Below are 72,089 nucleotides of genomic sequence, written 5' to 3' on the forward strand. Positions count from 1 at the left end.
AGAAATTCAAGTTTGAGAATTATTCTTAATTTGAGGCTAATTTACATAGAAAAATTGAGAGTGCTACTTAGTAAAGATATATTACTGTTAGATATTAAAAAAACAACATTTCAAACATTCACAGTAAAACCTTGGGAAGGGAATTTGAACTGAAAATAACAGAAGTACTTTTAAAAGGCGGAGAATTAAAAAAAAGTTTAAACAACATAAATAAGTCATCCTCAAGGGCAAAACTCTACAATATCAACGTATTGATTGCAATTGGATTGCTTTTTCCTAGAGTAACAAGATCAATGACTTTACATTAAAGATTATTACATAAAAATTATAACTGCATTACCAAATATGCAGCATTTCCTCATATTACTTAATCGCTACAAGAAGAAGACTCTCAAAGTGTTAGTCTCTACCTTGCCTTATACTGATGAGAAATGAGGTTCTGTTAATTGAAATTCACATTTTTAAGCCCACAATACCCATCCTTGTAAGTATATTTGTGTATATTAAAGCAGATAGCAAGAAACTCTGCTGTCAATTACATTTAGGCAAATGACCTAATTTTAGAAGCTTTGACTCCTTTTGAAAAGAAGCATTTTTGTTTTAGAATGTTGCTCGCTGTAAGTTTAGAAACAGAGAGAAATGTTTATTTTGAATTTTACAGCTGTAGTAGCTTTCACCCCTTTTAAGCCAGACTTTTTCTGCCAAAACATGTAATTACTTGATAACTAGCAGAACCTGACTTAAACTTGTATCCTCAGCACTGACTTCCCAAGTGGCTATCACAAATGGCCACTGGAGGGTAATTAAACTGACAAGACTGCAGCAAGTGGGAAGCTTGCTTATCTTGTACTTGTCATCATGTACATAACACAGTTGTCCTCTCTGCCAGGAGTCCCTAAAGCTCTGCAAAATTGGAACCTCCTGCTTCAGCTGATTGCTTGGCAAGTTGTTCTTGAGCTACAGCTGAACACTGGTTTTTTGGCTGGAGATTTATTTAAGATTTTTGAAACAGGAATCACCGAAATTAAATTTTTTAAACATACAATTTCGTTGCACTGTTGGCTAGATGAGTGTCTTATATGCAGTTCTATTCCAATAAAAAGATCGCTTTTACTCTAACAGTTTTGAATCTGAGCTGAATGAAAAAAATTCCAAATTTCCAATGACTCAACAACAGCCCAGTGAGGTGCACACACTAGTGGGATCTCTAATAGTATGAATGATCCAACAGAAGCTGCCGTGCTTTTAACAAGCAAATTATTTCAAGGAAAATCTGGTTGCTGGGCCAACTCTGAAATCAAAGACTGTGGAGGGAGGCTTTTAAATAGACGTTGAGTTTAATCAGAAAGATGTCACATCTCCTGGTCTTTGCTCCAACAACAGTCCTAAAAATTCCAGTAGAAGTTTTGTCTGAGAAAGGAGTTCAGGATTGGCCTTATAACTTGTTGTAGGATCAGCATTAAAACCTGCGGCGATTTTCTGCAGTATTTCAAACTCTGACAGCACTGTGACTTTCCTGGGCTGCAGGCTGTCAGCCTTCTGTACAAATCTGTTGTTTTGTTCTGTTTGTTTTTTAATAACTAAAAAGCTTCCTGATTCATAAACAACATCTTTTTTCATGTTCGTTCTAATACTATAAATTAATACTTACTAGGCCAACAGATAAGCAGGCAAGTTATCTGGGATCTATCCTGCTCTGCTTTCTTTGCATCACGGCACAGTAAATCATCTCCTCCCTTTTCCTCTCATCCACTTCAGATGTCAAAGATTTCTACCACCTTTAAATGTTTTTATGACTTGCTCTGGTCATCTGCAAGATATAAGTGATACCAAAGTAATCTGATGCTTTTAGCAATACTCTTTAAAACCGTTTGGAAAAAATAATGGGATTTTACATACAAATGGCTTTTAATGGCCACCAGATGTAATAACAAGATGGGAAATCAGGTGGGAAATATATACTGTAACAAACCCTTTATGTGTCTTAAAAACACTGAACGCTCTTCTGACTATAAAGGCTAACAGTGCTGCTAAATAAATTTATACTGACTCTGATAAGGCAACAACCAAATACATTCAGTAGAAAACCTCCAGTAAATATAACATCAATTTCTAAAGACAGACAAGGTTTAACACTGAAAGCTTGTTTTGACACCAATACCACTTTCATATCACTCTGTAGTAGTGCTTCAGGTGTACTAGGGAACCTCTTTTTTCCTATACTGCTTAGCCTCTGGACAATCAGATCTCACCAGGCAACTATAACCTGGTCATATGTAATTACTCCAGCTTGGAGAGCTGCAGATAAAAACAGCAGGGGAAAACTGAGCATATATTTATTAGGGATACATAATCTTCCACATCAACACAGCTCCATCAAACACATTAATGCAGCAGCTCAGATGTAAGTCTTTGCCAAGGGGAGAGAATCAGTGCCAGCTATAGAGGCAGTAAGAAATGACATGTAAAGTACCAACACACACTGTTTGGGAGGGTTTTGGCACAGGCACAGAGATGGGCAGTTACAAAATACAGGCAGCCCAAGCTCTAGAAAGAAAAACATTATAAAAACTGTGCTAATACACAGCTACTGAGTTAAAGCCATGATGTCACTGTGGTACTGATATACTAATATAATTCACTAGTGTATCATCACTACTTCGAACTACATAATCATGTATATTGAAAGGAGACAGGAATAATATAGTCATTTATCCTCTGCACTAACTTCACCAGATTTATCTTTTAACTTCACCATGTTAAATGATAGTTATTTGCATTCCATTATTTCCTAGCAGTTACAGGAGAGCGGGGTCAAATTCATGCATAAAGCTGAGCACTTCAATATGAAAAATTCAATTTATAAGGAGTCAACCGATAGTGCTAGGCTAGAAACAAGGAAACATGTAGAAGGCAGATGGCTAAGATGAGGTGCATTCTCCAACAAAGTAGAAGAAATAGCTGTGGTAAAAGAGATAAGCATGAGCTCTCAATCCTGTTTGACAGCTACCTCCCTTTCAGCTAGGCACCTCCGAACATCTGTCCACAGTGCCTTCCTACAGGTTACATGGAATGATGCAGTAAATCCACTTCCTTCAAGATCCAGCCTAGCTTTTAATCATAAGAGAGCCCTTCCTTCCTGGGTTTCATTCACTAGGTTTAGAATAAGAACAGCATACCCAGACACAAGACTGAAGGACATAGATGTAAATCTTTTTCCTTGGAGCAGTTGCAATTGCAGTCAAAAGTTTTGGAGCATTCTTGGATTCTGTGCTTTTTTTGTTGTTGTTGTTGTTGTTTGGTTGGATTTTTGGGGGGACACAGCAGGTGGAGGGATGGTTTCAGGCATTAAAAGGTGCAGTAAGATGGTTCCACGCTTCTTATTATCTATGCCACAAATAACCAATGATACTTGTTATCAATTAACCCACACAAAACAAACCACTGTACAAGGACCAATTGTGGTAAATAGAGAACATTCACACATGAACAGAAGTCATTCTGGACAATAACTTTGCAAACTATATCTGACTCACTAAATTCTATATTTTCATTCAATCAGTATTGCCCCATATTATTTGTAAAGTAATACGATACTCCATGCAAATAATGAAGACAGTAGAAAAAGTAATTTTAGAAAACCTTTCCACTAACTTGAAGAAGGGAGAGTGGGATAAATAGGTTGCCTGGGAAAACACAAAAGCAAATGGTTTGATCCCTGCTTTCATGAGAGTCACTATGGAACAAGAAAATCTTTCCAAAACAACTTAATAACTTCATTTACAACTATTCATCAGCACTGATCCAGCAGGCTTGTTGACATCAATCTGTAACTCACCATTCAGGAAATTATTTACTTTTTCTTCACTTTCCCTCTCTCCTCAGAGTTCTTACTTCTAAATTATATTGTAAAGTTTACCAGCATAACATCTACATTTAAATCCTTCTCCATCAGCAGCATGCTATCAGTCTCAGTAAAAAGTGGCTAAAACTGTTTGCAACAGCATTCCCAACACACGTTCCTCAGTTAAAGCCAGAATAACTGATGGCTGAAGTGCTATATCTTCTGTCCTCTTGCATAATAACAACTCACTTCTGATTTAGTTTAGGAATGTTAAATACTGAACAGACAGTTTTGATGCATTATTCTGTTTACTTGGACGATGGACATGATATAACAGAACACCCAAAACAAGGAAGCAACATCCAAACAAAGGAAGAATAAAATTATTCTGTAAGTTCACTTAATCTAACTCCAAGTTTTAAGATGATTTCAAGTTGACCCTCCTCCCAACATCATTAAAAGCTACTTTTTTAAGTCTCAATCAGCAGATATATGCTAAAACAATCCCACAGTATGGAATGAGCTCATACTTGGACTTCGTGCCTCTGCAACATACTTATCTGAAAATGAACAAGCAGGTTTAACTTTCTAGAAAGGCTTCACTATTTTCTGGGAAAAAGCAATAGACATTGAACCTGATATTCTCATTCTTGAATAGACCATTTCTATTTCACTTGGTCACCAGCTGTAATTTGGATGATGAGTGGTGCCATGATTGCAAATACTTCTCTGACATTAAAGCCTGCCTTTAGCTTTTGAGTTCCTTGTCTGTGTACTGCAATGCAAGCCTGTTTTTCATAACAAATATAAATAATCTTAAAAGGTACGTACAACTGTATTCAGAACTATTGCAGTAAATACTAAAACTAAATCTATTCACATTTCTATTAACATTCTTACCCTGTATCTGAAGTGTTACTCAGCCAAACCGCTCCTATTTCAAGAGAAATCTCCTTAAGCAAAATCCAACCCTCAGTTCTCCAGATAAGAAAGAATTATCCAAGTGCATTATTTATCTATTCCTGGTTGATCACAAGCAGAGTTGTTTGATTTGTCTTGTCAATTCACCTGTATTAATATGCATACAATGCATTTATTAAAATATAGATTAACTTATAGAATAATTATTGTCAGGGTTTTCTTTGTTACCAAGAAAAAACAATCCATAAGCAGCAAGAAGGAACAATATTTACAACACAGAACCAGTTTAATTACTCTCAAACCAATTTCCTCCTACTGAAATTAAGGAATTAAGATTTTCATTCCAGCTTGCTCAGTACCTACAAATAAATAAATAAATAAAGTGGAATATTTTCAGTTTAAGAAAAAGTACTTTGAAATAAGCACTGCTCAAATGAGCCAGACAAATTCACATTAAGAAAATAAAATCAAATTAATACTGCTCATGGTATTTTCTTAATTGTTTTTCTATGTGAATACTTTCCGGGTTCCACCCAACATCAGGATCTGGCTAAGATACTGAAATAAAGCCAGAAAGGACACTTTCATGCTCTTTCCAGCTCACAATAAGCTTCTGGCATGCAACTCATTCAGCTGTCTGTGGAACAAGAAGAAGAAAGTGGCAGTGAAAAGAGCATATGCCTGACAGCACTTAAGAGTCAGCCACCCAGTGAGGAAACAAATTATGTTATTCAAAGAAGCAGAAGTAAGTAGAAAAATACATCCTAACTCAGAGTAGTCATCCTAGAATGTGATCTTCCTGGCTTTGCTTCATGTTCTATAATATGAACAGGTACAAGACATAAGTCTTTGATTGTTCATGTCATGAATGTGTTTATAGTTGACATTTTGAAGATACGTTAGTAATGGCCTACAGATCTCTTTATGACGTTGACTTTCAAATGCTGATTGCTTTATCAGAAATCAAAAATATCCAGTGCTGCTTGGGATTAGATGCTTTTAAGAAACACAAGAAGATATGGGAATTTGGTTGAAAACAGATAGTAGTCTGACAGCTGCTATAACAGCTCATTAGTGGTTTCTGACTGCCCAAAGGAAAGTTCATGGATTTTTATTTGGAATGGACACATCTGGAAAAAAAACAAATCATTAAAAAAGCCCAATGAGAAATAACAAAATATTTTTAATACAGTTATTCAACACAGTTGGGCTCTGACATTAAATGCACTTGATATTCACATTCCTATAAAAATAGTAGAGGTGAAGGGAATTACCTCTGTTCTTTCCCTTCCTGAATACAAGTTCACAGCAGAAGTTAAGAAGCAAAATATTCACTTCTTAGTATTTTAATTACAGGTATATAAATTCATCAGTCCAATAACCAAAGTAAGTCTTTGTCAAATTCCAATTCCTTCCTTTGTCCACAACTCAAAATTCTAAACTCACATCCTTTTTCCCACTTCACGGAAACTGTATGTGCTATGTCTCAGTCATTTCTGATTCACTTCATTCAATAAGTTAATTCATCTAACTTTTACTATAGTAATTAAGCTCAATACTAGATTTTACATCTGAGAATATTTTTTCGTAAATCACAGAAAATCCAAGTCTGCTAATACTGAGCAATCTTTGACCTCAAAACCTTTCCCCTCCTCTCAGTTTGCAAGTATATCTTTCCTTGACTACAGTGAGGAAAACAACTGAGATCCAATATTCTTTCTTCAGCCTTTCCTGAAGTTGTTGGTTTTCTTTTTTCTCCCACCACTGGAAAATGAAGATTAATGAAGAGACATTAACATAGTAACTACCATGGAACAGATGTTCTTCTGAAGGGGAGGCAGGTAATACAGTACAAAGATAAATACTTTTTCTTGTCTCATACAGGTGGAAAGTCATGCATGCAGCTTTTTCAGAACAAAGAAAATAAAGTAATTTTTACTTCAAAGCACGATCTTCAAAAAATATCCAAATTCTTCCATGGATAAGTTTTAACATCACAACAAGCAATCTATTTTCATCAGAGCAATCAAATTTTTTTCAGTATTAAAACCTTCTATTCTTCTGTTTTCTCCTCCAAGGTTCATGGAATAATTTAGGATGGAAGGGACCTCCAGAGCACATTTGATTCAACTCTGTTGAAAGCAGTTTATTCAGGACCTAGATTAGCTGCACTTTGAATGTCCTAAAGAACGGAGATTCCACCTACTCTCCAGCCAATTTTTTCCTTTTATTTAACTACTCTGACAGTATTTTTTCCTAATAACAATTCCCCTTCTTTCAAATGGTTTTGCCTCTTATTAATTGCTACATACCTCCAATAAAAGTTTGCCTCTGTTTTCTCCAAAACCTGCCACTGGATAGCTGTAGAAAGCAACAAAGTCTCCCTTTAGCTTTCTCTTAAATGCTGAAAAAAATAAAAATAAAAAAATCAGCATCCTCAGCCTCTCCTTATACTTATACATGTGTTCATTCTCTGACCATCCTGGTAGCCTTCCCCAGGACTTACTCCAGAACTTTAATGCAAGGCCAGACCTCCCGGCTCATGTTCTCTTTGTCCATAAGAAGTGCCAGATCCTTTCTGGCATAGCTGTCACCTAACCCTAAATAAATCAACAAAATTAAATCAACCAACCACAGAGCGTTAACTACACTTAAAACATTAAGAAGGTATTTTGGATGAGAGTTCCTAGTGTTTTGCTTTACCGTTGTCTTAGAACTCTATTATTTTGGTTTTATTTTTACTAAAGAACTTGAATTTTGAAGCAGAGGTCTCAAATTGTAAAAAGATGAATGGACAAAAATTCAGAGCCTTACAAATGTCCTTAGAATATACAAACTATAATTTTAGCACTGTTATGTACGTTACTGGGGCTATGCTGCCATTACATGACCAAAAAATGAATCCAGTATCTTTACTTCTCAGTCTAATGTCAGATCTTAATAATCTCATTTTTATGGAAAAATGAATGGACTCAATGTGAGTAATAAATAAAAGCAATTTACAAATAGCTTTGGGTTGAAACCAAACTATTTAAACTGTTGTTTAAAAAGGTCGGCTAACCAATATTTATTACAGTCAAGGGACTCATTAGCTTACATAATACTAAGACACAGGAGGAATTTATAAAGAAACTTTTAAAAGAACAGCCTTCTGGGGAAAGGTTTCAATTGCCCTCATACAAACTGAAAGGAAAAAAAAAAAAAAGAGAAAGTTTCCATCAGTCATTATAAATTTAGGAAGCCCTTTCAATGTGCTTTTAAAATCATCTTAATTGTATGATATTTCTCTATCAGAAAAGACTACTTATTCTCCTAGCTTGTTATGGAACTGCATGTTCTGGAACAAATATGTTCTCCAAAACAGGTAACTAACAAAAAACTCCATGCTTATAGTTAAACTAATAGACCCAGATGCTGTTCATGTAAACCTCTGACCAGCTCCTAAGGCGCACCTAGCACTACTTATCAAGTTTAACCAAACGTCTCAGACCTTGCTCCCAGAGTCAGTGACAGTTCAGACTTCTTTCAAAGTGTTGAAAGGCTAAAGGAATTCAAAAAGCTTATGGCACTGAAGGCAGGATACCAAAAGTTCTTGACATTTATTTTTCAACATAAGATGCCTTATTACCATCATATTTTCTTATCTTCCAATATTTTGTTCTCCTATTGTTCTGAAAACAGAGCTGTAAGTGCTTGGCAGACTATTTCCCAGTTAACTCAAAACACAGAATCACAAAATGATTTGGGTTGGAAGGGACCTTACAGATTATCCATTTCCAACCCCCTGGTTGCCACCTGCCAGATCAGGCTCTCCAGGGCCCCATCCAACCTTACCTCAAACACCTCCATTAATGGGGCAGCCACAGCTTCCCCAGGCAGCCTGTGCCAGTGTCTCACCACCCTCTGAGTAAAGATTTTCTTCCTTGCATCTACTTTATATCTATTCTCTTTCAGTTTAAATCTGTTATCCTTTGTCTTGTTGCTACACTCCCTGATAAAACAGTCTCCCTCCAGCTTTCTAGTAAGCTCCCTTTAGGGGGGCCTAAACTGTACTTATTTCAGCAGGCATAAGCGATTCGTGCCAGAACTGAACATATATAGAGATTTTTAAACTGCTATCACCCTCAACAAATTGACATCACAACAGCACCTCTCATACCATAAAATTTTACATGTCATCTTCAGATGTCAGATATCAGCTTAAAAGCATGAACAGATATAATATCTAATACACCCTGGATGGACATCCTAGCATATCAAATACAAAAAATGAGATACTAAGTTAACACACTTTAAAAGTATTAACAGCTTATATCAATTTTCATAAATACATGCATTTAGATCCCTTTATGTAGAAATTTTTATATATCTGTATTTCTAAAAAGGCACAGAATATTTTATGTGTAAGCTCACGACTTCTACAACAAACAGCACACTTAGGTAACTAGCACATGTGGGCAACTGCATGGAACGAGGTAATTAATACCAATTTAGAAAGACGGTATGTAAGCAATGTTGTGGTACATACAACCATTTGTGGAGAATATCAGTGTGATTTTATACATATTTCACTTTCAACCAGTTAATGACCTATTCTTTTAATAGCAACCCTATCATTCTGAATTCTAGTGCTAGTCTGAAAGAACCACAAAGGTGTACTCTTAACTCAGGGTAGTTGTTTTGAAACTGGGCTAACTTACCATGAGGCAGTACAAGTAAGAACTTGCAAGCCAGTAGTTTCCATTGGGCAGCTTGCTCCCTCTGTGTTAACAGCACTTGTGAGTCTGCACCACTGACCTCTGTGAGTGAATCACTTTTTCCACTGGATGACATCTTGTGTACTACAGGTAGTGATGCAGCAGCTCCATGTAAAAACACCAGTATCAAGAGTACATTGAGAGGAAGCAACATACTACTTGATAGAAAGGATTTTTCTTTTACTTTTTTTTTAAGCCACAATGAGGAATAATTTGCAGTTTATGGGTGAGAACATTCCAAAAATGAGATGTTCCAAACATTTCTTCAGCAACAACAACAACAACAAAAAAAAAAAAAAACATAGCATGCCAGCTCTGGTTGCTAAATTTCAGCTGGGTATAATTAGAAAAGCCTCACATGTGGGAACTCAGGAATTAAGTTTGCTTAGCAAAAATGCAGCAATTCTGCAAACACTTCTTCTCTAAGAGGTTTTAAAGTCCCTCACTACCACAGTTGTTTATTTCCATCTTTATAAACTACAACAAACCATTTTTTTGTTCTAGGCTTGTCTTAACATCCTGTTACAAGAAAGGCTCACAGCCTCAGAATCATTATTTTGGTCTTTACAATCGCATCTTTTGTTAGGATCAACTTTTGCAGAGAGCTTAACTAAAAGCATTTTCCACCTTCATAAGTTCCTTGCTGAAAATCAAGGTGTGCCTCTCCTGAGTGCTGTTCTTTACTCAATAAAGTTCATCTGACGTCCACAGCAAACTACTGGCACTCGGCAGAAATTACAAGTGAACCGCTCATACCAGCACCAAATGAAAGCAGTATATTAGGACTACTTTGCATGCATTATGAATTTCTTATTTGCCAGACAAAGGCATAATTGATAGTACCAGTTAATGATATACGTATGTCCAAGTTTTTAATATGCCATTAGCAACAATGGCGGGTAAACTAAAAGCTAAATTTAACAATAGTAAGCAGCGCTGTCTTTTAAAATTAATTAAAAGACTTTAAATAGTTTTGGAGTTTTAATAATGAAACTGGAGTTCTCACTAGAACTGCCTGCCAAGAGAATCACAGAACCTTAACTACTGCTGTTTATGATTTCCATATTCCAATAATTTTTCTGTAATAAAGCCACAAAACCACCAGACATTTATTCCTATTGGCTTTTCTAGAGTTCACAGATCCATCAAGCATCATCTTCAGGAAATACGTTGTTCCTCTTTGACATCATTAGCCTACTTTATGTTCTCTTCAACCTTTTAAGGAAGAAGAATTTGGTTACAGATGAACGCTTCCGCAAGTCACATTTCTTTGTCATTACAGTGTCAGTGCACCATATGTAATCTAGGAACTTCTTCAGGATAAGCCAGAAAGCAGATGAATATATTCTGCAGAGGGTCCCTCCTGTGGACCTAGTCCACACAGTGCAAGTCTGCATAATCCTTCCCTCACATGTATTCCACATGGATAATTCTACATCATACACATGAAAACAAGACAAAGAAACTTATCTAAGTAATTTGTTCCAGTTTGCAACCATGACCACTAAAAAATACAGTCGTATATCTCATCTGAATTCCTTTGACGAGCTTTGAGACACTAACTGCTGCTGTGTCTGTCTCTATGTCAAAGACTTCTGCTCATCACCAACTTAAACTTAACTTGGAAACTTCCTTTCTTTCTTAGAAAATCAAATGACTGATGGAAAACTATGCCTTCCTGTAAAATGTTTTCCACTTCTAAGTTTATTATGATACTATTATCTCCTTCTGTGGAAATGTAAGTTTGCATTTGATGTTAATCTTCCCAGTTCTACAGGATCATTCTCTCCCTCCTCTTTCCTGCTGCTGTTCCATACTTAAAAAAAATTAGGAAATCCACCACCCACCAGCCATTGTAGACTCACTGTGTAACACTATAACATGATAGAAAGTACAACAGCAACGTAGCAAAGTCTTCAGCTGCAGCAAATGAGGAGAAGCCCAAATGCAGTAACCATAGATGCAGAAATAGAGAGGGGAGGGGGAGGGGAAAGCCTCAGGTACACAGAAATCACCAGAACAAAACACCCTTGCTTCCACTGCCAACCCTTAAATGAAATCTGGAAAGGGTGTATCCTGGCTCCACCTCTTCTGGTCACTCAGGTTTATCACATGCACCTGAGCTCCCCTGGGTTGGCCTAGCCTTCCCACCAGGTGCTCCATCACTGGTTCAAGCTGCAACTTAACATTTCTGCTACACACTGCAAGTCTCAACACTTGTCTCACTACAATGGCATAGTATCGACTGAATTTTCATTCTACATTGGCCTTTTCACTGTTTGAACCACTGCTCTTACAGAAAATAAATGACCAAATTCTTGTCCCACACTAAAACAAAGCAAAACAAAAAAACAAATAAACAAACAAAAAAAGCAAGGCCTTAAAGAAGGTATAAAATTTGCTGCTTATCCACTGAGGTTGGTAACTCTTAGTTATGAAACACAAAAGCCTATGAAAGTCATTTTCTGAAGCAGAGTGATTCTATATTTTGTCATTACTCTTAGTAAGTGAAGACAGATCCGCTTTACTTATAGAAAGGTAAAAATGTAACCCAGAGCTATGAATAAAGTTACTAAATCTCATAGTTTTGTTTATTAGATCCACCACAAATGCTCATCTTTAAGTTATAATAAATTTATTTTGAAAGACAAAAGGCACAACCATTCCTATTTCAAATCTCTCCAAGAGGTTCAAATATCTCAATACAATGGTCAGTACGAAAGGAAAATACAGCAATAGTGTTTTCTTTATTTTTTTAAACCCCAAACCCATAGCCACCACACCCACCAGCCTTGGATTCCCTTCCCTATAACTTTTAGCAGTAGGAATTGAATTTCTAACTTCTACTCAGTTCCATATTATGTTGCCTTGAGCAGGGCAGGTGCCCAAAATACAAATTATACTTAGAGATTATCCATATTTTCAGAGGTCACATGTTTTGGGGTTGTTCCTTTCTTCTTCCTTCAAGTAACCTACAAGATTCCTGGCTATAAATTGTTCCTTCCAGCAACCACATGCCATGATTTTGCTGGCTATTTTTATTCATTAATACCAGCTGCTTCACGGTGCCTGGAAGTAACAGAAAAAATATGTATATATGTTTTAACCATATGGTAAAATCTGATGAAGGATGGCCTTTTACGTAGGATAATTCATAAGCCCGTAGTAAAATTCAGTGTTATGCAAAACACAGGGCTAGAAGTATGTTCTCCACTTGAACTTTCAAGGACCTGCATCACTTTAAGTTTCTGAGACAAACTTGGACATGTGAGTTTGCTCCCATGAAGTCAGCAGAGCAATATCTACTTTCCATCATAGTGGACTTTCCGATCAAGTGGTAAACAAGACTTACATTGACCTCCTACACAGAGTTAGATTTTACCATTGTGCTTGAAGATAGCAAAGCATCATGCTGCAAACCAGAAGGTTCTCTTCCAGCTCCCACTAGTCATGATACACTTCAGTTCCAAAAGTGCCACCGTTGCAAAACAAGTAATGTTTTCTTTCAGATTATCCATTTGCAGAGATTCACATATAAACAGAAGTTCAAAAGGATAGCTGCAAAAATTATGTATTTAAATGACATGCCCTAGTAGTTTAACATAGCAAAACAAAATTAAGGACATTATGATGTAGCACTTAATAATGTACAGAAGACTACTTCAGCAAATATTTTTTTCAATGCACAAGAAAGGTTTCTTACCTCACAACCACAATAATCCTGAACACAGAATCATAGGACACATAAAAACAAAATAAACCAAAATAGACAGGGAAGTGGGGTTCACAGAAGAGTAACAACAGAAGGTAGAAAAGAGGCGTTTCTGGATGTTAGGATCAGAATCTAAACCAATTCCAGGAAACTATTTCTTTTTCCAGAGGTTACAGACTACTGTAATGTAAGTGTTATCTTTTCTGGATGATCTGCCAATCCAGTTAATAGGTTATTTTTAATCTCTTACATAGCAGAAGAGCAGGGCTTTTGTTCCTCCTCCCTCTGCTGTTTTTTGTTCATGCTGTTTGCTTGCTTTAGACTACACGTATTTGTGAATGTTCTTTAACAGCAGTCTCTAGTATTTCCCCTCTCCCCACTTCCTTCAGGTTCAAAGTACTTATTTCACTAATATAGCCAGTATATTCTCTATCATAAGAGAAATGGATACTCAAGACCTGCGAAGGACTGAACATTCATTTCTGCTGTAGCTAAATTAAAAAACACAGGGAATAGAAAAATATATTTGCATCATCTGAAACACAACACCTTCAAGACTTACCACTGGCTCACAAGAACAGTTTGCACTCTGAATCACCACATAGAGAAACCAGAGCATGTCCTCTTGCTCTCTACTGATGGTATTAAGATTTGGTAGGGTAATTTTTACAAGTAACACTGAGTGACCTGAAAGTGCTTAGAACAATATCCTGTATACTGCCTTAATCTCAAAAAAAATCCTACATTCTGAGTCTGAAAAAGACCCTATCTGCTCTTCATTGCTGATTTTCTTACTACTGCCTTTTGATATGGAAAGCTTGGCTGTGTGGCAGAAATGTCTTCCTAACCAGAAGCAGACAATGACACAAGATCTGAAAAATCATGTATTATTTTTTGCCAGAGGCTAAGCACCTGTCTCCTGCACAAAATCACCAGGCAGACTAACCTGGATTAACTTATTAACTAATACGGCAAACAGCTCATTTTTTCATATCACTACTAGCCTGCAATCCCAACAGGGATAATCATGTAGATTTGTCACTGAAGAAAAAAGATGAAAATCAGTGGAAACATATGTTGTGGTTAAGATACTTTCTATGTTTTCACATTTCTTTATGGGTATATACATGTATTTACAAACTAAAATACTTTAATCTCTCTTGAACATGAATATTAGAAAAGAAATACTCTTCCCAACTGTCACCTCATAACCAGATTTATTTTCTTTAGTATTGTTTTGAAAAGCTCCTTTGTACTTCACACAATCTGATATTTATTTACATTTAATCCTACAGTTACTTATGCTTAGTACTAGAAATCTATAGAACTAATTCTGCAGGCCAGAAAGGACCAGTAAAAAAACCTCATCTGATTAGAACTTAAGAAAAATCTCACCTAGTAACACAATATAATCCTATTGAGTCCACTTTTTGATCACCATCAGGGCGATCCTTGTCCTGCGGACACAGGCTAGCATTTCTGGTGCACACTCCCTGTGAATGAAAAAATCACCACAACAGGAAAAGCAAATACAAATCTAGTTTGATTTTTTTTTTCCTTCTAAAAATAGCTGAAAACTTACGTTTGTTCTTGATGCTAATTCAACTATTTAAGCCACAAATAAAACCATTTATGGACGATGAAATAATAATCTTCTATGTATAAATCCAAATAATCCAAAAATAACAAAATGATACAAGTCAGAAGCAACAGTTTCTTATGAGGAGGGATGAAAAACTCAGTCTAACAGTAGAAAGATGAACATAATCTAATGTCCGTTTGCCTTTGGTAAAAAACAACTCCTTAACATGAAACAGTAGTCTATAAAAATAGGTGCCTCAGGAAAATAGTAAATCAATATGCAAAAAAATTTTGCTACAGACTTACAACAGGAGAAAATTAATCATCTAATTCGTTATTTTCATTATGACAAAGAGAAACTGGTGTCATTACACTAAATGTTGGCTTCCATCAGAAGGAAGTGAACTGAAGGCCAACAAACCAAAGATCAGTGTCTAGGTATCTCTTAAAAAGAGAAAATATGCAGCAGAAGGGACCATGTTTCAGAAGTTTTACCCAGATAAATAAACTCCACAACTGTCTGCATAAAAGAAAACTTAAATAAGCCTGTAATTAAATCCTATTCAGTTCCTGCTTTCTTATTTGGGCAAAAGATCAGAGCAAATGCAAATAAGTGTGTCACATATGAACAGCAGGACTAGCTGGTATTTAATTTTGAGGAAGAATATTACAGTCCTGCTTGTTCAGCAGAACTCTGTAAAGTGAAGACTTCTATTTTTCCACACACTTTTAAGGGGAACATTCATTCTTACTAAGTAGGACAGAAGGAAAACAAAAAATCCCTCAACAACAACCAGTGAATTTTTCAGGTAATATCACAATCAAGTCATTCCAATATGTAAGACAGCAAGGACTGTTTCGTGTTATCAGGAAAAGATCAAGGATTGACTCCCGCAGTAAAATTGCAATGTCCTTTTTTTGTTGTTGTTGTTTTACTTTAAATTTACAAAATGACTTTGCCACAGATAGATTGACCTCAGAATTCAAGAGGTATCTACCAGCACTGACTGCTGTAGGAAAAAGGTCCAAGTGACTTCAAAGTCTACCAAAGCAAGAATGCACTAAACTAGCTGTTCCCATAGCAGCCTCTTCTCACAGAAGCCCACATAGCATTTTGCACTGTACCCATTAAGTTAATCCCAGAGCGTGGCAATAACAGCTGGAATCCTATTGACAGCAACATTACAAAACCATGATAGAATGATGTCTAGTTAGTACAACATCAACTGGCCCAATGAGATACTGTGAAGGAGCTCACAAACATGTGCACGTGTGATGGCTATCAATCTGCAGGACTTAGCTTTTTATTTTCACACTGGATTGGTACCAGACAAGAAAATTCTAAAACAATAAATTTTCCACCTTCTGATTGCACTTTCCTGTTCTCCTAAAACTTGGGAGTGTATTTAAAACAAATGTAGCAACTCTTGGGTAACTGGAATTCAGTTTTAAGATAAGAAATGGTGATAATTCTTATAATAAACTTGACCACGCAGTTTTCACATCATCAGCAATTCAGCAAAGGCCCCTGCTTAAGATCAATAGCAGTGAAAACAATTAATTCCTGTAGCCTTTTCCTGTGTTGAAGTTTTGGTGTTCCACCACCCCCCTACTCATTATAGAATTCAAATGTTTCTGTTTGAAAAACAGCAGGCTTCCTTTTTGCTCTTTGCTTCTAATGAAGCCTGTAAAAAAATATGACTTTTTTATTATTTCCCAGTTTGTGCATCAGTACTGTGGATGTTGTTGTAACAGCTCTGAGGACATTTTCCAAATGAAGTGCTACCAGCTGCAGCTCTGCACCACTGCAAACAAAGACTCTTTCCTAACTACCATGATTACTTTAAAATTTTACCTTGAAATCCTGAAGAATCGTGGCCTTTTTCAAACTAGGTTTAATCTCTTTGGTCCATATTGCTTGTCATGGAAACAGTAGAGAAAGCAAAACACAGAACTAGGGAGATACCAGGTCAAAAGATGAAGTAAGTAACAAGAAAATAGTAATTGTGAGCTCCTCACTTCTTTCAGTTCAGTTCAGAATTTCAGTGGTTTCCATGTCACTTTTCCAATGAGAAAAGCAAGCAGTGGAACATTAGTATTCAACGTGGTTTCTTCATATGCCAAGAAGGTGTAACATTTCGTGTTCACAAAACTATTGTAGATAAACATTCCAGCATATAATACACTGGCATTTGCCTCGGCTGCATGTCCATTGCACAAAAGAAGCAGTCCCGTTTCAGTTCCTCTTTCACTCCATTTTATTCACTGATTGTTCTAAGGCTTAATAGGTTTTTGGACTTGTGTTTGCTTTCACTGGGTTCTCCCCTGTGTCTGTAGTAGTATACAAACACCGAGTGCCAGCATCTATCAGTTTTCTCCTAGATGATGAGTGTAAACAGCACTGGGACTAGCAAAAATACAGAAACCTCCCAGATACTGCCTATTCCATCTGTAATTCTTTTTTCAAGTTCTTTTCCTTAATCTTTCTTTGAATGCTTCTATATTTTGCAGCTTTATATAGACAAAATTAATGAGTTCACTAGCTGTTATTCTAGAGCAATGACTTGAAACTTGTGAGCTGCATTTGTCAGAAAAGCTTACAAACTGTTGTTAAGGGAACCTCAGAAGACAAGTGGACAACGAGATCATTGGCTAATTCTTACTAGAATTAAATAATAGAAAAAAATCACACTACACTCATAAACTGTAGTAGTCTGCAAACTGAAAAAGACTATGGGCCCATATTGAACTAGAAACTCCATTGCCACAACTCGCTCCAGCTCCATCTCTCACAGTATTCACAGTTGACGGATGAAGGTATAAACTGTACGAATTCCATTGTAAACTGTGCTAATTTCCTTCTCACACCTAGATAATTTTCATTCTGAAACAGAAAGAATGTACTTTTATGAAAAAAGGAAGAAAAGATACAGGAGTGGAACATACTAAGAACACAAACTGTATTAAAATTGCATGTGGAGATTTGAGCAGACATTGAAAATTCCACAGAAACCAGAAACTAGATGATGAACTTGTGCTGCAGAGAATCCTCTACCATGCTGGAATTCTTCACAGCAGTGCAGGTCTTCCAGTGGAAATGCAAAAGCACAGGTCTTCAGGTTTCACGGGCAGACCTTCTTTGACTTTTATCAATGATTTTGTAATCCAGTGGCTAAATAAATATATAATTATATTCATATATATCATGCTTTTGTTCATGACCAGCCCTGATTTTTTGTTTGAAACTTTCAATAAACAGGGTTCTACCCTTTCTTATCAAAAAAGAGACTATGTGTTCCAGCAATCACTCACAGACTTCAAAAGGGAAGAAAATTAAGAGTACAGATTCTTAATGCAATCAGATTAATGCTTTCTTGAAAGACGGTGAGATCTTAATTCAAGTTTGTTTTTCAAAAGGATTAAAGTTAAGCTGATATCTTCTAGAATTGGTTCCACAAAATCAATCTGGAAAGATATTTACTTCCTCAGCATTAGTTCCAAGATCCACAGGCACTTGAAGGATAATAATCAACCAAGAATGGTAAAGAGACTGAATTTTCTTTTTAGCAATGACATAGGTATGTGGAAAAACCTGAATCATAGAATCATAGATTCGAATCATAGAGTTGTTCCAAACTAAATACAGTGAAAAAAAGGCAACCAAGTTGATCTAAGATAAGAGGTAAGATTTCTTTTTTTGAAACCATCCAGTTTAGAACTGGACTAGATAGGCCAGTATTTGCAGTTCATTGCCGATGTTCAACAAAACCTCAAACAGAAAACAACGCAGCTCTTTGAACATCAGAAAACACATTGTTCCTCGTGAAGACACATCTATAAATATGAAAATGGAAAGATCTGAGTGGGGTTTTTATTTAATACACTAAATGTGTGAAAAGGAATTTATTTTTATCTCTCCAGAAAACAAGTGACCAAAGAACCTTCATCTCCTTCTTTAAATCTTGCAGATGGAGCAGGCTGCTTTGAATTTCCATTTATATCTCAATAATCATTAAAGAAAAAGCAAAATATTATATAGAAAGAATTACATGTCACAAGAGATTTTTTATTTTTATTTTCCTAACTGTCAGTGCTTGAATAATGCTGACCTGGGATCATCAATGATCGATTCATCGCCTGAATTCCCTGAAATTATACTTTCTTATACTCTTCTCCAGCACAGCAAGTGTGTCAAAAGAAGTCATCACAGCAGGAAGGACAGACCTGAATGAAAAGCTTTTATGAAAAAAGAAGTCAGCTATAGTTATTTAAATATTTGACAAAATTGTTCACCCGATCTCTACATAAGACTCAGCTGTATAAAACTTTGTTGTTTTTTTTGTTGTTGTTGTTTGTTTTTAAACAGAGAGAAAACTAAAGGTACTGTAGGTAAAATAGCCAACACCACTTACAAAAGAAAACCTTAAACCTGTAATACTCTTTGCAAAGCTGTTGTGGAACTCACAAGCACGCCTTTTAAAATACTGAAAACAGTATAAATTATGAAGTGTCATTCTGAGTGTCTCTAGCTACCAAGTAAGGCAAAGAGATTTACAGCTTTCAGAAAGAAGCAGTATTATTCCTTGTAGAAATAAGGAACAAAGGAGCTATAAATAACTATCATAATGAAGAAGTGCCAATAGTAGTTTGCGCTTTGCATTGTACTTTTGATGTTGACAGCGATGGTATGTTTATTGTTTTGCTGTCACATAGCACGACAAGAAATTTTTGCTCACGTAATTACAACACTGTTTTTTTTTCAGACTGTGTCATAGCTTAAATATAAACTATAACTGTGGTAAGCTTTCTCCTAGCGGAAAGTTATGTTTAAACATAAGTGATCTTATCTCAAGATTGTCTGGGAAAACAAAAGAATCTAATGATAAAAACGCTGCTGTTTCACAGGCGGTAGAATATTGTGCTCATCAGCTAGAAACAAGGCAGAACTCAATGAAAAATCATCAATCCATGGGCTGACTGCAGTCTTCCATTCTACAGCAGACAGCTCTTTTGAATCCAATGTTGGAAGGTCAAGGAGTCTCTTCTGCTTTTCCTCAAGCCTTTGGGAAAACTGTTGATGAAATAAAATTAATAGTACAAAAGCCTAAATGTTTTCTCTTTCTCTGAGTAGCACTCTTGAAATCACAGAAATGTTTTTAAGTTAGAGAAGTAGATTTGTCCTTCTGAGTGAAATGTCATGCTTTTTAATCAGTGCAACAGTGCTGTCTAGAGAGTGTTAACACATGGATAATGCTTTCTCTCTGTCTCTTCACAGCTATTGCAATAAACTTAAGTATCAATCATTACAGAAATAATTGATTTAGTCCACAAAAATTTGGACAAAGGCCACCTGGGTAAAAAGACGAGATCTGCAGGTGCTCAAAAAGAAAAATAACTCACAGCCTAGACTGCAAGCCTTTTAGTTTCAGGAGATTAAGATACACGGACATGGCCAAAATGCTTATTTTCCTCTTATGAGGTGCAATCTAGACTGATGAGTGTAGGACTCAGCAGACAAAATAACTTTGCAGAGGATAAAAGAGATTCAGGCATTATTTCCACCCCACTGAAGATCAGGCTGAAAAGGATGTAGTTTTTTTTCTTTCTCTTTTAAATACAGACAGGTAGCATTCTGACTGCAGCTATACTTCAAAGTGTACAGTTGGATTTTAACATAAAGGCTGGGTGACAGTCCTTATACTGAATCCAAGGCTCCGTGAGTTTTATGATATATTAAAATCTCCACATCCTCCGTTTTAAGTTGCAGCCATTTATTGTCTAAGAATTCCAGATGTGGCTTTAAAGCACTGTTTCCTAGCTTTCAGGGCAGTTGCCTTCCCCCTTCAGCTTCAAAATTATATCAAGATGAATTTTCTAGGGCAAAAAAGTTCTGGAATTCTTGAAGGTATAGCTCTGGTCCATGCACATACACACCCTCCCATAATGAAAAAAAGTGATTTTAATAAAAGACTAAATAATGAAAATGGATACAGGTAAAAAATTTCTAATATCAGAAGAACAGACAGAGATCTTGCAGGAGACACAAAAAGAAAACTCCTCAATGGACGCTTCAAAAGCCTGCTAAAAATCTATCGCTATATCCATAGTCAAAAAGCTTTTCATGAAAGGAGAAAGCAAATAAAAATGAGGCCCTGCTACTCCAGCCCTCAGGCTTTCTTCAAGGTAAAAACAGTACAACTTAGCACTGACTTTCTTTAAATCACGTTTAGCCAACACCTGCTTTGCTGCTGGCAGGAACTGCCATATCCAACAAAATGGACACGGAAAGCTTTAAAGTTACCCTTGGCAACCTGTCTTATATTATTAGAACTAAATGTGAAGAAAGCCAAACTTAACATCACTCTCTTTCACAGCAACTAAAGTAAGAGTTTCGTGACATAAGCTTCCAAGATCAATTAAGTAGAACAAAACATTAATTCCGTGCTCCAGTTGTATTAACTGTAACATTCAATTCAGCCAATTCATTCAGCCTTAATTACTTTGCGGGTGGTGCTGAAGGGTTCTGTGTCAAGTTTCAAGAATAGAACACCATTCCTACACATTTCTTATTACTGTTCAGGCACCACAGCAAGTCACGTTCCTGTAAATGAATAAGCACATATCCCTGCATACAAGAGCAGCAATAGCTTTCCCTTTCCCTGCCTTTGGAGTTGGTGCTGTAAATTCAGTAAACTCATATTCAACTCATAGAGATACTAATTCACGAACAGAGATGAGAGCTTCTTTCTGTGTTCCTACAATTCATAGCAGAAAAACTACATAACCAGAGATGACAAGGCATACAGCGTGTGTAAATGCAGAAAGGGACACACACGTAACCATCTTCAAAGCTGTCAGCTCATACTGGGAAAGGGAATACACTAATTATATTATACTGATTAGCACTTTTAATCCAAGAGGAAGGGAAAAGCATCTAGACTACTATTAGAATTTTGTCAGGATTACTGAAGTAGTTTTTATTCCTTCTGTAGCACACAAATTTTAAACCTCTGTGTGATCCACATGTGAAACTTTTTGAAATTAAGGGTATATGAAATACAGAGGAGGTCCAAACTCAAGCTACATACAGTACTGCCTGTATTGCTCACGTGAGCCCTGTTCCGTACCCACCACCACTCCAAGATATTCACTCAATCCCACTCCTGACTTCTACTTAACTATTCCAGATGCAGGAACTTGGTATCTCCAAACTGTGTCTGGAAAAATATTGTGACCAGATCTGCGTTTTCCCTTTTGTATGTCTAATGTATTACTGTGTCACTAGTGTTTAAAAACCCTACTGAATAAAACCAGATAAATATCAGAACCCTCAGTACATATCCAGTATTTTTCTATCGAGACTCTCAGAGTCTTACTTGAAAATTCACCCTGAATGAGTATTTATACGAGTCAAACACAGGCATAAAATGTCTCACATAGGAAAACAGAAGAGAACAGTCATCTTGGGACTACACAAACAGCACTGGATAACAGATAAATTACCCTGTGCAAGAGCAGCAAGTAAATAATCATTTGGGAGGTGGGAGGCAAGGGGAACATTTTGGTTAATCACTTCTAGGGTAGCCCTTTCCTGTGAAGTACTACTTTCACACACAAGAGAGTAAGAAAAGAGGAAAAATTAGAATTCTATGGTGAAAACATGCATGATATGGAAAAAAAAGTTGTAGAGAACAAGTCCTACCCACAAAGTCATTTGATGTTCTTGTTCTTAATATTTGGAATGCCATGGCTGTTACCTTCAAGTTAGAATGAACATGAAGGCTTCATTAACACAAAGCACTGTAAGGAATGCTTTCCAGAAGCACTGTAAAAACAGAGCCTCAGCACTGTGCCAGTTGAGTATGAATAGTGGATCTGCTTGTTATCACTGTACTAAGCTGCTTATTCCTGCTTCTAAATTAATTTTAAAGGATGATTCAAATTCATGCTTACCATTCAAGTTATTTTCCAGACTTCATATAATTTAAGTATCACTTGTATCTACTTCTATACTTTTTAACCTGTGCTTGCCATTCTGCTAAAATACACTATTATGGAAGTCATTTTTAATAAGAATCATACCTGGCAGCAAAAAGTCCAAACTCTAACTTTCAACAGCAAATCCCACTTTAGCAGCTCATAACTTTTGTTCATCTTTGTAGTTAAGCATGAAGTTTTGCACAAACACCTGCCCGGAGAGGAAGCACCTTTTTCTTATTGGACTGTGTACAATCTACATGTTGATGCAATCTAAAAAAATAATAAAAAAAAAAAAAAAATTAAAGGCAAATTTGAAGAAAATGTGTCCAGTGATTCTAAAACAGTAAGCTTTATGCTACCAAAGTGCAGTCTCAATAATCATCATGGTTTGCTGATAAACATGTGTCTTGTCTTTTCCCAACTCTGTCTGACCTTCTTGCATCTTACAGAAGCATAAATCCCCCTAAAAGTTACTATTTACATATCGTCAAGGAGACAGAAGAAGAAAAGAGAAGGAAGACACTCCCAAAGTATTTGTCCTAAAATTACTTTGAACAAGTAAATGAAGACCGTAATTAGTATTCATCCCACTCATTACACAGGTCCCTTCACCACAACCTCCCACAATCCCACCCCAAAATTCTAAATGAACATACACTGCATTCAGGTTCAGTAGCAGGCCAGTTTCAAAGTTCTAAAAATGATTTTTTACTCTTTCCTGCTACATCCACCTTCTTCAGCTAAAGAAGAGAGAGTTTCCATGAGAAGGATATGAATAGTTCCTAGTCAATAGCTAAGAACAGTTAGACTGTTTTCCTCTGATTACCTACAAACACTGGGAAAGATGCCATCAGATCAGTACTACTGTACGCTTATTGTTGAGTGTAACAGGAACAAAGACCAGTAATTGAAATCCAACAGGATCAGATGTTCCCCTACTGACATTTATTGCAACAAGTACACATTAAAATAAATATCTTAGTTTATTAAGAGAAAATTAAGTATTTTGTTTTATTCATAACTTCATCATCTTTACAGGTCCACAGTAGAAGAAAACTACCGGACAGAGCTCCAAGAACTCCAAAACTAAACAAAGAAAGCAAAAGAAGTTAATTATGCTGCATAAAGAACTCTGCTTTTTGATTACATATACTGAAAAGTTAATGTTAAATGCTTCTGGATATGCTGATGAGAACAAGATAGAGTACACTTCAACAGTAGTTTTAAAATTATTTACTCTTTTCATTTATAGAGCATCTATCCATAGTTAAGAGTTTAACTATTACATTTTCTCCTACAAACTACTAAAACCAGAAAATATCCAGCAGTTTAAATAATATGAAAAAAAGCTGCATCTATTTAACAGCTGCAGAACTCAAAGGAGAGAGGCAGTAAAATAATTAATAAAAAAAAACACACAAAAAAACAGAGTTAAAAATCCCACTGTAAGAATATTAACTGTAATAAAAGAAAAGACATTAAAAACAGCAGCTAGTTAGGTGTCAGGACATAATAGAACCCATAAGGACAGGCAAAGAATGATGCTAAGTTAGAGAGAAAGCGTCTGTTTTCAGAGAAGAACTTCCTGACAGACACCACAACAAAGCAACATGAACGGTGACTGTGTGGTCCCCTTCTCGTAAATAAATCAGGCGTCAAAGGTTGATCTGCAGTTAATAAGAGGCCTAAGCCTTCTCCAAGGATTTGTAGTATTCTGTCAGCACAGTCCAAGCCTTAGGAGCCATGAAGCCTTCTGGTGGGTTTTGTCCTTCTCGAGCCAGCTTGCGCATGCGGGTCCCCGATATAAATTCGAAGTCTTCATGGCTGAGATGGGAGTGGGAGTAAAGGGAGAGAGGGAGAGGAGGAGGCAGGAGGAAAAAAGAAAATATTTTAAAAAGCAGTATGAGTTGTTCATATTTCTTCTGCTTTTTTTGATATTTCAATGAAATTTCCTCTTGGAAGTATAGTTCTGGAAGGCAACTGCTGTTTCCAAACATTTGAGCATCAGTGACAGTACATCTTTCAAAATACACACCCTCTACAAATCTACATTCTCTACAACAAACAGCTTAGCTAACTCCTGGGTTTAGCAGCTTAGTCCAACTGATCTACTGCAGGTTGAATCAAGTCTGTGCCTTCATCTAGCCTGGCTTTCTCCCTGCGAAGGAACAAGGAAACTATATGCTGTTTGTAGGCTGTTATTTCATTGCTGGCGGAGGATCATTTCAGTTCCACTAGAGAAATGTGGAAGAACAACATGGCAGAAAATTGCTTGATGATAGATAGTTGCAGAACAGAAAATAATAGAGTCTACAGTTTCAAAATAAAATACTGGAGTTTTAGAATTTTTTTCTTATATTAAAGTTAGCGAGGCAGTGGCATGGGTTGCCCAGAGAGGTGGTGGATGCCCCATCCCTGGAAACAGCCAAAGTAAGGCTGGAGGTGCTCTAAGCACCTGATGGAGCTGTAGGTGTCCCTGTTCAGTGTAGAAAGTAGGACCACTCGGCCTTGAGGGGCCCCTTCCAACTCAAACAATTCTATGATTCTGTTGCAGCTGGGCCACTGCAAGCCACATAGTATGCATGTACACATGTATATATATATATATATATATATTTACACATATATGGATATTTACACATATATGGAAGTACACATGGTACATACACATCCAAAAAATTAAAAATAAAAAAAGCATAAAATGATGTGGAGGAATAATAAAAATGCCTTTTCCTAAAAAAATTAAAAATAAAAAAAAAAATTAAAAAAATCAATTGGGCAGATTAAAACATTAACCCAGATGAGTACTGCTGATTATTGCTATTAACACGACGATCTAAATTAAAATCAACTTCTCAGGTATGTGGTGATAAGTAGCAAAAGCTCCAGTCAAATTAAACACTACTCCTCATAGAAGTAAAAAAGCATAACTAAGACAACAACGCCAGAATTCTACCAAATGTTCCAAAGAAAAATGATTTATTCTTAAATTAAATATGGCAATTTTACTTACGCCACTTGCTCAATTTGCAACATGTAACCATTACGCACTCTTTACTTGTCTGTTTGAAATAAAAGCCAAGTATTGATCTCAGATGCACAAGCCTTAGACAGAAACAAGAGCCAAGTATGTGCATCAGAGGGCAGAACTTGGCTTGAAGTGCTGAGCTATGCTCAGCAGGGTATGGAAGTTAGCAAGATGCAGAAAGCATTCCACAGTTCCCTTTCACAAAACCACTAGCCTCATAAATTTTTGATTTGGTTTGTGTGCATCCACACAGCAGCAATGCCATGCATGCTCCTATTGCTTTCAATTCAGGACTATGTGCTCTTGAAGTGCAAAGACAAGATTAAAAACCCTACTGTGTTTCAATTTCACAAAATATAAATAACACAAAAATAAAAACCTTTCAGCTTATGTAAGCCTATGAAAGAGTTATGTCACTACCATTAAGAACACCTGCAAATGTTGTTCCTTGTTAGGGTGATGCCTAGCATTTACTAATGCTGCTTGAAGGTAACTTGATTGTTTTGAAGACAGCTATCACACAGTGAAATACTAAGTCTGGTTATAATTCTAGCAAAAACAAATTATTAAGTCTGTAGACAACTGAAATGGAAAGAGTAAAGCAAGCGCTGTAAGAACTTTCCATGTTTTCCACAATATCAAAGTCTGAGTATAAAAAACACATTAGCTGATTTATTGTAGAATGAGACTCAGACTCCTCAATGCTCTACAAGTTTAATAAGAAATAAAGCTGCCAAGAAATTTACATATACCATGTTAGTTTGCTTTAGTAAGACCCCCCATTCCTTCAGCTTCCTCCTTCATAGCTGTGCAAGAAGCAGTTCTAAGAATTAGAGAGAAAAACATATACTTGCAAAACAAGAGAAAAAAATCCATAGAAGCCTTAGAGAAAGGGAAGAAAAATCTAAGTAAGGATTTAAGAAACATAACAGGTTCAGCGTAACAAAAAACAAATAATAAAAAATAAAAAAAAAAATCAAGAAATGTCTCAAAAATGCTGTTTTAAAAAGAACATAAGCACTAGGTGAGGCCTTATCAATGTCCCACAGTTCTGTCACACCATTTTCTTTGAAAACCCCATAAATTAGTGATCACTAAACTGACCCATATGAGGCTTTAGTAATACATAACATATAGTGAAATGGCTCAATAATTTTTGCCTTTTTTGCAAATTCCTTCATTAGTAATTTCATTGTTTAAGTTTCCAGCTTGATCTCCACAGTCATACCTGAAAGTCCTTCTATAACAGCTAAATAGTCAGTGTCTTCCCTAAATGTGAAAACACAATTTTCACAGTAAGAGAAATTAATGTTTCTACTACACAGAAGCATGACTTCTTCACTCCGTTGCGACCTCAGAACAACTGCCATGTTCGACTCAGATGGCAAACTTTCAGATGCAATTAATTCCTTGTGCAATTCACAGGCCTCTTTTTCTCAGGTTCAGCCTTTTAACAGCTCTACTTCTCCAGCATATATGATTCCCTGCTGAACAGGATCTGTTAGGAGGTGAAATCCAACCTTATAACCACTCTCAGAAGGATTTCCACTGAACTTAAAGTTGTCTTTGCAGCATGAAGTTGTGACTCACACCATAATTCCCTTCAGCATCAGAACATTGTCCTTACAGTGTTAGCCTTTGTTTAGTCAAACTCCAGGTAGGTCTTGGGAACACTCTGTCATGCTTAGTGAACCAGCTAGTATCAGATAGGTTCCAAACCTAGCTGGCTATGAACAAACACTGTGTGAGAGCAAAACATAACCATTGTACTTCATATCAACATAAGGAAAGCAAATCCTTTACCTGACACACATTAACCTTCTTTTTGTGTTTAAATCTTTTGAGCTGTAGTGATATGTATCCTAACATATCCTAAATGATGCACTAACACTTACTATTTCAGATAACTAAACAAAGGAGGGCAATCAAAGATGTCTATTTCAGCCTCTTTACTACCACTTTTAAAATCAGACATCACATCAAACAAGTCTGCAGACAGTACATACTTCATTGAAATAGCTAAGTATGATTTGACAGTATTAAAGCAGCTGTGACAACCATATTCTATAGTGTACTCCCAGGACTTTTAAAGTTTAGAAGTCACAATCGTCCCTGCCCTTCAGACACCCATGCTTCATTCACACTTCACAAAAAGCATGAACAGACTGCTCCAGTAGCCTTATTTATGGGTTCCTTTTAGCTGAAATGATCTCAATGGTTTTCTTCAGGAGGAAAAAAAGAAAAGCTGATTTTTTTCCAGACATTGTTGAGGATTTTTTTCCCCCTTTATTTATATATTTATTTTTTTGCTCATGCATGTGTGCTGGGTTTTCATTGTTAATTGCTAGACTAATTTCCTTTCTTAATTTTTTTTTTCCTCAGCAGCAAGCTGTGGCCACATTTTTAGGACCGATCTTCTGCAGAGAATTGGGAATCTCTGCTCACCCAAACAACTATTAAGCCACCAATACCAAATTACATCTGCCTGTGGTAACCGAGCAGCCTTTCTGGATGAAGAAACATACTGACTTTTTTCTGAAAGGATTTCAGCATTTGGTGGTAGTTTATGTTTTTTAGTTTAGTTGCTTTGGGGTTTGGGGTTTTTTTTGTGATTTATTTATTTTTTTGACATTTTAGCCTGACAGTGGTTCTCAGATCAGAAATTCCTTCGGAAGTTCTCCATTATAACAACAATTCCTTCTGTGCACTTCTCCAAATCATGTTTGGGCTGACTCAATTATTGGTCCCCTTTCAGTTGTCTCTTCCAGGAGTGTTTGAACTTAGACTACTAAAGTGCGAGGAGTTTCTTCTAACTTCTTTTTTCATTCTTACAGAAGTTTCCATTTCAGAATGCTGTTTGTGGCCTTCTGACATCTGTTCCATTGATTTATTGACACTGTGCAAGTCACACAATGAACAGAACAATGGTAAAAATGGCAAAGAAATGACAGAACTTTAGCCTCTTGTTTGCAGTTACCAGAGCACATGCCACATGTCACCCAAAGGAATTTCCTTAGCCACTGCTTAGCTGGAAAGCAGCATGGCCCCATGGATAACTGGTGAAAAGCAGGTACAGTCACTGGGGGAAGGCAGCAGGGCAGCGCTTAAAATTTCAAGGCATGAGCATAATTGCTCTTTCTTGTAGAACAAGAACTGTGAAATCAAAAGACTAAGTCTACCAGATCAGAATCTGGAAAGACATTGTAGAGATTTAAATCCTAAAGTTGTATCACGATACATACCTGCTGTTGTAAAATTAGGAAGTCCTAGGGGCAGCAGCTAAGAGAAACACAGCTCAGTCTCAGGGAAACTCATGTAATACGTGCTTGACATAATCTTCCATACCTCTGTTAGTGATACAAATTGTTGAACTGGATATTGGCTGCGAAGCTTCCAAGCCTCAAGCAATTGAGTAAGATACAATAGAAGTCAAGTCATCCATTTCTAAAATAAGTCAGAGTAGCGCTTTTATGCAAACAAACTTCTTCTCCACATTTTCAAGTTGTGTTTTTCATGAGTTAAGTAGTGTGCTCAGAAAAGACTTTCATGCACATCATTACTTTACTCCTGAGATCCTCCACCAGTTCTGACCCTCTCACACTTCCAGACAACTCTCTATTCCCTACCATCCTCCTTTCAGAGTTGAAACACCACTTGATCCAGGAATCTGACAGGTTTTTGGCATTACATAGACTAGCCTGAAATACAGCCAGCTGCACCCACCCAAGCTCTGTCTGTAGCCTACCACAGTGTTCTGTCTACGGTGAGCAGGAACAATACTAGCTCTCTCTTCAGGGAGCCTGCATGCAGCTGCATTGCCACCTAGAGGATTGCTCTTGCTTGGATCAAGTAAGTTATGCTGTGAAACTGCACCCAAATCATCACTGAAGTCAAGTTGCATTAGTGGTCTAAAAATGTCTCTAAAACCTGGCATATTTTAGCAATATTCACTTAATACTTCTTTTTCCTTGGGGAGTGAGGGCAGGAGAAGACAGCTGTTGTTCAAAATGTCTTAGAACTAAAATACAACTTACTGCTCAGAGTCATAGTAGTCCATGGACTTCTTTTTCTTATTATAAGCTGCAACCCTGAAGGGTACAATTTCCAGTGCTCGGAGGCCTGGGGCCATTGTCAACACTTTGGCACCATGGGTTGGTTCATACAGATCTTTCCCAGTACCAGGGTGTGGCATCCCTGCAGGATCTCGCCCTACAATGTAGAAGTTAGCACCTGCAACCATCCGTGATCTGCAGTGCCACTGAACCTAGAACACAGACAAGGTGAAAAGTTAAAAGTAAACTGTTAAAAACACAATCCTTAAAACATGAGCACATTGTGTTACTACCACTTTCCACCTCCCAGCCAAACAAGTATTATTTCCACTACAGAGTCACACCCTGTCAATTATATGAATCACCAAACACACAGCTAAAACACACCATTCTCTGTTTCATTTGCACAGCAGGATGCCTTAAAAAAGACTTCACTGCAGAGTTTGGAATAGCATCATCTGAGGATTTAGGTCCAGCCTAAAGCTGTCTCAACACTAAATTACTAATAATGGTTTAGTAAGAATTTTAAACTATGAAATGTCTTCATTCTTACATTCTTAATTGGGAGACCAACGTACAGCTGCTCTTAGGGAAAAAAAACAACCTACATCTTCCTACTCCAAATAATTTTGCTACCTTAGTTTTAGGTAAGGAGCTCTAAAAATGATAATTCAAAAGAAAAAGTATTATTTTAGTCACCTGTAAGTTCTATAGCTAATTGTTAGATAAGCATCAAGGAGGATGGTTTGCAATCAGTTTGAAGATTCCTATAAGCCAGCACTCAAATAATGGAAATAAGAAGCAGCCATGAGTAATGAGGTTACTGGTATCAGTTTTCACCTTGACCACATCCAGATGCTACACCTGATGGATTCAGTTGCTATTCAAACATCTGGGTGTTATGGATGCTGACAGATGCATTAACTACTTTAACATTTATGTCACAAGCACAGGATGGGCCAATCTCACAAAATGCCAACACCCCGCAGCAGTGGGGTTTCTACACCTACACTACCACAGTTTCAAAATTTAAGTTTCATGTTGTCATTTGGGTAACAGCAAACTCAGAATGGAGTCCTTAAATTATCCTGTTTGACTAACCTTAAGAAAATATACAGTGATGCAAATCATGTGTTTGACATACAAAATTAGCAGCCTGTCCATTCTTCATGCTACCTCAGAAGTACTTTCTTACCCAGATGAGCTCACTGCAGTCTGATACAGGATTTTTTCACAGAACTGTTTATTTCTTTCGAAGTAGATAGTAGGAAAGTTAAAAATGGGGAAAAAAAAACAAAAAACCAAAACAAAAAACAGAAAAACACCAAATTCACACTCATGAAATACATATATCAAAATCCTACAAACTGAAAGGTGATATCCGTCCTACTGATAACCACACTGACTCAACAGCAGCTTGTAAATAATGTGTGCTACAGAAATAAATCTGGCATGTATGCCTTTTAAGTGACCTACAAAAAATTATTAAAGGAAGAATCTCTTATTTCCTGGCTACAGATGTCGATGCCAGTTTGTATTCTGAAATCATTGGTAATACATCAGGAAAAATTCTTACTCTCTTCAGAATAAAGTTTGGGGGTTTCAGTTCTTCTTGTATGCTTGTGAGTATGAGATTGAAGTATAATGTTTCTGTTAATTCTCACAAGAGGTCTATGGAGAACACTGCAAGATTCCCTACAGTAACTCAATTACATACCTCATCTGGATCTGGACTACAGTTCTTCTGGTTTGAAAAGTAATGCAAGCTCTGTTTGGCCAGTCAAACAATCACTAGAAAAATCTAAGTGCCGCTATCTAATTTCTTCCCACCAAAGGTATCTCTCCTATCTATCTAGAAGCTATGACAGAGTTAACCAATTGAACCTGGTCAGAATACAAACATCCTATGGCTCACAAAAGAAAAAAATAAATGTTATGAGGTGGAGAAAAAATATTGCCCAAATGAATTCCCTCTAGCAAGAGCATTTGTTTTTCCCACTGCTTCCCACAACCTACATGAGTTTTAACCCAACTCCTGGCTTCTAAATAAAGTGTTCCCAAATAATTTCATATGGAAGCCTCAAAACAATTCTAAATTAAGCTTGCAATAAAAAATAACAAAGCCTTTTCTTCTCAATTTGTCTAACTGTCTAACATACACACTTACGATACTTAACATTCAGGACAACTACTTCATGTGCTTATTAATCTTTTGAAATAAGTTGTAAAAAAGGAGGAAATATTAATTCACTATTACACCCTTAAAACTGTAAGAAAAATGAGCACACAAAAACCATATTGTCTCCCCTTCTATCCATAAAAATCCTTCACTGTAGAGGTCTCTTCAAAGAATTTTCAGTGATGATGGAGAGATTCTTTACAGTCTTTTTTAACAAGGGAAATTAATTTCCTCTGTCCTCTAAAAAACGCAACCCACAAGTATCATGAAAAACACAAAATATTTCAGTGCACTATTAAAGGGGTTTTGTTCTGTATTTGTTGCTGCCATTACCATTTATTTAAATTCTTGACATACTTACCTCTGTTGGTCCAGCATACATCATGGGGGAAGGGAATATAGCCACTACAGTTGTTTCTGGATTCAAGACTCCTTCCTCCAGTACTGCAGCATGCTGTTTCATGCGCCACATGAGAGGAACATCATCCTCCTTTGTCCAGCCTCCAAGTGGGTGCAAGAGCAAAACTGGACGCCTGTAGCCACGTTCCAAAAGCTGCTTATGAGTATCCTGCATTAAAAGTGCATGCCCATTGTGCACTGGGTTGCGTAACTGGAATGCAAAGACAGCATCTATGGAGAGGGAGGGAAAAAAGACAAAGGATAAGGAAGGCAACTTATTTAATCAGGAGTTAAACAACCAGAGAAAAGTCTTCAAATCTTTCCTCTGAATTCCATTAAACAAGTGTAACAGTATCAGTCAATAAGCAAATCTATTAAAAAACACACTAAAACATTAATCAGCTTCCTTCATTTCTGAGATTTCAGTATAAATACTTTAGTTTCTCCAGAAGCAAGAACCTCTTGTTCAGACTGTTCATCTGCATGAGCATATAATATAGACCTAGATTAAATTATAAGAGGAAAACAAACTATGCTACCTATCCACTAACTATCAGTATCCTGAGGAGGTCAAAATTCAGTCCAATCCTGTTTAATACCTTTCACTAATGAGCTGGATAAGAAGGCAGAGAGAACACTCAGTAAGCTTGCAGACAACACAAAACTGGGAAGATAACTAGTATGACAGGAGAACTGTGCTGTCATTCAGAGAGAACTCAACAGGCTGGAAAAAATGGGCTTACAGGAATCTCATGAAGTTAAACAGGATATGCAAAGTTCTGCCTCTGAACAACAGCTTGTACCAATCTGGAAAGCCACTCTGCAAAACAGGATCAGGGGGTCCAACTGGACACCAAGTTGAAAGTGAGTCAGCAGTGTGCTTTTACAGTAGCAGCACCCAACTGTACCCTAGGCTACACAAGGCAAAGCAGCAGCATGAGGGAACTGATCCTTTCCTTCTCACTGCTTAGCACTGATGAGGCCACAGAGGGGTGGGTTCCTTGACACAAAAGACACATGGACCAGAGAAACTCTCCTGCAAGCACAGGCTGAGAGAGCTAGGACTCTTCAGCTCAGACAAGAGTCAGGGGGGAATCTCATCAACATATATAAAAACCTGAAGGGAGAATGCAAAGAGGATGGATACACTCTTTTCAGTGGCACCCAGTGACAGGACAAAAAGCCGTGAAACAAACTGAAACAAAGGAGGATCCACTTGAACAGCAGGAAACACTTTTATTGTGAAGGTGAGAAAACACTGGCACAGGTTGCATGGGGAGATCATTGATAATATTTCCAGAAACTAAAAGCTGTCTGGATGTGGTCGTAGGCAACCAGCTCTAGGTGACTCTGCTTAAGTGGGGAGGTGGATAAGGTGGCCTCCACAAGTCACTTACAACCTCAGCCATTCAGTGAAATCTAAATACTAAGTTTTTTTCAGGTATCAAGTGTATTTCTTTGGGGAACAGTTAAGACCAAGACTGGTATACCTCAAACCTGAAGATCATGGTAATCCTGATAATACTGAAAAAAGACAAGATCTCAAGACCAATCTCAGTCTGCAGCTTTCATGCATTTTTTGCAGTCTGCCATTCTCTTCCTTCTAACTTCAAATGCTTTGCAGCTGTCTGCTAGTTGCTGGAATTAGCTCACTGTTTGTGATACATCCTACTGAATATCCAGTTACTTACAGAGCTATCATAAGCTTTATTCCCCAGAAGCAGTATGTGACAGACTTAAGAACAGAAGAGCATAAAAGCTCAGCATTCAACCATACCTCTATAGCTCTAGTCAAATCTGATTTTTAAATCATGTTCTACCACATTTTAACATTATCTTTTCTTGCATTAATAATATGTCAAAGCATGCACGGAAAGACCAAATTAAGAACCTTAGGGGTTACCAGCTTCTCTTCTCATTTAGGCAAAGCAGAGCCTGAACTTATAAAATTAATACCAGTAAAAAGCAAAGAACACCACTTTAAAGAGCATTCAAAATTTATATCCCTGAAACAAGGCTTGTCCTCACAGCAGGTATTTGGATAAATATGAAGAAACAAGAAGTTACTCACCAGCATTCATTTCCTTGAACTTCTGTCTTAGTTCAGCTGGAGTGAGACGGTACTGATCAAGTCCATCATTCCAATAAATACGATCAAGGACCTGTAGATCTCCACCTACAAGCCAATTCCCTTGCTCCATAACCATCTAGGAGAAATAACGAAAATCAGCTTGTTCTGAGCATTTAGACCATTTCAAAAGGGACATGATCTTTACAAAGGAGAGAGTTCCAGCTTAACTGTATTTGACAGTCTGAAGCCAAGTATCAATATTAAGTAATATTAAAGTAAATTGCAGATTTCACATCTCACCTAGCAGGAAGGGGAAGGTGTGAGAATGATAATGAAACTGAGAAAGCTCACCACTATGTAAACTCCGAGGCACCCAGAGATTTCTGACAATTTCAGAAGGGCCACCAGAAGGATGCACTGTCATGAAACTACAACACGCACATTTGCATGCTGCTGCGTTACTACTATACATGCTGGTATAGACACGAGAACATAGTTTCTCATCCTCTACATGAATTTCAGGAGTGACATTCTATAATTGTTAATATATTATAACAAGCCACCCCAAATCTTTTCTGTCCAAGACTTTCTAATCATTTCTTATATTCATGCTATTTTTTCAATCAAATGAAAACCTCAGATTCATCAGCACAGAACACACTGAGGACACACCTTTCTCAACACTCTTACTTGTACCGAGCAGATGGCCTTTCCAGATACATTCCTAACTGTATAGTTGGTGTTGTCTAACTTCATTCAGTAAAATGATGTCATTACACATTAATAAGAAAAACCGGTAAGATGTCAAAAAAATTTCACATACATATGAGTATTAGTCATAGAGATGCTTTTAGAGCACAAAAAAGACTTTCTCTTTCAACAGGGAATCATAATTTGAGTTTCATTTTATTTCTTTTTATCTGATTTTAAGTCACAGAGTAAACAAAAAGACACTATAGAGAGAAATGTGAAGAGTAATACACTGATGGCTCTTCAGAGCTATAATGTAACATTTACATCAGCTTTCAAAACCAAATGCAGAACTGCACTATGTCATGATTAAAATATTTCAGTGTGACTTGCACATAAGGTCAAAATAGTAAAACATATTTAACACAACGGATGGGAAATAACTCCTCAGAGAGTTAAATCATGACCTCTTCAGGAAGGGTGACTGTTTCAAAAGAATTTAAACAAGGCAATTCTCATGTGCTCCACAGGCAGTCAAAAAAGAACTTTTCTTGCCTTCACACTGCATGTTAAGGAGCTTGGATGATCCATCTGGGTCCACAAGGGAATGGATTTCCTAGGCACATGGTAGGGCAAAGTTACCTCCTCTGCAGCACAGGTTATATATCCTAAACTCATTTCACATGTTCATATCTTTAATGGGTTTTCATACCAAGGGCAGACTACTCAAGAGTTAACACTGAGCAGAAGAGCAACTTTGTTCCCATTCAAATGTTTCAATTATTTCTCAAAGAAGTTTTCTTCTCAAAATACACAAGTTACAGACACCAACTTAACTAATCTGCATCTCCGCAGACAGGACAATTTATCAGACTAGACCTTCATCTTCACACGCATACCTTTATGTAAGGATGATCCTTGCATGTTGTTCCCCACTGCCTCGCACAGCGTTCCTCCTTCCTATGCTCATAGAATTCTGGATTACGGAGAATGGCTACGCGGCGACCCTCATACACTAATGCAATTGCTGTACAACCATCCAGCCTTTCTTTGTCTTCCTGTGTAGCTGTTAGCACTATAGGCACTGAAAGATTAATAACTCCCCCTACAGAGTGAAAAAAGCCATTATCCATATTATCAGCTATGGTCCAGATATCAAATCTAACAAGTTACAGTCTAGGTTGTTGTATGATAATACAACAGGTAGTCCTAGCTTTTACAATAAGGACAACTTTATAATGTACTTGTTATCCCTTAACTGTTTCAACTGATGTTTGCTCTTAGCCTATTGGTAATGCAAAGTAAAATGTATTTGTTAAAGCAAGATAGTTATTAAGGCACAGTCATTCAATTGTATGTGGCAACCATCCACAGCTGAGCCCCCTTCTCAAGTTCTGGTTTTATACAGAGCTACAGTACTCAAGTCACTTTGTTGTCCCTTCCTTCATAGACATCAAAGAAACCTTTTTGCACTTCTCGCACTAAGCTAAACAGTGACTAAATTTCAGTTCTGAGTTCTAAAACAGATTTCTTCAACACAAATCAGAGATGTTGATTTCAATTTTAATATCTTCTCAAAAAAGAAAGCATTTTTAAAATATAAACTATAATTTGTACAGGCAGAAAGGTAAGGTGTTTCAAACACAGTGGTAGAAATAAAAAGAATAAAAAACATAGTTTAAAAAGTAATGATTTCACAATCCTATCTCCTCACCTCAAACTGTGCACAAACCTGAGAAATTTTCACCATACCATTAACTAAGGAGCAAAGCATCAAGAATATTTTACAAGTAGTATTTGCTCAGATTTACTAATGGGAGTATTTTACCATCAAGGAGACAGTCAAAGTGAAGGCACTGCAGGTATTCTCTCTCCCTCATGAAGCCACTCAGGGGTGTTGCCCAACCTTCTGCCAACACCTGCACCCACTGCATATCCACCTTGTAAAGAAACGGAGAAATAAAGCAGATAAAAGGTGTTGCTTAATTACTGACATTAGGTGTTAATCATAACACAGAATATGATTTATGCATAAAATGCAAAGTAAATGGAAGACTTCTCAGTGTTACAGTCTTAATCATTAAGAATTCCGAATCTCTGTAAGTAAAAGAACAACAACTTGCTCCTCAGTGTTTATAACTATTACTATAAGTTTAACTTAGCAGAACTAGAAAGTTTCATTCATATTTATTTTTTAATAAAGCAAGATAAACAAGAGCTTGGAAAAAAAAAAAAAAAAAACAACAAGACAATGACACATGCAATAAAGACAAACAGGTTTAGGGAGAGAGAAGACGGATCTTCAGTACAGATTAGTAAGGAGATTTTTATTGCAGAAAGTAGTGAAAAAATCCAGAACTAAAATTCACATAGGAAAGAATTTATTTTAGCTCCAACTGACAGGCCCTTGCCATTTAAACTGTCACACTGTGACTTAGTGTGTGGCCCTTATTATTTTTGTATGTGTACTACTAAGACCTTGTCAAGAGTCTTTGACAAAGGACAAAGTCCACTGAATCCACTTGTGCAAGTCTTAGTTTTATTACATCATTTAGTTTATGTTGAGACAAATAAAACACACATTTTCTTCCCTAGATGATGTTATACACTTACTTGGTATCTAAAAAAAACACTGGTTAGGAACAGAGGGGGAGAACCCCAACTTTGGTGATTCTATGATTCTATATCTATAATAATTCATCTAGAAACAACTATGCACAGGATGCATGCAAAGAATGGATTAGATAAGGGGGAAAAATTACCAAAATTTTAATCTCCAGGCTCAGGATAAACTATGTAGCACTATCTGAAATTCCAGCCAATACTTATGAAGTTATTAGTCAATTGCTATCTCCAAAAAATGACAAAAGAAAACAAATGCTATTATGTTCCTCAAGAAAAGGAGGACAAAGTCTGTCAAGTTACAATCTGTAACTAGTACAGGTGTTTCAACTAACACAGAGTTCTGCCTAACCACAGACTGTTTAGTCAGCTTCAGTAAGGAGATAAATGAACACACAGTACCTTGTTTATTTCCAAGGTTAAGAGAGACTCAGCATCACTTTTAGCCAACTTCAGTTTGTTTTCTGGCACATAAAGCTCTTTCACCTCATACGAGGCATCTACTGGTACGATGTCCTGTATAAAAGGAATAATCACAATTTCATGTTCGCACAGAATGCCTCTTGGACACTGAATATATAGTCAAGAAGTAAAATTCTATGTTGTACTGCTCTCTAGTGAGAATATGTGCAGTAAGGAATTTTTATTAACTTTTTAAGAGCACTGGCTCAATATTTGTATATATTACCAGCAAAGCTGCTGGCATGAGTAGCAACAGTGAAACTTTCTGACAAGAAATATTTAAAACTCCTATCACTCTATCACTATAACATTTACTTATTAAGTACTTAACTACTGAATTAAGTGCAGTTCTCATGACATATTAATGTTTCTGTTAGCCATAGCAGAAAGAAAGAGTTTATATTTTTATTCATGCTAAAGAGGTAAAACATATATACGTAAAAGCTCAGCCTTTGAAATCTTGAGTAATCAAGTATACAACATGCATTAACAGTGCTAATACGGAAGTAAAACTAAAATTGATTGATACATAAGTATAAACTGACTACTCTACCTGACAGCTAGGGAAATAAAATCAGTGTTCCAATTAAATCCCAAATACCACAGAATATCACTGTTAAAAAAAAGCATTTTTTCCCTGCAGTTTTTAAACAAGACATTCTCACTTCAAGATTATCTAAATCTTAAATGCCTCATAAGAATAAGGACACAATTCCAAGGAAAAAAGGGAAGAGAAAAGAAGGTCATCGTGACATTATGATAAAACTTCAAAGAGCCTCCTGACACAGGGTGGTATACAATGTCAAAACCCAGCCAAACTGCTCCAGTGCTACTCAGTAGGAACCTATTCTTTTGAGAACAGGTTTTTAAGATTTTTGAAACCTTCTGTGAAGTAACTCTATACGAGATGGAGGAAGGGGCTCACCCATACAGCAAGGTATACATAGACCTATAAGAGGAATATACTGAAAAAACAAAAATGACTCCTGTATTTGCAGTCCATAGTAAACAGGTGTGTCTGTAGAAACACAAAGTTTGCCCAAGAGCGTTAAAGCACTTAGTCAAACACTTATCTCATGTCAGGTATCGATCCCATGGAAAGTCAAAGAAAGTGGCATGATGAGAGACAAAATGACTGCAGTCATGAGTGAAAAGAGCTGGTGAGACTAGCAAGCTGTTACACTATTTGTGTCTCCAAAGACAAATAAAAATAAATAGCACTTAGAAACTGTTGTGTTAGGAAAAGCTGAATCCATTACAATCAGACTTTGTTTGAGAAGTGATTTTATTAGAAAGTAAATTAGGTAAAACCTGTCTTGTTTTCTCTTTGTCTGAGCAGAATATTTACAGCCCAAGAGAGCCATAGCTGACTCTCCACATCAGCAAGCTTGGAATCAAATAAAAGTGCTGCCTGCTGGTAAGAATAGCAGATTTTATAAACAAAGAGTAATGTCTGGGTACACATTATATGGCTTCACAGGATATTCTGCTCTGGACCCTGGTTTCTTACCACACTACAATGTTCTTATTTTACAAACCATCAAAAGCTTTAAATAAATATGCCCTTTGAAAAGATTTCTCAGATCTTACCCTACTTTTAGTGTCCCACTAGTGGGCAAGACAATTGAAGTAACAAATGTTACAGAATGTATTTTCTGTGACCAATCTCTCTGCCTCACAGTGAGGATACAGGCAGCATGAAGGCAGCTCTAGATCCACTGACAGTCAACAAATCTAGAGTAGGTACTTCAACCCTGCTTGTAAAACGCAAATATTCTGGCACGCTAAGACATTAAATAGGAGCTAGATATCTAAAGGATTTATAGGATTAGTAAATCTAGACTCATCAGCAGACAAAAATGGCATTTAAAGCAGTTTTGTTTTTTTTTTACTTAAAACATCAGCAGTCATTAAACTGAATGCATTTCAGATAAATACTAGGCTAGTAGGCCATCTAGTGACCACTTCAACATGGCCACTGGCATCTTAGACTGAGGTGACAGTTCTGTGCCCATACTAAAGCCCTTCTCAGTCTGTAAAAAAAAAAATAGCCTTCAGGCAAGTTTCTAGTAGACAGGCATTCACAAATGTCAGCTGATTTATAAGACCAGCCATTCAGCAATGTATGTTCATATTAACTGATGGGTGAGGCCACTAAATGGCTTACATAGAAAAAAAAAAAAGCAGACAGAAGTGTTTACTTAACTGCAATCACTGTTTCACACAATCACTGCTATCTGGAACATGCAAGGAGGTTTATCAGAATATTAAACACCAGAAAGAATGAAAAGTGCAGTGACAGTTACGATCGTACTACAGGGAACTAAGATTTCCTGTACCAACACCTGTTTTGTTCCCAGCTTTCCTATTACATTTTCAGTCCACTTGAGCCACAGAAGGCCCCCCCCCCCCCCCCTTGTTGTGATAAAAAGAGAAAATTCTGACCCCAGTCATTCACTGCTATTTCTGTCCTGGCTATGCCTTTTACACATTTGTTTTGGTCCAAATAACCCATGTCTAGGTTATATAGAACATCTTAACTAAGACAAAACATTTAGACTCCAAAACATTGAGGAAATACTCATATAAGCCCATTAGTCAGGAAATCTAACTAGATGGTTACCATCCAAGTGGAGTCTCTGAAGCTTAAAAAGATTGTGAATCAAAAAATTGCCCCTCCCTCTTCCCAGAATATGGAATTTAGAAAATAAAGAAACCAAAAGTCATTTAGCAGCAACAAAAATGACACCATCACTGTACCTAATTACACAGTTCAATATAACTGAAATTTGGGGTTTTTTTAGTAATAGCTACAAAATTATACATGCTTTTTCAAGAAGACATACTTTGAGCTACTGAAATCCATTTCAGTAATATCACCCTGTACTACCAATGGAAAACAGTAACAACCAAAGTACACCTACACCCATAGTAAGAAATCCATAACTTAAAATACAGAAGGTTGTGCTTACTTCCCTAAGCATGAGAAGAAACCAATGTTTTATTGATGTGGGAATTACTAAGTTGAATACTGAGGTGGGTGGGTTTTTTTTAAATATACTTGAAAAGTCATTTTCTGCTCACTGTGGATTATGTACTTATCGCTGTGTGTAAATCTTCACTGCAGCATTATAAAACTACTAGTACAGCCTTGCTATTGTTTACACTGGGCACGTTTTTTTCCATTGCTTGTCACACAAAGTAACTATTAGTCTTAGCACAGAATCATGGAGGGATCTCTGCAGGTCACCTAGTCCAGTTTCCTACTCAAAACTAAACCAATTATAAGAGGCTGCTCAAAAGCCTGGTCAACCAAGTTAAATATCTGCAAGGATGAAGTGTCCTCAAACTCTTAGGGTAACTTGTTTTAATCACTTCCCTTGATCTGTTGTATTAGCAAGAGCATAGCCAAGTTTGCTGCTGGCCTTCTTTGCTGCAAGGGCAACTGGAAAAAACTTATTTGCACCATTACAAATCATTTAAAATCCTCATTATTTGAGGCCATATTGAGCCCATAAACTCCCACTCAGTCATCTACTGCTGTAGGTATTTGGTTTTAACATCATGCTCAAAAAAGTAAGAAAGAAGTAGCATTCATACAAATTTTCCACTGAAGTAGTTTTGAAAGAAAATGAAAAACAAGGCTGCATGTAAAACAATTATTCAGTGCCCAGCCAGCAGATGACTACAATCAGCTGTGTAAAACACACTTTACTGACTATATATTTATAGTCAAATAATTGTGAATTGGGCTGAAGATGTGGAACGTCTGACCTACATAAATGTTACAGATACTAAAAATACTAATCTGCCATGTGTGTAGGTTTGTCAACAAATACTGAAAGATGGGATTTTGGCCTGTTGCAACTCAGTTTCATAACCAAGATGATCACACAAAGTATTCTTCATCACATTTTTGACAAATCAATAAATGAGCAACAAGATAAGACAGAGAACTTTGCTCCAGAAGGAATCACTACATTATAGTGATAGTTGTAATATAACTAGAGAAAAGCAGAGAGATTGTACAGAACAGTAAAATCAATTTCTACATGTTTCCCAGGACCTGTTACTCTCCATTTCTACTTTGTTCTGAATACACTTGCAAAGAACTGTGTGAATATAGTCAGGAAAACAATGTTCCATATGGAGAACCTCCCTCCTGAAATACAAGGGTAATACCGAGTCTTTGAACAGAAAGTCCTTGAACTTAGATAAGAAGTGAATTCGTAGCTATAATTTGGGGGATGGGTGGTAAAAGGAAGAGCAAAGGCTTATACTCACAATAGACAGATTTAAATAGTATAAGTATAAAATCAGGTTCCTGAAATTTGTGCTTTGCTTTTGCAGTATTTGCAGAGCTGCATTAGGTTTATGTCCCCAACAATGGGACTTTCATACAAAAGTTGATATAAGACACTTTTTCTCAGTATGTTGAAAGTTACATACTAGAAATGCAATACTTTCTTTATATGTCTCTGCACTTCCTTAATAATAAAGGTGGCATTCCTGAGAGGTGATTTCTTGAGAAAATATTTCCCTGGTTAAATATTGAGCTGATTTCATTACTGCAAAATCCCAGCTTTGTTTAATGAGCTAGATCAGTTACAATTGTTGACAGAAAAGAACAAATGGAAACAATGAAATCTCTACAGCCAAATATCTGCTTGATTGACTCCGCTTGACCATATCAATAGACTAGGAGCCAAATTTACCAACCTCAAAGCCACACATGCCTTTCTGACTGAAAAAAAAATAATAAAAAAGTAAATTATGGATTGAGCAAGGACTTATTTGTATAGTATCAAAAGCAGTTAGGAAAAAAAAGGAAATTTTCACGACTCAGTAGCTTTAAGAGATACTCATCAGTAGCTCGCATTCTGACTCTCTGAAAAGAAAATTGAAGTGTTTTATTCATTGCATTTACATGTAAAGAAACCTACCCAAGTGCTCCTCAAAACTGATTTCCACCACACAGTAACTCAACTGTGTGCTAGCTGCTTGTGTTCAACAGCTGCTTATTAGTCCTCTGTGTGGTTACTTCCCTTTTCTTCCATAGGGGAAGAAACACATCTCTGGTGAATACTGGGTAAACTTGTTAGAGATCATTGCAAGTATTATGAGAAAGTTTTAAGAACTAAGTCATTCCATTTCCTATGAAATAAAAATATTCCAAGTTCTCAATATTTATCTGCATACATCCATCTGTCTAGCTCTTGATATTCCAGGATTACCAATACTGAGTGGACTTCTGAACTATATTTTTCCCAGCTACTGAAACAAAACAAACATCCCAGATTATATTTAATGATGCTGGTTTACAGCCCTTTTCCTGTCTAACCACAGTGAATTGTTTAAAACCATAACCACTTCTTGTCCCAACTTCAAAAAATCCTACATTGTCAGGCTATCACAGGGTTATGTGTGACCTAAGAACAAGATGTGTCTGTTCAGCCATGCCTTGGTTTCAATGTCTTATTGAGGTAAGCAACCACCAAGACATGCTGCTATTCATGGCACCATTCTCTAAAAAGAAAACAAAATACTAAAATGTGCTTTAAGCAAGGACAGAGCCAAGCCGACTGGGCCAGAAGCCAGCATTCAGCATTGTGTACCAAACGTACAAACGCAAGAGTCTGGGGATCACTATGTTATCATACTGATTTCTAGAATTACAAAACGTACTTAATCGGTCTCCTGAACAGGAGGCTCAGGGCCTCTCACAGTCAGGAAGTGCCACCTCCTATAGGTAGGACTCAGGCAGTTCTTTCCATATTCCTCCAAAAAATATTCAGATGAGCACTAGGGTGCACGTCTAGCACTCTGTTGTGGCTTGTTGTCCTGCCAGATCTCCTGAGCAATCTTGATCAAGCACTGAACTGTTAACAGCATTTCCTTGATAATCTGGAAGCAGGAACCAAACGTTGCTCAACTGGCAACATTAGACTAAAATGAACTTAATGCTGTCTATACAATGAGGTCTTTTTGTCTTAGTGGAACATTACTTAAGCTATTGGCTACACTTTAAATGTCACAAACACCTCAGAAAAAACATGAGGAACAGTCTGCTGGAGCATCTAAGGGGATAGGGAGGCAAAAGGTCTGGCAAATCAAAGTCAGACAACTGAATTTGCCATTACCTTAAGTTACTGCCCTAATATCCTTCTATGATTCTCCTATGCTAGCCAACAATTTAAAAGTTACCATTCACCACTGGTTCCATATTCTCCCTTACATTTTGTATATATGGCAATGAATATAATTTTCTACTTCTCCAGAGCTTATTTCACTTGATGATCACTGTTGTTGCAAGGCTTAGGACAGAAAAAGGAAACATTGCACAATGATTTTAAAAGTTAGAATTTAAAACTGTGGAAGTCTATCTCAAAAATTCTATCTGCATTTTCCAGCATGCGCATTCAGACCTCATGCTTTGAAAAAGTTACTAAGATACACCTGCATTGCTGCTCACCCTCTCTTGAAGAAGTTCCACAACTTGTTGTACACAATCATTCACATCACAGGAATCGGTTTTCAGCACAAGCTCTGGCGCTTCTGGTTTTTCATACTCAGAGTCGATCCCAGTAAAGCCTACAGAACAGGAGACAAAGATCTTAAATGATCTCTTAAAAAAAGATGTCTGCATTTTAACACTATTCATGAAGCAGTGTCCTTGACACAAGCCAGCAAAGAGCACAAAGTTTTAAGTTTATTAAGAAAAGATTTCATGGGGAAATCAACTGCCTTTTCCTTTATTGAGCCATTTACTAATCCCCACCACGACTGCATCAGAAATTCAGCATTCTGCAGCAGGAAAATTGTATGATTGCTGACATTCAATTTGTACTGTGAATAAAAAACGTAGCACAAAAGAACCGCACACTTCAACACATTCATCAACTATCTGTCATTACTAGATGTGAATTTTTTTTTACTTTTTTTAGGCCTTAGGGTCTTCTTAAAAAAACAAAAGTCTGATTTTCAACAAGTATGCATTTAAATTCATGCAAGCAATACCTTGAAGAATAGGGAATTCAATCATCTATTGTATTAGTTTGCAATTAACATACCCATTTTAAGATAGCTAGTCAGACCCTTGTGGTTGTAAGGACTGTTTTCACAGACCACGTAAACGACTTGCAACACCTCTTAGGAATTTGCTTTGAAACAAGAGATTCTAACTAACCATGTATGAACAAGAAGCCAAAAAATAAAAATCAGGTCCAGTGGCAAAGCAGTCTTTGAATCTGAGGGACATAAAATCATATTCATGGGCACTAGTACAAAACCCTAACTCCAAAATAGAAGTTATTTTCTTCAGATACATTCTCAGTGAAGAGTCTTTACAGAGAGATGGTGACTACACTTTACTTTTTGAAAGACAGTAATTCTTACTACTACTATTTTTTTATAGACTTAAGGAGGCAATCAGGCTCTTTTTTTAACTAGTCAATGAACACAAAAAGAAGACAGACTAATCTTTAATTCTGACAGTCTGTAAATGAAAACTTGGAGCAGATTATGCTTTCTATGTGAGGATAGACATTTTTGCCCCGTTACTGTTTTGTGCATTTAATGCATTCAGCTCTCCCACCTAGAAATTGATCCCGGTTTCCTGCTCAATCCCATCCCCAGTTCACCTGTTTCTGCTTCACATTCACATTCACAGACTTCAGCGTGGTCACTTACGTGTAGTCCAATCACAACATGTCACTTATGTAGGAAGGATGAAACTATATCTAGGTTCACCTTTAATTTCTCCAGCTCTGGCTTTCTTATACAATCCCTTAACATCTCTTTGTTCGCAAACATGCAAGGGAGCATCCACAAATACTTCAAAAAAAGGCAAGCTGGCCCCTTCATGAATTCGTCTAGCATTATTACGATCCTAAAAGAGAATGGGAAAAGAAATACTGAAAGATTGCACCCATATAATATCTGTATTGCCTTTCTGCTTTTGAACTTCACTTTACATAACATTTACATAATTTTCTTTACCTGTTCCAGTGCTAAAAATTCCTGAGAGCTGTATCTACTACAAATAGCAAAGACAGAGCACATATTACCTGCAGCTCCTGTTAAGATCATCCTTCTCTCCAGGTCACCAGATTTCTGTATATTCACTTATTGGACAGACTGCACACTCCAAATATTCTATTTGCATGGCTTACTGATAACTGAAACAACTGGTGAATTTCATACGTGGAGAATTCAATAAAATAACAAAAAGAACCTTCCAAAAATGTATTAAAACCATCCTAATAATGTGAAAAAAAATAGCCATATTAAGTCCTACTGCAGGATCTCCAGTTCCACGAGTCATTATCAAAAGAATTGCTTGATCTTCACTATGACCGAAGAAATAACATCTTCTCATGCTACATAGCTGAGCTACAGCCATTGGGTTGTTCTTCAGGACACTTTGCATTCATGCATTCTACTTGTCTCTGCCATCCTTTTCTCATATGTAACAAAAAGTCTTCAGAAAGCAACGTGAACAAGGATTTAAGCTATTTTGCAGCATTAGCTAATGTCCTGTTGAACTAAAGAAGAACTAAGAGTAATCACACACCTTTTAATTAACTTGGTAAAATAGGGCTCACACCATCAATTCACTGAAGGAAGAGCTGCTTTTAAAAAACAGTTAAACTGAGGATTTAAGTGATCAATAAAATACTGTAATTTTGGTCAATGTCTTGTAATATCTTTTGCTTTTATTCCTAATGCTAAATTAATAATTCTGCCTAGGAAACTGAAGAACTGTTCCAGTTTTAGGAGTAATCTAAATTTTTTTATGTTTTAGTTTAGTGCTAATGAATGGAGTCATTGTCTCTAGAAAGTAAAAATGCCATTTTAGAGGAAAAGGAGGAAGCATTTCATCCTGGCTAAGCTCAGTGAGGAGCTCCTAGGACTCAAATTCTGAGTGACATTTTGCATTTTGCTTTCTTCACAATATCTAGAAGGTTTTCACATTTACCTGAGCATAAGGAGAGATGAAACTTGTGATGCACACCAAACCAGCATCTGCAAACAGTTTAGCAACCTCAGCAATCCGACGGACATTTTCTTCTCTGTCTTCTGGTGTGAAACCCAGATTCTTATTAAGGCCTTGGCGAATATTGTCACCATCCAAAGTATAGCATGGAATGCCATGGCATACTAAATACTCCTCCAGGGCCATGCTAACTGTGGTCTTCCCAGCACCAGATAGACCTAAAATATTAAATATCATTATGTGTCACAAGCACAGAAACAAATTAGGGCAAATTGCAGTGCATGTACACCGCTGGTATGAAAAGCCCATTAAAGTGACAGCAACAATGCATGCTTTTGGCCATTGAAGATACTTACCCGCAATAAAAGCTTAATGGCTAATACAGACAACAGAATTTGGGAGAATAAGACACAAAGTTAAGCATGCTGCTTGAAAGCAAGAGTTTGGCCTTGACAGCTAGAGGTAGTACCTATTTCCCAGTTGCTGGCAGTTGTTTCTACCTGAGCAAACTAAACTCAGAAACCCGAAATAAAGTTGAGGATTTGTCACATTTACATCAGAAAAGAAAGATCTCGCAATCAAGTAAATTTCAGTCAACAGAAAGGGACCATACCACACCCCTTGCAGAGTAACAGCACTGAGTTAGATACCACATACACAGAAAAAAACTTAAGAAACAGCAACCTGTTAGTCTGTTAATGCTTCAGAGAAATAAGTGATGCTTCCAAAACAAAGCCATCTCCCAGAATTCACTTCCCCTTTCTTTTTACAATCAATACAATTCACTGGAAAAAGACTATGCTAAAATAGCTACCATATTCATTGCATCAACATGCAATGTCCATTAATAAGCAAAAGTTTACATTAAAGTGCTATTTCAACCCAAAAAGACAAGAAGAACATAAAGAGAGGAAATCTTTACAGAAGTGATTAAGCAACATAAACTCCTAAAAATAAAATACAAAAAAAACAAAGTATCATATATTAATAGGTGAAATGGGAAGTAGGATGAGCTAGAATGGATTTTAAAAATATATAAATAAATCACAGGAGGTACCAACATGGTCCAAGAACTAGAATTAAGCAAAGGACAAGGCTAAGTAAACTTAACGTTCCTAGAGCACCAAACAAGATGGATTCTCAAGTTACTGTTCCAAAGCAATTTCTTGACAGTCAGCCTAAAAATAATAATACAATTGCATCAAGGATTCGGATGCCACATTCAACACTGGATGAAAAAAGGAGATACAGCTAAACAGCTTTTCGGGAGAAAAATTAAAACAAAACACAAGGAGCCTTAGAATTCCATAAAAGTACCTGTTAACCAGACTGTGCATCCACGGAAACCACTTCTTGTTCCTACCACTTGGCCTCTCTTATTTCGGCTGACATGATGAGCTTGGTAGGTAACATTGGTTGCCCTCTGCATTCCCTGTAGAAATAATAGTTGATTAGATCTTTAACTTTTAAAAAGGTAAGCTGGCACAGCATATTAACTCTTATTCAGAGGCACAATGAAATACTTAGAGACCTGCCAGTGGAAGTAAAAACAATACTTAATCCTTATGCTGCAGTAATTCAAAGGATGGAAGGAAGTTATAGAAGTCACCCACAGAAAACCATGTACTTTGTGCTCCTTATCTGAAACATGGGGTTATCAGGTTCATCAATTATTGTTTTCAAATGAGACTTTATTAAGAAAACTAACCGAAGAGAGATGAACTGCTGTATTTGAATCCTACACAAGTCATTTAAATCTAAGAAGATCAAGTGGATTCCTCTCACATCAATTAAGGTTCCTGTCATAAACAAACATTAGCTCACTTTTAACTCACAAAAATTCACATTTTCACTGCAAACTATGCATGCGATCCACCTTTCAGTTCAGCAGTCACATCTCTGAACCACAATGCCTTTACCCAGATCTTAAGTCTCCAAAATTATGAGGGCTGCTTTGAAGGTAAAGCCTCCTATTTTACTACACTGCCCCAGGATGTCGGAGATGGATGTTGGTGGTATGGCAGCAAAGGGGCAATCTGACAGAATGGTATCTGACATGGGAGTGTGTATGAAGCAAAGGTGTGGAGCTGAATCGTTCCATGGGGAAAAAATGGCATCCACTGACATTCATCACTTGCTGAATGTTTATGGAGACCAAACACTGGATGTGAGCACAGATAGGCATTTCAGCAGTGGCAACAGTGACGTGACAGACAAGCCACATTCCACTTAGCCATGCAAATTTTTACAAGCAGTGCATACACACTCTTCTTCATTGCTGGTGAAAATGTATAGCTAATGGTGGTGACTATGTTGAAAAACAGTGTTTTTGTACCTGAAATTTGCTCTACCTAGTGTTACTCAGTTCAGTCTGTTGTAGTTGACATGGAAATAAATAGGAGACCTTACTTTCAGACTGACCTACTGAGACAGTTACTGTATATTCTGAGTCTATATCCAACAGTATTTCTGAATGATTTTTTAAAGAACTTACTTACAAAGTTGATTTTCTGACAAAATTCTCTCATAACAAATCTGGTTGAAGACTTTCTTAAAACTATCTAGTCGTCACATTGAGCTGCTGCATCATCTTACACAAGATGGCAATGTTGACAATGTTCTCCTTACTTAACGTAAGCCAAGGGAACAGGAAAATCAGCCTCGGCATTCCCTTGAGCTTTGCTGGTACCTGGTTACAAGAACTCTGCTCATATAAGATCGAGATCTTAGATAACCATACCCAGTACATACAACCTAACAGTGAGAAACAAAAGCTTCAAGAAAATGCTGAGGGTGGGACTACTTGCTCATGTAATGCTGTTTTGACTTCTCTTGCTTACAAACATATTGCAAAACATTTGCGTTATCTTCTCTTCCATCATTATATCAATGCTAGCGGGAAAAGATGACATTTAATGGAAAAAAATAAAAGAAAATGAGGTAGGATATTAATCTATGGAGTACTAGCAGAGAGCTGTTCATAGTTTTAGAGCCATCACAAACCAGAGTTAACAGAAATACTACTTATGACTTCAAGAAATACTGTTGCATCGTTCTTTAGAACAGCTTTTCAAAATTTAGCTTATTATTAGAACGTAACAGGATCATATTTATTTGAATGGTTGTATGTGTCCCTGCACAGCTGGGCTCATTGCTGACAAAGACAGAAAGTCAGGGTAGGAACAGATGTTCGGATTTTTAAATAAAACAACTCTGTAACTCAGCAGTGACAGTCAGCACCTAAAATTAGAGGAAGACAATCCGTAAGAAACCACCACCTGCACAGGTGTAGAACAACATTCTATTTGCCAATTGTGTTATCTTCAAACAAATTATCTCCTACCTTCAAAATCGTTTTGCACATAAAGTCAGTGCAATAAAGCCAACTAAAACCAAAAGGCAAAGTCAAAAAAAGTCAACAAGTCTTTCTGCTTGCAATAGAAACAACAATACACTAACTAAAATCAGAGTGCTCTGAGTAGACGCATACTGTGGAACCTAAAATGATGAGAACTGCTTAAGGACTTGGCCTTGAGTTAAAAGGAAAGATACACTGTGGACAATGAACACACACATCAGTCCAAATTAACACATTTCTAGGAACATTCTCATCAATTCAAGCTCTACCACATTGTACAGTCTCAAAACACAGCTCCCCTGCCATTGTCTCAGTAGAGCTGCAGTAGATATTCATAGCAAATAACATTTGTTATTTCCTCCAGTTTCAAACTTGAGGTAACTGGGTTTGCCTAACACAACTGCTTTGTTATCTGTACTTAAATAATTTCCAAAAATAAAGAATTTCCATAAAAATCTCTCACCCTTCAAAATATATATATATATATATTAAAAAAAAAACAAAAAAACACACCCACACTTTGCTTTCAACTCATATCATGGACTCAATTATCAGCACAAATACTTTGGAGGCCAAGTTTGCCACTCAACAAGACTCCTTCCAGTCTGTATTAAGTAAATTACGCAAGGGCTAGCAAAGGAGCAGCAAAACTGATCCAGGTATTTTACCAGCCCTACACTTACAAAACCTACAAAACCCTGAAGAAGCAGGCAGAGGTCATTTGGAAAATTATAAGGACATAAGTTTAAAAAGAAAATACAAGAAAAGGCATCATGTAAGGAATTAGATAGCAAATATGACAAATTGCTGCAATGAAAAGGCCAAAAGATTGCTAAAACAAAAAGGCACACATGTGCAGTAGAACAGCCAGCAAGCTCAGTGGTGGGACAAAAATACTCTTGCTTTAATACCACCGAAGCAGGCATCTGAAAACTAAAATGCCCAAATAGGTTGCGTGCATTCAGAGACACAGCCATTCCCAGCAGGATGGGTTCACACACATGTACACCAACTAGGCAGCTCAGTGGCAAAACCCTCCTTAACTTCCAACAGAGAAGAGCTTCCTATGGAAGCACATTGGAGAGTTAAAATCTATCAAGTTATTCTTTTTGCTGACAAAAATAGTTATGTTTCCTAATTGCATCTACTTTCCCACTAGGTTGACCACTACCAACACTTACCAGCAAAAGCTGAACAATTGACCATTGACAATTAATTACTGACACACACAGTTACTACAAACACTGCTGTGGCACAGAAGAGTACTTAGGAGCAGAAATCAGTGGCTGACATTGGTTGTGCTCTTAAGTTACTTTCCAAGTCTTCAAATTCCTCTACTTAAAATTTGATGAGTATTGATTAGTGAAATTTAATAGTCATCCAAAACGACAGCAGAAATAAAGAGCAATCATTTCATTTTATCCTCTAGCAAAACACTGCTAACCTTAGAGAACCCTATAATCGACGTTAAAGGAAATGAAGCATATTAAAATGAGTAACAGAAAAGCTCGATGTTATGAGAAAGAACTTTTATTCTTAAAAAAAAAAAAAAAAAAAAAAAGCCAATTTAAACCTCTTAGCCGAATTACAGTCCTTATAATAATCTTTACTGAAAAGATATACTAAACAGTTTGGGTTTTGCTTTGGTTGTTTTGGTTTGTTTTTTGAAAGAAACTAAAGAAAAAGGGCATCAATCTCTAAGGCCTACTTACCTCTTTTCTTTCTCCCCCACACCCATTGGGAATTTCATCTCCTGATTTGCCCGTAAAATTATTTCTCCCCATGTTACATATCAAGTGCTTATGTACTGCTTTTAAAAACAGTCCCTGTTCACCGGGTTAAATTACAATAGTTCTTCAGTCCCCCTGTTACTCTGTAGTGTCAGACAAGAAGCCTGACATATCCTTTCCCTTTCTTCCCTCACTATGCCAGTTAGTTTCTCATGAGTGCTGTCCCAAGCTCATATTTTCACATTAAAGATGAAAAAAGAATGAAGGAGAGTTAAAATAAAAAGTTCCATCGTGCTTCAACAGCCATCTCTCAGCAAACCTGATCTTTTCACAAAGCAAGTCCTCTGGGCTAAGAAGCAAAGCTTCCAATGGCAAGTATAGATTTTCCAAGCTACAGCACCAACTCCAGACAGTCAGCTACCAGAAGTTTGGACTAACTCCATTAAGAACACAGTGTGAATACCCTACGGTAAAAATTTCCACAAGCTAACAACAGCAAACACATCCACCACCCTCACCCCAGTACAGTTTTATCTTCAACGCCTTCCCCACTTCCCAACCACTCCAGACATTTTCTAGGTCATGTGCTTACTTGTTCACCACTCATCCCTCGTAAGACAGGGATAACAATACATTTATATGGCACTTATACTCAAATGGTTTATTTCTTTCTCCTTCCGACCTCTTCTCTTCAATAGCCAAACAGCAACTTAAACAGAACATTTCCCATCTTCTCTGCCTGCACAGAAACAACTTAGAAAAATGTAATATTACATGCACTGCGACAAATGGGCTACAGCTGAGAGTCTGTCTGCTCATCTCTTCAGATGAGGTTTGAAAAGCTGCTGGTTAGAAGATCTGCCAAGAATGACTTCTGAAACTACCTTCTCAAATTCAGGTTTGAAAATCTGTGCTTTGGAATGAAGGCTGAGTCTAGACGTGACAGCCAAACGCTAAGATTTTTACCATTGTAAAGAAACTTCTAAAGCACTAATCCATATTCTGCCATAGCCTACAGCATTATTACATTTTCTCCCACTAAGACTTACAGCAAAAAAATCTTACTTTTATCCTGATACCTGCTCGCTGGAACACGTTTCACTACAGTGATGCTGATGTAGTATGTACCTAAGCAGCCTAGCACATCGCCACCCAATTAGCTAAACCACGCGCCCCTGCCACCTACACAAACTAGACTCACACAAGGCTGCTGTTGTCAGGCGTCCTAATGCTGTGCTGGTTTCAAAAATCACTGTGACAGAAAGCAAGCAGAACATTCTAAAGCACTGTGGATATAAGCAACTCTGTGACAACCAGATAACAAACAAGGAGTTTATCTTTACTCGTCAGCTGTTGTGACCACCAGCAGCAGCTCATTCACCAGTGTTGAACCAAGTCGTTAGCTGGCAGAAGGAACTGATCAAAATGAAGTTCTAACAGGAGAAATGCCTCAGCCAGAAAGAAATGCAGGAGATTCCTAATTCCTAACACCTCAGGACTTGAATCTGTGCTAAGGAAAGTGTTACACAAATTTTCCAACCGAGACAGCTGCAAATACTGACATTGTACTGTGTTGTGCGCAGCTTTGTAACACTGAGCATGCTGTGCTCAGAGGTAGGCTTGGCAAGCTCACAAACACACACAGAGGCTTATCCAGATGGAGGGGCATCCCAAAAAGCACCAGATGCCCAGATAAAGCCAGGACGACACAGCTCTGCCTGCTCTCGTAAGAGGTGCCGGTCCCACAGGGACATCAGAGGCTACCATGATCTCACTTTCTGAGGAACAAACACAGCCAGAAGTGGCAGGAGATTTGAATATTTGCAGAGCGCGTGAATCAGGATTATTTTTTTCCAGCAAAGCATATTGGATTTAAGGGAGTACTTCAGCTGAGGCCTTCTGATGAAAAAGGAAGAGGCGGAAGACTTCCTCTCCTTGCCTGCCACGTATCTTCTGGCCCTGGGTGACATTCAACGAACTCAGCAAACAGCTAATGTTAATTAGCTTCTTCCAATACAATCCCCCAGGTTTGAGTAAATCCATCACAGTTCTGCTTAGGGCAAACTAAATGATGTCGTGTAACTTCAGAACATACTTTTGTTGCTTCCTCCCAGCAAGGATTCATTTCACTCCTGATAATACTCGATTTTAACTTTTCCTCACAGAAGCTGAAAGAATGGAATTTAGCCATTACTCTGTTACATAAACAAGTTGGAACTTGCACACGGCAGAGGAGGGCTGGAATGGCACAGCACCTACTGAACCGCTCACGGTACAAAAACAGCTTCCCCATTTTTTCAGGGACAGCGATGGAGTTTTCTTATTCTTTTGGTAAGAAAGCTGTGGCCTGCTCTGCTCATAGCAAGCATCAACAGCAGCTCCGCAATGCTGCTACCGTACCAAATAACTTTGGGACGTTATCTCTCGTCCGATTCAGCTCAGCATGCTTTGAAAATAATCATCCACTTATTTCCCTTTTTTGTTTTTTTTTCTTCTCTTACTAGTCTTGCATCACCAGAAGTATCAAATGTGCCCAGTGAAGGCCTGCAATGTGCCTGCTAAATAGCTTCATTCTGGTCTGCGCTGTAAACCAATATTCCCCCCTCCTTGTGGACAAGAATGAAGGCTTTGGTTAAGTTTTTTTCTAAGCCCTGTCTCGACAGTTTTCCACAGAACACCCAGCATACAAAGAACCTCAGTCCTGGCCACCCCAGCTGTGTGAATGCCCACATTGTGCATCGCCTTCTCTGCCTTCTGCCTCATCGCTGGAAGAAGCGTGCTGGCAGAGAAGGCGGCAGGGATGAAGCCCCCAGCCCTTCCCCACAGGCAGCCCAGGCTCCCCAGGGCAGGACGGTGCACTCCGGAGAGGGACCACGGCGATGCCGACTGAGGGAGAGCGCGGCCGCTCCGGTAACGGTGCCGGGTGGCGCACGGCTCTCTCCATCCCTCCCGCTGCGGGGCAGGGCAGCCACCAGCCCGGCCGCCACATCACCTCGGAGCCTTGGCCCCGTCCCCCTCCTCTCCTCCGCACGCCCACCTGCCCGCCCGCTCACCCAGTTCGGCATCCTGTTGCTCAGCTTCGCTTTCTTGCACTGGCTCTCGGGCAGCTCCATGGCCGCGGGAGGACGGATAAAGGGAAGGAAGGAGGGCGAAGCCGCGCGGTGCCCGCTGATGCTCGATGCGGACGAAGCTGCCGCCGCCGGGTGCCGTGCCGTGGGTAGCGCAGGGAGGAGCCTCGGTCCGGCGGGAGGGAGGAGGGAAAGGGAGGAAAGGAGGCGCGGTGGGAGACGCGGCAGCCCGGCGTGCGCAGCGCCGTGACGCGCCCGAGGGGTGGAGGCGGCCGTGGGGCGCCGCCATTTCCGCTGCCGCCGCGCTGGGCCGGGCAGAGCGCTCTTGGCTGCCCCCGGCGGTCGGCGGGGCACTCCCGGCACGGGACTGCGCCCCCGAGACCGTCTCCTCGTCGCCAGGGGAGATGGGGCCAAGACGCAGGGTTGGGCTTGGAGTGTGGCAGCAGCGGGCGCTGGTGGCGAGGTGGCTCCTGCAAGTATGGCTTCCATTCACTCCCTGCATCAGTCAGGCTTCTCCATCGAATAAAGCTAGGAAACGGCTCTCGGCATGAATTTACAACCGTGAATCTTTGGATTCTTATTTCCTGAAGGGAACTGCTTTCACACACAGGTTCTAAGCTTATGGTGGAGGTGATGCCATACTGGCATACTGCGTAAATATTGGCTCATTTATATTAGTTGAAGAAATGAACTGCTTTAGGCACTCAAGTGCTAAGGGTGAAAACGATAACATGCTGACTAACCCAAATGGTGTTTTCTGTACACACGTTAGCCCATCAACTGTCTGTAAATTTTTTAGTCCTCTGACGTTTTAAACAGGAAATTAAAAGGCCGTACTGGTGGCTGGATGCTTCCTGTGCTATATTAAAAAGACATCCTTCCAAAAATCCTAATGCAAGGTAAATAACCTTCCTGAAATGAGGACAATAAATAAATACATAAACAAAACGCTGTCAGGTAGTTTGAAGGACAGAATTATCACAGTGTAACTAAGATATACAGTGACTGAAGTTGATTATTTAGGCTTGACTTGAATAGTAAGGCTGCACTGATTGCTACCCTGAAAGAACTGTCCAACAGATGATCCCTTGTTATATAGGGACATGCTGACAAGCAGTGATGGAGAGGGGGCCTGGGTTTTAGTTAGTCAAATCTCTCACGATGCTCTCCCAAGAGTTGAAAGAAAACTATCATACTGCTGTAGAATAGCAAGTTGGGAGCTTCTCTGTTGAATCATACTGAAGGCAGGCTCGGTTAACTGCACATTGCACAAAAAGACCTCTAAGATCATCTGATCCAACTGTCCACCTGTAACCAATATTACCCATTAAATGGTCCCTAAGTACCACATCTACACATTTCTTGAACACCTCCAGGGACAATGACTTTAGTGAGCTACATGATTCCTTCAACAAAATATTGTGAGAAAGCCAATGAATGGATCTTACATTAGTGAAATATGTAGATACAGATACCCATGATCAGAGAAATTATATAATCTTCAAGGTAATAAGCAAACATTTATGAATAACTCCTAAAAATCTCACCTTTTTTGATCACACTAATTTTATAAGATTACATATACTTGTGTATCTGGTATAGTAAAATATTAACTATACAGTAAAGCCACACATGGATTAGATAGATCAGGCAATCTATATTTACCTGTTTTACTGAGGTTCACGTCATGAGCATAGGCTATGGTTCATCAGTTCTTGTCAACCATTTCAGTGAACGTTGATATAAAGTAGATGCGTAAGTCCATCCAGCCCGTATATTTTGCTTCTCTAACATCTTAACCACCTTAAACTGCCTCCCTAAACTGTTGAAGAGGGAGATAAGAACAACATTCTTTAAACATATGAAGTAAAGCAATGTTTGTTTATACAAAATTTTGGAGAAAAAACACAACCTATGAATCCTTTGTGATGTAACATGTAAGCTCTGCACGGCTATTAAGGTATAAGTTTCAATTCCACTTTCCTGAAATCTTTCCCAGTGGATTGATTTAGATATGCAGACCAGGTGTTTTCTGGACTCCAAAACCAAATTCCTATGGGAGCATAATGAAATTCCAATTAATAAACAATCATCTCTGATGAATTGCTGTTATTTCTTTATCGGATTCCAGTCTGAGTTCATGGTTGCAGATGCTCTTGCAACTGTTCTCTACAACACTGTGCGTCTGTGCCTTACTAAATGTTGTCTGGCAAGAAAACAAGGGGCAGAAATAATAATATGATCTAAAATCTTTGTCAAGTCTGAGATCCCAAACTGAAGAGACCACTCTGTCTCTGAAACACCCACCAGGATTTAGTATTCCTGAGTTGACCGTGATGCTGAATATTCCTGCCAAACAGCTACTCTGTAAAATTAGCATAGTGAGTTTGAACTTAATGTTCTTTGGAGAGCAACAAAAACAAACCATCCACCACTGTTTGTGATTAATTTCAAAAAGGTAAATCGCATAACAAAAGATACTTGTTTTTAGAATCTAGTAATTATGAGAATCTAGCGCATAGAATAGTTAAAATAGTTAAAGAAACTGTGTTGGATTTTGATTTGAAAGCTGAGAAAAAGAGGCTTGAGCACATGGGAAGTTTTAGGCAAAGTATCATGGCACAATACCACTAAAAGACTAAAAGAAGAACTGTCAGCTCAGAGCATGTTTTACATACAGAAATCAGAGAATGACAGCTCACAGGGAAACCTTTTTAATTTCACACAGGGAGAATGCCACAAAGAATAACTCTCTACTGAACCAGCTTCTACGTGGACAGTTACACAATGCAGCACAAATCAATCCTAAATGTATAGTAAAAGTCTTAATGCGGTGCAGATTATCTAACAGATACGCAGTGCCATAACACAGATATGTTTCAGTCTTCAGAAAAATCAAGCTAGGTACTAATAACAGGAGGAAAAGGATGAGTTGTTTTGATTTTGGTTACATTCTGAAGAAATGCAGGAAAAATAACCCAACTATTCTTAATGATTTAGTCAAAATAAAATATCAGATATGATATTTCAAATGCAGTACTTCAGGAGGCAAACTTTCCCAAGATTTCAATGACGTAACACAGCTAAATCAGCCTTTAAAGTGTCCAAAATTAGGCAAGATTATTTTGAAAAGACTCCAGATATCAGTAATATAAAAGGAATGTCTAAATTAGACTGTATGTTATAATGCCTTCTCTGGCAGCCATCCAGTTCTGATGACATGTCCATGTAAACATGCATGCACTAAACAGGTTTTTTTTTCCTATGGGGGTGGGAGGAGGGGGAAGAAGGCAAACTACAACAGTATAACTCTGGTAGTCATGCAGACAGTTTTCTCTTCTGCATTTAATTTGAGAAACGTAACTTCAATATAGGTATTGCTGCCTGCATAGAAAAGGCTTATTGCTGCTCTGTCAAATATTTGTAACTCTGAAAGTCAGACCAGAAAGCAACCTTTAATGGCTCTTAACCATCGGTTGCTTACTCAGTGGTCAGCTGTTGGAGGTGCAGTTTTTCCAGTATGCAGACCTCCTGGCAGATGAAAAGATGACAGCCAAAACCACTTTTAAATCATTATCTGGGATTAATCAAATTAATGTGTGGATGCTCCCTTGTAATGCAGCTGATGTTTGTGGACAACACATCATCTACGTACAGAATTCACAAACATAGGACGTTCTTTATATACTTGAGTAAGATGCTAATATGAGATGTTTCCAACTCTCCATCTTCAGCAAAAACATTAAATAAATTCTTTAGTGCCTGGACTCATAAAGTTTCCAGCAGAACAATCCAGCTCAGCTTTTTCAAGAACACACAAAAAGATCAGCAGAAATGCTAAACAAAATCCTTAGTGATGAGAATGCCATTTGCGTTCCAGTGCGCTGTTCAATGTTCAGCTGAGATTTGTTTTCATGTCCTACAATACAGAGGATTAGAGTTCTCTGTTCAATTATGTTACCAGTATGCCCTCTGCTGTGCTTGCTCTTTGGACAGATAAACTCACTCCATGTATAGAATGAAGTGGTCAGCCTCGATCTATATTTTGGCTAGCGGTGAGAGATCACACTTGATGGCCAGTGCCAGGTAATATCACAACATTAGGAGAATCTGAACAAAATGTCATACATGATAACAGGACAGACAGCAATGCTGCATTGTCCAACACACGTCCAGCACTCTGTAGCATACCTGAGAAGTAGACAGGGGAGGTACTGGCTTGCGAAGAGACAGCAAGGGGGTGGGAACAACTAGTAGAACTCTAGCTTAAAATTCCTATAGAGGTAGTAGCTCACTTGTTGAAGTCACATTTAATTTCACTTCACAAGTACAACAAGGAAGACTTCCAGATGTAAAGCAAAAGCACATAATGCACAGGCTTGAAAAGTTAATGAGCATGCTCCGTGTTTTGCAAGGAAAAAAAAAATTACACATCTCCTCTAGAGAATGACCACTAGGGGTCATTCAGTGAATAAGAAATATTTAAGGCAGTTGCTTTTCACTTCAGTGATTTTCTGCCTTGCAGTTCAACGTTTTTAATGATGAACAAAACAAAAAGAGTTAAATTTACAAGAAAACTGAGTACTGGATTTTTAAGGCTAATTGTCTTTGAAATGTCTATCCATGTATTTTATACACTGAGTGACTGCTGACATTTTCAGGAGTGCTGCTAAATTTGACTGGAGCACAGGCAGACAAGAGTGATAACTGAATAGTCAGTCTGTTGTGTATTTCTCCTCTTAGGCAAGTAGCAGCCCTAAAAATTCTGGTCCTAATTCCAATGTTCAAAGGTTTGAAAGTATTAATCTGTTTGGCAGGTTTGTGTATTCCAAATTACATTGCCTTTTTTTGTTTTGTTTTGTTGTTTTTTTTAAATGTACTACATAGTTTCACGCTGTTTTATCAGTAGATAAAAGGACTACTGTATTTGTTTTACTTAAGCATCAGGAGCAAGATTGACAAGTTCTGCATAGAGTTTCTCTGATTAAATGAAACTAAAGACAGGACAATTAAAGATTTTTTTCCTCTGTTCCAGTGAAAATATTTCTTCAATATTAGGGGGAAAAAAGTGCGTATGTGTGCAAAAAGTGCTTTTTATATGGGAAAACAAACAAGCAAACAAACAACACCTCATGACAGTCCTGCAAATAAGCTAGACCTGTTTGGAACTCTACAATTAGCACTGAAACAAAAGAATGCAGAAGGACAGGAATGTGTTTAGAGAAGAAAACTGAGAGAAGAATAAACAGATCCAGCTCTTGTCAGGTGGGCATAAAAACCCCAAAAGCCAAGGAAAGATGAGCTCTTTTGAGCTATGAAACGAGTAGGAAAGATGAGCTGGAAAACAAAGCAAACCTGAACTTACTGCTTGTTTTCTTAGGGAAGAGGGCATACAAAGGACTTTCACTCTCATCAACAAGTCTAGGACATAACGTCCTTAGGAATGTTTTGCCAAATCAGTTTTGTTTTCCCTGTTGAAAGGGATGTTCCTCCCATTAGTAGATGGTTTTCATCTGAAGTAAAAATATTGCACATAGAAATCAGCAGAGTAAATTCTTATGTCTCTGTACTTCAGAGTTGCCTTCCCACCAGAGTTTTTTGCAACTGTTCTACCCCTTACCTCTTTGCTACTCACTGTGTACATCATTTAACTTGATTTTTATCATTAGAGTACAAACAATTTCCTTAATGAGAGAAGACTCTTTTTTTCCACAAATATTATAATGTAGTTTCTTCCTCAGCCATTTCATTTATTGAAAATGGAAACTGAGCTATTAGAATGCTTTTCAATAATTTATTACTTACAACATACAAGCCCATCTCCTAAGTATAAGTCATTTAGGAGCAAAATCTCCATCCTGAAAAGATTTGGGGGCTGTTAAATAAAGAACTGCATCTCAGTCATACCTACCTGTTGGAAACAACTGTAACAGCTTATTTGTCAGTGCAAAAATGGCACAGCTCTGAAATGTGACTTAACTGATTATTACCCTTGAAATTATTTATATGAAAGAAAATTAATAAAAGTTGTCTTTATCAGTTTGGGCAAGTACACAGACTTGCAAGCTTTAAAGCATACTAAATGGAGCTAGCAAGTCCCAGGATAATTCATGCTCAAACACTGCAGCTACAGCTTTAAAAGACTGGAAAATATTCTGCATAAAAGTTTTATAGCCACAAGTGTTGTACACAAGGACTCAAGTAGATCAGTGAATTGCCACGGAATCACTAAGCTTTGAAAAACACGTTCATAGGAGTCGCTGCTGGAAAAGTGCATTAAAGGCTTCCAGAAGAGTATGATCTGCTAGCTAGAAGCAGGACAAGGATTGTGGAATGCATGCTAGCAGGGAAAAAAGACATTTTTACATTCTAACTCCATTATTTGTTGCTAAATATCAGAACTTCTGATGTAAACTTTGGAGAGAAGCCTGGAACCATTAAAAGCACATAGATGTTAACCATCTCTGAAAAACAGAGCACTCCAAATAGGTCTGCAAAATTCCTACTTGTACTGTAAAGATTTTTAGGTTTATCCTTCAGAGTTTCAGTTTCTTGTTCTGTACCATATGAATAATCATTCTTTTTAGTGTTTGTTATCTCCTGAATTTGAGGAAAATGCTTTGAAATGGAAGATATTTTATCCTAAATATTAGTGTCGTATACATTAAATAAAGTTTTCTACTGTGATGGCATTTATTAGTATTGAATTACAAGATGCATTTCAGTGGAGAGCATCCAAGGGCCAAGGCTAACAGAGATTCAAAACACACTACTAATTCAGTTCAAAAGGTGCTTAAAGCCTAGCAATTCAAGTGAAGAGCATACAAAACTCTTCCATAATCCATATTTTCCTCAAACTACAGACTTTTCTAGGGGTTAAAAACAGAAATATTTGCCAGATGTGAAGCTTGAAGCAGCTTTAACTGGAAGTCTTTGTTCAAAACATCTCTGAGGAGCTTAGAATTCATATTTTCTCAGCATAACCACCTGCATTACTAGCTAGGGTTATGTAAGAACCACTGCCAGCTGTTTTAGTGTTACTTCATATCCTGATTAAAGGTGCCAGCAGCAAGAGTTGGTTAGTTAACTGACAGCTAACTAGGTGCCCGAGTAGCACTTTTCTCACCTCTCAGCTTGACCTTATTGTGGCTGCGAGCAGAGCTATATAGGGAACAGCCTGTGAAGCATTTGCACCCGTATCTCTCACCATGACTTAAGCTGGAACAGATGATTAGTGCATGTAATCAAATCAAAAGGAGCTGAAGGTTTTAGTCCCTCTTAAGAGGCTTCCAGCTCAGTAGCTTAAGGATCGATCTCTAAATGCTAGGGTAATCATTTATTTTCTTTTACTCCTTTTAATGTTCAGATACTGTTATGCTGACAGACACACCAGCAAAACTGTAACTGGAGAACAACAGCAAAAGAACTGCTGGCAGTTTAATGCTTCCTTCTTGCAGAGACAGTTTTGATCAGACTCATTTACCTACTTACCTGCATTCTTCCGTCTCCTCAGATGTTCTCTCTTTTGACTATAAGAAAGGAAAAACTGAGAAGGAGCATTATATAAAGGTCCCTGAAAAGTAGACTTGTCAACCCTTCACAGCTTTGTCATTTCATTGCAATAACCCTTTGAATCGCCATGAATTGTTGTTACTGTCTGAATAACTTGGTCAAGCTATGCAGGTCAGATAGGATTGCATCCAGAATCTGACATTTTGTTCAGAGGCAGCAAATAGTATTTCCAGGCTGGTGTCTGTTCTGCAAAGCTTCAATTTTGACAGAAGAAATTCTGAAAAGCACAGCCCCACCAACAATGCATTGGAAACCTTCAGAACAGCACACAATGGGGTAGGGAAAAAGAGTAGAAAGCATTCAGTTCTTTGTCATGTGAAGAAGGGAGAGAGAGGGAAGGAGGCAAAGAAACTGAGAAGGTTTGGTTAGAAAGTTCTCCTAAAACAGACCGTGAAATATCTCAGTAAGAATCCATCATTACTCCACAAGCACTGTAAGAATGTGTTCTTATTATTTCTTTGTCATCATACTTTCCTGGCTTTCAGAAAGTGAAACAGTTTCAGTTTGTTTCCTTCAAATTAGTTTATCAAAACATTATTTACAGACTTACAGAAGTAAATTATTGCATTTACTGCATCAAGAAGAAAGTATTAAATACCAAATGCTTAAGCCTGTAAACTTCTATTTCAGTTTCATGCCCATTGGTTCTAGGTGGACAATATATCCATCCTGCTTCTCTCCAAGTCATGAAATAAGAAACTCAGTTTTCCATATATATATATATATATAGGATTCTATATATAAAATTGGATTATATATATATATATATATCTCCCTTTATATATAGAATCCAATCAAATAACCTGGGTGACTGCTAAACATTGTTATGAATAAACAGTATCTATGTAGAACACATTTATACTCATGAAGCAAATAGAAGGATTTGTTATAGTCTATCTGATTATGAGCTGTGTTTATCTTGGATGTCAAACTTTGATTCTAAGCCATGTGTCATTTCTTTACCTGCTTTTTGAAGCAGAGTTCTAACGGAAGCTGGCACAGGATCATAGCATTTGACTATGAACTTTTGGACAAGGAGGTATTCGTATGACAACATATCCTTTCTAATCTGCAATGGGAGGAAAAGATGGAATATTTAAACCACATATCACCTGGTTAAAGAAGATGGGCGAAAAACAAAAACAAAATCTCACAGTGGAGAGGCTTAAAAAGTTAAAAGCACTGATTTCCTTGGGCATTTTGAACAAAAGCAGGAAGATCAATTGCAGGAAGAAGTCCTTCACACTGAACAGATAGAATTTTAAAGAGAAGAGAAAAAGCATGTTGTGCTTGGCTATCGTTTTCCTACCAATAAATTTGGTACAATATAAGTATTGACAGATGATATTTTTGGTTTTTTTATCAGCTTCCTAAGACTTTGCTTTTACATCTATGTGTGCCCTGAGAACTAAAACACCCTCTGCATGAATCAAATTCCTCTTGAAAGTTGTTTAAGCAAAGCAGTCTGAAGAGTCAACAATAGGCATAGGTGTCAGTTTGTTGAACTGTACGTTCAGTTTCAAAAGGGAGCATTAGTTTGCACCTCACAGTACAAATGTGAGCACCTGCAGTCTCTTTGTACTACAGAATCTTAACACATCAGGCTCAGTGGACTGTTAGCAAACAGCACAATCTGGTAAGAGTCCAAGGAGCAGACTGACCTGGTTTCAGCATTTACTCATTTATTACATTGTGTTTCATGACAGATGTGATTGCACTTTGTTTGGCATCTCTAAATCCTTATAAAGGTTGTATTTGCATGTGGCTCTAAAATCCACAGTTACTGTTTAAAATATATTCACTTACATGTTAATTTACAGAAGAATCGAGTAAGTTTCAGCAGAATGCTTAATAGTTACTAGGAACATTTTAGGCGGTTTATTATTATGATAAATATTTTTCCATATTTATGGTATTACTCAGAGTTGGATTGAAATGACAAAAAAATTAGAGCCGTACAAGAAGAAAGAGCACTTCAACAGTATGCCTTTGTTCACAAGAAAATTGGTCTGCAGAATCATCTTTCAAGATGTTATGATAGAATGAAAAACAAAGCTCACAGTAACTTGAAAAAATAAAGAGCACATTTGGATAGGAAGGACAAAGAAGCATAAAGGAAGAAGTTAAATAAGGCAGAAAACAAAGCAAGCTTTGAATCTGTAGAGCAAATTTGCAGACGATCAAGACAAAATTACCTGAATTGTAGTTATTTGTGTATGGAGTTATCTTTACAGTAAAGTTGTTCTTCCTAAGAAAATTGTAGAGAAAACATCATTGCAATGTTTCCAGTGTTAATGCATTCACTCACAAATTAGGGTAATTAATAAACTTCATGGTTGCTTTGCATAGGGAAAAATGGTTACATTTTATTTAGCTTAACATATTTAAACACAATCTGTGTTCTCATCTCACAGTGAGTCAACACAATGCTACCTAAATTCAATCTAATAAAAACAGAGGGGTAGCAGCATGAGGCTTTAGTTGGTTAGGTCCTAAGTCAAGATACTCTGACCTCAATAATTTGTATAAATAAATATACTGACTACAATTAAGTAAGGTACCTTTAAACTCCCTCTGTTGTAGCTAGTCAGTGGAACAGATGGAAGAGCAGTCTTGTTACAGCAACAAGGTTGTTTGCTGACAAAGAACTACTTTATCCATATTTCAACCAACCAGGTTTTTTGGAGGGTAGTAGGAGAAGGTTGTCATGTAGTATTTTGTACAAAATGATAACCTGCAATGGTCACAAGAAGGGACATGACAGGAAATACAGCTATGCCTTGTTTACATACAATCTCATAAATCTCTGATTAACCCAAAATACAGTCCAGACAGAAATGAAAAAGGTTTGTTCTAACTAAATTATTTCAGTTCTGCTCATTAAATTTCTATTTGTCTTTTAGAGCAGCATTATTGTTTAGCTAAAATGCTTTGATTTAGGAATAGCATTTTCATAGCAAACTCATTTAACTTCATTTCAGCTCACACTGATTTTAGTCCATAGTTTGGTAAAGTTGTTACTTGACTTCATCCAGAACACGTTTTAAAAGCTGCGTATGAACAGCTGGCTCCCTGCTGCTGGGGTAGCTCCATGTGATCCTGAGCCTTTGTGTCTAGTACCTTTGTTCACGTTCAACTGACCCATATCATAAAATTACTTCATTTCTTGCTGCCATTCACATTCACCTTGCCTCATGTGCCTGGAACAGTCTCCATTCTCTTTGCATCCCAAGCATTTGTCTGTACTTGCAGTTTTAAAGCAGAGCTATAGTGACCTGTCCCCAGCGTGTGGAGAGAGTTTAGCTGCAAAAGTGCTTGCTTCTGAATGCATTTTTAGCACCTAGTTGTTCTCTACAGATTTTTTTTTTCTGTTTTGGTTTTGCAGAGCTAAAAACAAACAAGGAGCGTTTTGTGGAAACTGTCATTATGGCACTCCATGAAAACTGCACCAGATGAAAGCATAAAAGCAACTATTGTGGGAAACCACATCAAGATCCAGCCTGCATTTATTTACACAGCAGCCTATTAAACTTTATTCTGATCTGGTATATGACAACGTTCTCCATAATCTTCCTGTGTAATCTCAAATTGTAAAAGTACAGCTGAATGTATCTTTCCTACCCCAGAGTATGCATCTCATACGTCTCTTGGAAAAATTCCCAGAAGGGTAAATAGGATGGGCTAACATGACAAAAAACAGAAGAGAAAGCCAAGATAAGCAACTTGCACCCTTGTCTTAAATATATATATATATATATATATATATATAAATCTTTTCAAGTGTATAGGAGATGTATAGATGCAGCTGAACTTTTGCATTCAACAAAACTATAAAACCAGTCATTTCTTCTCTGCAGATGTCATGAGGGTGCTCAAAGCACAATGTTCACTGCCAGTTCTTTCACACAGAATGATTTGTTTGACACGTAGAACACAAACTTCTTGCAGGCTTTCCCCTGAACTTGAAACAATGCAAGCTTTTCATGTTACTTGCTCAGAAAATTGTAGCTGAGATCCAGCATGTGGTTTCCCACCTTTCCATAAGATCTGCGGCTCAGAGAATAAAAAGAGCAGCCATCTTGTTCTGAAATGACATGCAATATATCTTCTGACTGAAGGAAAACATGGGAGCATCCATCCCTATGCAGACACTTCTCCACATTTGGTACTTCTTAGGGTCTATATAATTTGGTAGGTTTGGACAATCTCTTTCACTCCTCAATTTAGCCTCACCCTTTCCATCTAAGACCACAGTTACCAAACCATTAGCTTGAAAGGCTCTATTGTAGGACTAACATTTATAGCAATCCTTGTGATACACCAAGACAGCCCTCCCCTCAGAACCTGTAATCTCTCACTTCAGAGCTTACATTTGAAGCAGTGTGGTTTAAAAAAAAACTTTGAAAGAAAATGCATTCTTTGGCACTAAGGAAACCCACAGGCTTCTGGTCCTTGTGATTAATCTATCTGATGCCCAGGAAAATAGATGCCTTCCTTCGCCTTAATAGGCATGTCCCTGAAATAGCAGGCATGGTAAACACTGACGACCTCTTTACATTCCCGGACATTAACAAAAAATAAATCTCATCCAATGGACATTGTTTTCAAAGATGTAGAACAAATTACTGTATCTCCTTGAATACTATTGTTTTTTTAAAAAAAGGAAGGCATCAGAAGAGTTTTCTTGTCAGGTGCTCTGGCTTCAAGAGAAACCGCACTGAACTGTGGTCAAGGCTTTGTAGTACCGATGTCAGAGAGTAAGACAGACAGCAACGGGAGACCCAGAGCTTAGTGGAAAACATTAAGGCGTTCTGTATTTCCAGTTGAATGGTGAAACTTCACACTCATGCCTTACAGAAATGTTAACTTGATGTTCTTTCTTTACTAAGCAGAAATCAGATTTTTCTGGAATCATTACTGGGAATGCTAAATGGCTTTGTTTATACAGGCTACTGCAAGGGAAAATCCAGTTCCTTTCTCGAGGAGCAGGAGTTCAGATTCCTTCTTGAAAGTTTTGATCCCTTTCTACAGCATGGGACAAATGGTAAAATTATTTCATCCTGGAACTGTATTTTCAAAATAAAATTGAGATGGATATTGTGAGAATCTAAAACGTAAGTTTTAATATTTCACATAAAATAACAGCAATGCGGGATACCCTACAGATTTCAGTTCTCCAATGCTCTACCTATTTGGAAAAACTCTGTTTCATATATCTGCTGTACAGTAGCATTTGTACCATTCCTTCTGGAAAATACCTTGATCTTTGTATTTGCTTGTTCTTTTTGCAAACTCTGACAAAAAAAAACCCTATAGAATGCTGGTCAGTACAATACTGTGCAGTTGATGCATCTTTCCTGTTCTGTTTTGATGTAGATTCCAGTAAAAAAAATAAAAAATCATGAGTTAATGAGGAAATATATCTGAGAAAGTCAGAATAATATTTAAAAAATACAAGCAGCATCTTTTAAGAACATAGCGTACAACAGAGAAGCATATGAACAAGATGATTAGTAATCGTTATGGTAAATCACAGTGACTTCTAATAAGAAAGAGAAACAGGCATTTCTGTTCTGATGTTCTGATTAACTCAAATGAGATGGTTATAGCAAGCCTCCTCCTTTTATTCCCTAGTTTAGATACGGCCCCTGTAGATTTACTGACCATTAGGCAGGCAGCCAAATGCCTTCCATTTATGTGCTTATTATCACTCATGGAGGGTAAACTTTCTACCATAACTGTTTTTAAAGAACATTCCTTTTCTAAGTTCCTTTCAAAAAGGAATAACATGCTTTAAATACAGCATAGGATTTCAAAGTCATCCATGTATGCCTTCAGCACTGGTAGAAAACCTACCTTTAACCAAAATTGAAATTACTTTAGAAAAAAATAAAGTACGTGGCTTCTCCAGCTTTTCTAATCTAATTTGAAAGTTTATTCACTTAAAAAATAGTAACTAATTTAATAAAAATAAAGTGAATCCCTCGGATCCTGGAGCACACACATGCTACTTTGAGAAATATGGTGTATATGATGCATTATTTGCTATATTAGTGATCTGGATGGCTCACAGAAAGGTCTAATGAGTTCCAGAAAAAAAGGCAAGAAAGGGACAAAGAAAGCTTAACTGTGAGCAGTGGAGAGAAGACAGCAGCAGTGGAAAGGAGAAAAAGAGACAGAAGGAAGACAAAGTCCATTGTATATATATAGCATTATATTGGAGAAACACAGACTGTTTAATTGGAAGCTGAACCAGCTGAGCCATTACCATTCCTATTTTCTGTGCAGTTTAAGCATCTTCCATGTTTTCATGTAAATAAAAGAAAAAAAACACACCAACATGCATTGATTAGGAAACATATCTGAGGAGGACAGCACAAACAACAAGAAAGTGGCATTTTATGAGACCCTCACTGTTCTCTGTGCTCCTCTGTCTCCCTATCACTTACACTTATAAGTGAGGTGATCTTTCCTCATGCACTGCCTGGCTTAACTTGATGCGTAGTTGTTTCTTCAGGTAGCTCAGATCTGCTTCAAATAGCACAGTACTCCTTACGTAGCATATTTTTGGAATTAGATATCTATTTAAAATCCATTACTATGCCTTAAATACTGAACTGAAAAGCAGAGGGCTGGTTAATAAAGCAAACAAGGCAAGTATTGGATCATATTACTCAATATCAACAAATGAATTATGGGTAGAGAAGAAAAAGTAATCAAGTAAACTACAAGCCTATTAAACAAACTTTGGTAGTATGCAAGGTTTTAAAACACCCAACATACAAATTATTAATACATCAGTGTAAATGTATATTTAAAAAGAAGGGTAAAGAAGTCTTTCATGGGAAGAATGCTGTATGAGGCCTACCTGGATGCCTTTCTTCAGATAAGTGCAAAACAACCCCCTTTTTTTTCCCCCCCAGTTAAAAATAAACTCAGGGATGCAAATTTTGATGGACATTACGAAACCATTTCATACATCAGCCTTTCAAAAATCAGCTGAAAATGAGAAAAAGATTACAGCATAAGAGAAAATGAGAGCTTAGGGCTAGGAAGTGAACTGGAATCAGATCAAAATCACAGAGAAAAAATGCAAATTTCTTGGTGTTGGACAGGCTGTATTATCTTAATTACCAGGGCAAGAATTAAAATAAAAAGATTCAACATGTTGCATTGCAATGGGAAGTGTACGTTTGGAGCAAAGTTACCAGCTGAATTTTCTTGGATTAGTTTGGAGACTAAAAATAGTGGATAGTATCATAGCTAATTTTGGCACAGCGTAAGTGCGCTTATGACATTTTCCTGATTACAAAGTTTGGAGGCAGTGTCAAAGCAGAAAAGGCCTGGAATATCATAAAGGTCATTGAACTTCAGTTACAGAAAGGGGGGGTGAGGTTAAAAAGTACAAAGTGCGAGGTTGTACTCTTTGAAATTACTAACTGGAATTTCCTACTACCTGCTAAAGGTTTATGGTTTAGAAAAGAGATTTAGAGAGAAATCAGTATTTTCATCTGTTGGAGCAGAATTATGTCCCCTCAGACAGAACTAGCTATGGAAAAAAATGTCTCCCTACAGACAGGCAAGTGTTCAATCCATTACATAAGATTTTGATATGGCCTTTTCTGGAATAATGTCAAATAAACAACAATCCTGATGAGATTAAAAGAATTTATCTTATTTAGCTTACTGTCTTTTTGTTATTTATTCACTTGAAATCTGAGGGAATGTGTATTATCACTCTCTGAATATACTGGAGATAAAGAAGGGGAAAAAAAGATGCCACCAGAAGGAAAGATAATTTAAGAACAACTCAGTTTAGCATAAGATCACTGGCAAATATGGTCATAAAAATGTATCTTGGAAATCACAAAGATTTCCACGTCTCCAGGACACAAACTACTGCAGCAGCTTCCCTGTAAGAGTATGAAGGAAAAAAAAGCCACCCCCCCCACCAGCCACCACTTTAAAACTCATTTAAGATGAAAGTTCTATAAATTAACGAGTGGGGTTATATTATCTGTTAAGTTGCAGGAAAAAGCTGGACTTTGTAGCCCACAAAATCTTTTCTGATCCTGTATTTTTTCAGGAAAATAAAACAAAAAAAGCAGGTAAACAGGCAACAAGAAGATTTCTGTCCAAATATAATGAAATAAAATGTAAATGATATGCAGCTGTGATCTGACCACCAGGACCTAGGTTAGCAGGCAATAAACTGCACTTTCTTACTCGAAATTCTGGAAAACTTTACTATCCTGTTTCTTTTACAGCATACCCAGCTGCTCTTATAACTACTTTTGGGACATTTCCAAAGCAGTTATGGGAGGTCGATCTGCGTCCTTCTGTCTGAGCAGTTCTACTTTCATTTCCATTACAGCAAATAAGGAATTGTTTTCACTATACTAACAATTCAGAGCCAGGACCTCTTCTGCTAAAGCTCTTGTATACCACCCATGAAAACAATTTACTCTCCAGGGATAGTACCTCAATAGAAACAGTTTTCAAGTTTTAGTGTGTTTTTGACAGAACGGAAAGGAGTTCTTGAATTTTATGTACCTACAATATAGATACATCCAGATGGGGAGTCCTCAGTACAATAGAGACATGGACTTATTGGAACACATGCAGAGGAAGGCCACAAAAATGGCCCAATGGATGGAATATCTTGCTAAGAGGACAGGGTGAGAGAGCTGGGGCTGTGCAGCCTGAAGAAGAGAAGGCACCGAGGAGACCTGAGAACAGCTTCTAAGTGTCTAAATGGGGGCTGTAAGAAGGAAGGGAACAGATTCTTTAGCAGTGTCTGCTAGGACAGGACAAGGGGAAATGGTTCACATTAAAAGAGGGGAGATACAGCTTCGACACAGAGAAGACATCTTTTACACTAAGGGTGGTGAGGCACTACCACAGGTTGCTCAGGAAGGCAGTGGATGCTCCATCCCTGGAGACAGCCAAGGTCAGGCTGGAGGGGCCCTGGGCCCCTGATGGAGCTGTAGGTGTCTCAGTTCTTTGCAGGGGGTTTGGACCAGATGGCCTTTAGTCATCCCTTCCAACAAACAGTTCTATGATAGCTT

At 37.6% G+C, this 72,089-nt stretch overlaps 1 protein-coding gene and 1 long non-coding RNA gene across 2 annotated transcripts; both read right to left on the reverse strand.

Moving 5' to 3' along the window:
* Positions 1–7,077: 7,077 nt before the first annotated feature.
* LOC140251019 (uncharacterized) lies at positions 7,078–11,517 on the reverse strand. The gene is made up of 3 exons (XR_011903358.1): positions 11,388–11,517; positions 9,466–9,627; positions 7,078–7,169 (listed from the first exon to the last, which is right to left on the reverse strand). It is a non-coding gene; the product is annotated as an uncharacterized lncRNA (long non-coding RNA).
* Positions 11,518–23,759: 12,242 nt separating this feature from the next.
* PAPSS1 (3'-phosphoadenosine 5'-phosphosulfate synthase 1) lies at positions 23,760–55,757 on the reverse strand. Its single transcript, XM_072334585.1, has 12 exons — positions 55,435–55,757; positions 48,611–48,725; positions 47,276–47,511; positions 46,048–46,186; positions 44,771–44,889; positions 38,239–38,352; positions 37,043–37,154; positions 36,114–36,319; positions 34,525–34,660; positions 32,416–32,684; positions 29,858–30,087; positions 23,760–24,619 (listed from the first exon to the last, which is right to left on the reverse strand). Exons 1-12 carry the CDS (start codon positions 55,492–55,494, stop codon positions 24,481–24,483), a joined length of 1,875 nt encoding a protein of 624 aa, XP_072190686.1. The 5' UTR covers positions 55,495–55,757; the 3' UTR covers positions 23,760–24,480.
* Positions 55,758–72,089: the final 16,332 nt, after the last annotated feature.

This window comes from Excalfactoria chinensis, chromosome 4 (assembly GCF_039878825.1).
Source record: "Excalfactoria chinensis isolate bCotChi1 chromosome 4, bCotChi1.hap2, whole genome shotgun sequence".
Taxonomy (NCBI): Eukaryota; Metazoa; Chordata; class Aves; order Galliformes; family Phasianidae; genus Excalfactoria; species Excalfactoria chinensis.

What these genes read in the sequence shown, in the direction of transcription:
- PAPSS1 (XM_072334585.1), bottom strand. Translation starts at nt 55,494, where the DNA reads ATGGAGCTGCCCGAGAGCCAGTGCAAGAAAGCGAAGCTGAGCAACAGG. An exon ending in TCATCTCTCCTTATGCTCAG is followed by an intron (nt 46,187 to 47,275) that starts GTAAATGTGAAA and finishes ATTCTCTTTTAG; the next exon opens with GATCGTAATAATGCTAGACG. An exon ending in AGGATCATCCTTACATAAAG is followed by an intron (nt 34,661 to 36,113) that starts GTATGCGTGTGA and finishes TATTTCTCCTAG; the next exon opens with ATGGTTATGGAGCAAGGGAA.